The 72,089-nt window shown below is 35.2% G+C and overlaps 3 protein-coding genes across 3 annotated transcripts; all 3 read right to left on the minus strand.

Moving 5' to 3' along the window:
- Nucleotides 1-14,832: 14,832 nt before the first annotated feature.
- On the minus strand, nucleotides 14,833-24,913 carry LOC107821134 (uncharacterized). The gene is made up of 18 exons (XM_075218407.1): nucleotides 24,785-24,913; nucleotides 24,653-24,703; nucleotides 24,385-24,510; nucleotides 24,029-24,082; nucleotides 22,427-22,532; nucleotides 21,337-21,429; nucleotides 21,144-21,197; nucleotides 20,981-21,034; nucleotides 20,811-20,864; nucleotides 19,941-19,976; nucleotides 19,684-19,847; nucleotides 19,279-19,571; nucleotides 18,273-19,195; nucleotides 17,823-18,177; nucleotides 17,436-17,675; nucleotides 17,117-17,306; nucleotides 16,618-16,687; nucleotides 14,833-16,514 (listed from the first exon to the last, which is right to left on the minus strand). The coding sequence occupies exons 1-18, from the start codon at nucleotides 24,911-24,913 to the stop codon at nucleotides 14,833-14,835; spliced, it is 4,674 nt and encodes a 1,557-aa protein (XP_075074508.1).
- Nucleotides 24,914-25,848: 935 nt separating this feature from the next.
- Nucleotides 25,849-28,133, minus strand: LOC107764584 (replication protein A 70 kDa DNA-binding subunit B-like). The gene is made up of 7 exons (XM_075218408.1): nucleotides 27,984-28,133; nucleotides 27,596-27,866; nucleotides 26,954-27,050; nucleotides 26,764-26,866; nucleotides 26,575-26,666; nucleotides 26,391-26,482; nucleotides 25,849-26,341 (listed from the first exon to the last, which is right to left on the minus strand). The coding sequence occupies exons 1-7, from the start codon at nucleotides 28,131-28,133 to the stop codon at nucleotides 25,908-25,910; spliced, it is 1,239 nt and encodes a 412-aa protein (XP_075074509.1). The 3' UTR covers nucleotides 25,849-25,907.
- A 24,145-nt stretch (nucleotides 28,134-52,278) lies between these two features.
- Nucleotides 52,279-55,294, minus strand: LOC107764582 (uncharacterized). Its single transcript, XM_016583177.2, has 3 exons — nucleotides 54,703-55,294; nucleotides 54,294-54,369; nucleotides 52,279-54,175 (listed from the first exon to the last, which is right to left on the minus strand). The coding sequence occupies exons 1-3, from the start codon at nucleotides 54,730-54,732 to the stop codon at nucleotides 52,662-52,664; spliced, it is 1,620 nt and encodes a 539-aa protein (XP_016438663.2). The 5' UTR covers nucleotides 54,733-55,294; the 3' UTR covers nucleotides 52,279-52,661.
- Nucleotides 55,295-72,089: the final 16,795 nt, after the last annotated feature.

The raw sequence follows: 72,089 nt of genomic DNA on the forward strand, positions 1-72,089 counted from the left end.
ACCAACTAGATTAAATTTATTGGTATAAGATGATGTATCAAATGAGGTTGATCATAATGATGATGACCCTAAGACCTATGAAGAGGCTATACAAAATTCTGATTATGAGAAGTGGCAAAAGGCCATGGAATCCGAAATGGAATCTATGAAGGAAAATAAAGTATGGACTTTAGTTGAACCTTCAAAGGATATAAAACCTATAGGTTGTAAATGGGGTTTTAAGAAAAAGATTGGAGTAGACGGAAAGGTGGAGACCTATAAAACCCGTCTTGTTGCCAAGGGATATCGTCAGAAAGAAGGAGTCGACTATGATGAGACTTTCTCTCCCGTGGCAATGCTCAAATCAATTCGGATTTTGCTTGCTATAGCAGCATACTATGATTATGAAATATGGCAAATGGATGTGAAAACAGCTTTCCTTAATGGTGAGCTAGAAGAGGATGTGTACATGACACAACCTGAAGGTTTCACATCTCCGTCTGATCATAATAAAATTTGTAAGCTACAAAGATCAATTTATGGATTAAAGCAAGCTTCTCGAAGTTGGAATATTCGATTTAACAAGACAATTGAAAAGATCAATTTTGTTAGATTCGAAGAAGAACCTTGTGTGTACAAAAAGGTTAGTGGGAGCACAATTATATTCTTAGTGTTGTATGTTGATGATATATTGCTCATAGGGAATGATATACCGGCATTGCAAAGTACCAAGATTTGGCTATCTGAACAGTTCTCCATGAAAGACTTGGGAGAAGCAACTTATATATTAGGAATAAAGATCTATAGAGATAGATCTAGGAAGCTGCTTGGACTTTCCCAGTCTTTGTACATTGATACCATCTTAAAGAGGTATAATATGGATAATTCCAAAAGAGGCTATCTACCGATAGGCACTGGAAATACTCTCAGTAGGGAGGATTGTCCTAAAACACCTAAAGAGAGAGAACGCATAAGTAGGATCCCATACGCTAGTGCAGTGGGAGCTATCATGTATACCATGACATGTACACGTCCTGATGTGGCTTATGCACTTGGAGTGACTAGCCGATATCAGGCAAATCCTGGTGAGGAACATTGGAAGGTGGTGAAAACCATTCTTAAGTACTTAAGAAGGACTAAAGACCAATTCCTCATCTATGGAGATTCTGAGTTGAAACTTGAAGGTTATACTGATGCAAGTTTCTCTTCAGATAGAGATGATAGCAAATCTATTTCTGGTTATGTATTCACCTTAAATGGTGGTGCAGTGAGTTGGAAAAGTTCCAAACAAGCTACAGTAGCTGATTCAGTGACTGAAGCAGAATATATAGCAGCTAGTGAAGCTGCTAAGGAAGCTGTATGGATGAAAAAGTTCTTAACTGAACTTGGTGTGGTTCCTTCAATAGAAGGTGCGGTTCCACTGTTGTGTGACAATACTGGAGCCATTGCTCAAGCAAAAGAACCAAGATCACACCAAAAGTCCAAACACGTTCTGCGAAGGTATCACTTGATAAGAGAGATCATTGAACGTGGAGACGTCGAGATTCAAAAGGTTGATGGAAAAGAAAATGCTGCAGACCCATTCACTAAAGCTCTTGGCGCAAAGGAGTTTGACAAGCACAAGTGGAAATTGGGAATGAAGTACAAGAGCGATTGGCTCTAGTGCAAGTGGGAGATTGTTAGGGATATAGTAGATATGCCCTAGATCCAATATCACATTTGATGTTTTGAACATATTTTTATAAAATATATATGGCATTTGATATTCGTTTATCATTGTTATTAATTGCTTGATTAATTTGATAAGGTCCTTGATTAAATTTTGAGACTTGACATTGTGATGGATATCATGATAATGAGAGTGAAGTTTCTTATAATTTAATCTAAATTTGTTCTTGATCGTAGGATTATTAATTTGGACATTAGTAATCCGATTAGATCAATATTAATGTGATCGTCTTTATGGGATAAAGATCAGTTGTTCTCATTAACTAAATTACATAGATAGATGATGCATTTAGAGATATGATCATTGAACCGACTCATTGGATAATTCCTAATGGTTAGAATTACCATAAACTGTCACTAGGATATTCTCTTGAAAAATGTGATGTAACCGTTTCCTTTGACCTGAGATCGTCATGGTAATTGATAAGTTATTTATTGTGCTTTGATACTAGACACCTATGGCCCTAGGGCGATAGTTGAAAGGATATTGGGTATGATTAAATGCTTGTAGAATTAGTGATTGATCAAGATGGAATCTGTCAACTCTTGGTAATGAGTTTAAGCTCCATGTCGTCATGAATTATAAACGACCAAACTAAGACCTTGGTCAGGGCGATTGAATGAAAGAAGAAAAGAGTTTCTTAGGTCATTCAATGGTCGAATATATTTGACATGGACACATAGTTGGTCGCCTATTAGGATTTGACAGTTGAACCATATCCTAGGGTGATCCAGAGCTATAAGGACAGAAGGAATTACTACATTATTCTTCTACTGGTTCTTGAGAGTAAATTGTATACTTCATTCTATCCGGTCGTTAAGGAGTGTTGCTAGACGCCACCCTTCATTATTATATATTGATGTGATCAATTTACTACCGGTTTAGTATTGAACCTATGGGGTCGCACACTAACGAGTGTTCTGATCTTTGCTAAAGGATTTATTATTTTGTTATTTGATGATTAAATTATAGAATTTAATTAGTCAAATAAATTATTAGTCCAAATAAAATATTATTATAATCTTTGCTAGCACAGAGGATATAATTAATATTGTGAACAAATTAAAATTTTCTATTTGGAATAGAAATTGAATTATATCTCTTGGTTGAAATAATATATATATATATATATATATATATATATATATATATATATATATATATATATATATATATAAATAATATTTATTTTGTATAAGATGTATATAAAATATAATATTAATAAATAGCTTGGTAAGTAATTCCAATTTGGAATTGGATTATTTCACGTGCAATTAATCCCATTTGGAATGGGATTAATATTTTGTAAATATGAAAACAACTGATTCCAATTTTGAGTTGGAACAATCACGTGACTGTTCGGCAAAACCCATTTGAATGGGATTCGAATTTTTGTGGAAAATTATACAAAGTTTATTTTTGGAATAAATTTACCCTAAGTAAATCATTACCTCACCCAAATAGGAAAAGGGTTTATAGGTGATGCTATATAAAGGGTGATGGAGAAAATTTGCCGGAAGATTATTATTCTTGAGAAGAAAAACACTTTGTGAAAGTGAGAGTGCAATACAAAGCCAAGAGAGAAAATACAATTACAAGAAAAGTGTTTCTTGTTCTTCTATCTTTGAGTTGAGATTTTTGAGAAAAATTTCAGCACAAGTTTTCTGTTCAATTTGTTCGCGGATTTCGTTGATCAAAGAGTTGATAGCAAGGATCAGTCTCGGTGTGGATACACATAGAGTCTTCGCACTATCGAAGAATTTGAAACAAGACTTTCTTCACCAGGTACGTCTTAGATCCGATCTATTGATATGTAAATAAATTTTAAACATGAAAAGATCTGCCTAGGATTGTTATTGTCTTCCGCTGCGTGTTACGAACACCTATACGCAATCCTTCAGTGGTATCAGAGCAGTGGTTTATTGTGTCTAAAATTTATTTACGAAATATTTTAATATCATATTTGAAAAGTTCAAACCATAATACATGTGTCTTGTGCGATAGTCAAATCGTTTAAATGTTGATATTATTTTATTGTAGATAAAATATGTATTCATATAACTATTGAGATAGTTCATAACTTGAATTTGAAATTATGTATTAGATACGATGGGAATCTATAATCGGTTACATGATTCTATTGTTATTTTAATTGTTATTAATTCATGAGATGTTAATTAATAATAATATTCTGGCATGAATTCTTTTTATGTGATATATAAGATAAACATGTTAGAGGATGTTGAATTTCGTTTTTATGTCATGTGCTTGTTCATTACATAATTCTGAATTATTTATTACATGTGATGTAAATTAATTAAGGACTAAGCGTGTAGACAACTTGAACTAAATTCACACGCTATAAAAGATTTGATCTTCATGTTATTAAAAATTGTTTTAGTAACAATTCCCTCTTACTAAAATTTGAGTTCTTAAATAATAAAATATAAGATATTTTATTATGGAGCTATCCATCAAGGTAAATAATTTTACTTATTTCTTGTTTATAAGGAGCGGCCTGACTACCAGGAGACTTATAGTTTGAGAATATGTTAAAATTATTTATTGCATTAGATGTATGGATTGAAAGAATTATTCAATTTTACACTAAACGCCTGGACCACCCGAGGAAGTATAAAATTTAACAAGTTCTTTGCTATCATGATGGTTGAACTCAACTATGCCAATAGGATCGACCTGACTACCGGGGCTATTTGTGGTTTGGTGGCTGGCCATGTAGGTGAATTCTAGGGCTTGACTCTGTATGTATTTGAGTGATATAGGGCGCTGGTGCTGATTAAAATTATTATCATTTCTTGTGAGCCAAATATTCCATAAGGTGTATGAAATAAAAGTTTGTTGGTTGATAAGGTGAGGCATGGTATGCCTTCTTACAGAGATAACTTTTTTGAAAACTTTGCACATAGTGGCCTGTATACGTGAGCATCTGAGAACCTGCACTAGAAAATACCATCATATTTCCCCATAAAATAATTAGCACCTACAAGCATTACAAGCAATTACACACAAACAAATAGTTACACATAAGCAAATACTATAACAAGTCACACAATCTAATTATTTTCTGTCATAGATGTTACAATTGTATATATAGTTTATTATGAAAAGAATAGGGCAAACAAACAAGTGATTCATTATGTGCATTTTAATCTAGCCATTGACTTAGGGAAGAAACATATATACACTTGAATAAACGGTGAAGAACCTCTACTAAATACCAACGGGCTCGTCCATTCAATCCCTTCGAAAACCCATAATAAACAGTTAAAACTGTTAATCCAACTACAAACTCAAACTATGTTCCTAAATTTAGGTTTTACTTGGCCATAAATGATTCGCATCGTTCCTACCCTTGAACTTCATCATTCTTATGATACAGACATTTGTTAAACGCCGTAAAGTTTCTAATTTTAATAGCAGAAAGCAAAGAAATTAATGTTAACGTTGTTCTTGAAAACACTAGGCCTTGGGTATTGAAGAACTCTCGCAATCTCTGATAGATATTTAGGAATTTGAAATTTACAGATATTAAATGATGTCAATGTAATATTTCTTAACTTTAATCTTTTTGAAAAATTACCTTAGGTGGCGTGGGATGATCTTGGCTTAATAACTCCTTAAAAGGAACAAATCCAAACTCTTTCGGATGTTAAGAATGAGAAAATTATATTTTTGGCCTTTTAGAGGAATGGGGTAACCGTTGGCCACGGTTAGGGTGACTATTGCCACGATTGGGGCGGCCACTGCCACAGTTGGGGCGACTTTTGCCACGGTTGGAGTGAGCATTACCACGATTGAACCAATCATTGGCCACGGTTAGCCTATACCTTCAAGTCATTCTCCTTCGCTAATCGCTCCTTGCTAGAATTTGCCACGGTTGGGGCAACCATTGCTATGGTTGGCACAAGCTTTGTTGGTTGTTTTGCTATTCTTTAGTAAAATATAACTTCTTATAAAAATGTAATAATAACAGACCATTTGAAGTTATAGAAAATAGACTCAAAGAATTTCATCTGATATATTGCTCATAGCTCAATTCATTATACTTTAGAAGATATGATCTTTTGAAATTGAGACATGTGCGACTATATTCACTTTTTTCTCTTAAATAATTTTAAACCATCCACCTCTCGCCTCTTCTAAATATCTATACCGACTTTCAAAAATAAGATTTAGGTATTACAAACCTTCAAAACTCTTCGAATATTCGTGTGTTTAACTTACAGCTTGTTTGGATGGTTGTTACCCATTGTATTAATTGTATCGTATTGTTACGTTAAATACGATATTTGTTTTGATTGTTATTTAAATTTTATTGTATCGTATCGTTAAATTAATCGTTACATAATGATGAAATGTGCCAATTTATGTAACGATCAATTTGGTGTGGTCGCATTGTTACCCTGTCTTTTTCTCTCAATCTCACCCTTTATTATTATTAAATAATTTTATTTTATCATTTACCCTACCTTTTTATATAATAACTAGTGTACGTACCCGCGCGATGCGCGGATCGATTCAAAGAAAAAAAGAGCAAAGAGAGATAATAAAAACATATGCATATTGCAAATTAATTTTAGCAATTGCGACCAAAATAATTAAAATAAAAGATAAATATTTATTATTATCAAGGGCCACCGACCAATCCCAAGCGGCTCTTTAAAAGAAGGCCTGAGCATGAAATATTTGATTTTGTTTTTGATCGGTAAAATATTTATTCCTCATTATGAGTTATAAGTAATAATAATAATAATAATAATAATAATAATAATAATAATAATAATAATAATAATAATAATAATAATAATAATAATAATAATAATAATAATAATAATAATGATGATGATGATGATGATGATGATGATGATGATGATGATGATGATGATGATGATGATGATGAATTTATCCAGCGACTTGCCACTAACTTTTAATAAGCTACCTGGCAAAAAAAAAATAGAGACCAAAAAAATACTCCTACTAATCCATAAGGAGTTAAAGTATGCTTCTATATTAGTTGCTCAATAAATCGACCAACTTACTTGAATTACCATAAATAGAGTTTTCAAGAACCTCAATTATTATGAGGTTAAATTGGATAAGAACTACTTCATTATAGTCTGTTGTATTGAAGGATATAGTATGTTCTGAATCTTGTAACCAAAAAAGCTGCTAGTGGCATATGGAGGCTATTCAATATCAAAGAATAGATGTAATTTACCGGAGAAGACGAATCTGTAGTAAATTATCCAACATTGACAATTGTCTTTCCGATCATTTCTTTATCATGGATATCGACTAACGCTGAAAGAATAGTACTTGTTTGGAAGAAAATACTCTGTAATTTGTAGAAATCAAAAAACGTGATTAAAGGACAAATACTATAAGACTACATTTGCAATCTAGTCTAGAATATAAGATTTACATCACCCTAGTCTATTCGGAATACTAAAAACATGAAGCAAATGAATTGCTTTAATAGAAGTCAGCAATTACTGCTACAACCGCAATATCTTAAATAAGGAATGTATAGTTAAAGCCTACATGATCAAATGTATATCATACTAAGCAATTCCTCTTGCAGGAGAAAAAAGAAAATCAAAAGAAAAAAGTAAACATAAGCTTTTACCAGGAAGTTAAATTCTTAAATCTTATTGATCGAATACTCTGTTTCAACTATCATTCACTATTAATTATTGAATACTTATGTTAGAAGTTAGAACAATGATAAATTAAGAGGCGTAAAACAATAGAAGATTTTAAGTCAAACAGCTCCTATAAATATTTAATGTTTGAAGAATAATGATATTTTCATGTAGCTTCAAACCTTTGAACTTCGCCCCTTTCTTACGGCTAGGCGTTTCTTAATAGTAGCAGTACAATCTTAATCCATGTATAGATTTCATTTCTATTATCAGTCCTTAAGTTGTAAGATGAAAAGCTAAGCTAAGGAAAACCATTATCAAAGAGGAGTTAAAACACAACAAATTTGCTTCAAAAAGTTAATTAGGAGAAGTATGTCTAATGAATGCTATAATATTTTTGTACTGCTTCTACAGATTAAAAAGAAAAAAAAGGGCAACCCTCTTTTGTACTGTTTTACTTAGTAATAGTAATGATGCAAGCCAAAAAAGAAAAGAGATTCACAAAGAACACCTAAAAGTAACATAATTTTAGAATAAAAAGTAATACTTTTAGTACCTATACAAATCAAGAATTGGACTATACATAAGTATTTCCGAAGTAGCTACAATAAAATGTCATGCTGGCTTGTAGTAAAGTGACTCTGCAAACCAAGATATTCTTGTATATGTTTGTAAGAAGATAAAGAGAAGGAGAAAGAATGATGCAACTTTGCCTTTAAAAGGTTAGTTAGGAGAATTTTGTCTAATGACTACTATATATAAAAATTTTGTACTTCTGCAGATCACAAGAAAAAAGAAGGAAATTAAAGAGGAAAAAAGCAACTCTCTTTTGTACTGTTTCACACATCTGGAGAAAATAACAACAGGTTTCTCAATTAAGCATAATGATGATAAGTTTTTCTATTAAACATATATCTAAAACAATCTAAAAATATCAGTGCACCAAAGTTAAGCAACATTCAAGAGATTACTCCACAAATTAAAAAGGACCTGAGAAATAGTCATAGGTTTTATGAATTGCTAGCAGTCATATTACCATCATATTGATAAATATGCTAACGAACTGAGCCCAAACGGGAATGAATATAAATGTAAAAGAGCGCATAGACTTTCGGATGGGAAAAATGAACAGCATTCTAGACATATGACTCATAACAAAAAGGAGATATACATTTGAAACTTTACGCCGAAGGAGAGTGTCATGTGATGTCATTTTGGTCATTAGCTAAAATAAATAGGGTTATTTACATGTTCAATGAATTACGGATGGCAGCCTCACACGAATGAGAAAAATATATAATTAAACATGATAATTACAAAGTGAAGAAGGGAAACAATCATAAATTATTTAAAATTTGTGGTAAAGCCTTAATATATTACCTCTATTATCAGCATTAGAAGTTAATTCCCCTTCATATGTGTTTAGTTTAAAATTAGTATGTGCCTCCATCCTATTGCACTTTATAGAACTCTTATCGTACACCCTTGTAAAAAAAGTTGACCGATGAATGTTAAAAGAGTTAATGACATAATATAAAAAGTGAACGACATAACACAAAGAGAAGATTATGAGGTTCTATGCAAGGCGTACTTGTTCTGATACAAGTGGATTATAAGCTTCTGCTCTAAAGACTTGGAATTACGTTCTTTACCAGAATCTGATGTTATGTCTTGCATCAACTGAAGTTTCATCTCCTTTGTAGCTTCTGATTTAAGTTTTGAACAAACTGTCATGAAAGAAAATTTGTTATGTTTTTTAAAGCTAGAGGAAAAAAGTAAAGTTGCAATTGTAAGTTTAAGCACAAATATTATGACAGTGAAAAGATAAGTCAGTACCTCTTTACTGACATAACATTCAAGGGAATTTCCAAATCTCTCAGTACATATGTGAGCACGTGATTTTTGCTTCACGAAAACTACTCCAAAAGAAATCGAAAAATAAATAAAACAAGTTGCCTTCAGGTACAATTTTGAGAATTTGCGTGACATTTTGATAATTGTTCTGTCCGTAAACACTCGCCTCGCTATAGTTAAAAATACAAAGATACATGTTGCAGGCATTTAGGAATAAATGGTACATTTAGAAATTAATTAACCATAATTTGGTTTTAAAAGCAAAAATCACAAAAATATGCATTTTTATTCTATTTGTTGTCATGGTGATTTTATTAAATGTTTTAATTCGTGTGATAATTGTTGTTAGGTGTTAATTAATATTTGTGTAGTTTAATTTTGGTTTTTAGGAATTTTTGTTTAATTATAAGGAAAGAAAATACCGGATTTGGGCCAAAAATTCAAATGAAAATCAGGCCCAATCCATTGCATTGATCCAGTCCGATCACCTGACCCTTCAGATGCACCAAACGATGTCGTTTTGGCGCCTCAATCTGAGCCGTTGATTTGTTGCAATCAAACGGTCCAATGCAGCCCCTGCTAAGTCGAAACGACGCCATTTTAGGTGAGTTGATCTGAGCCGTTCATCTACATTGATCCAACGGTCCCTGGCTTCCCTCATGACCCGACCCACTCCCGTCTTAAACCGACCCCCTACTTAACCAAACAACACCGTATTGATAAGCTCCCCTAATCCTGGCCATCGATATTGATTGATCTAGCGGCCAGGATTAAACCACCCACCCCATATATAAGGCCAATCCGTCACCCCACGCCCCAAACCAAACCCCCCTTCACACACTGTTCACCTTCGTCCCCAGAACCCCCCTCTCAAGCCCTAGCCGCCTTAGGATTCCCCCACCATAAACCCGGCCACCCGGACTCCGATGGCTACCAAAACAACACCCCTGATGCACCCAACCACCCTGAACACGAATCCACTAACCGTTTACCTCGAATCACCCTGCAGCTTCTCGAATCTTCAATCGAAGATTCGAGCAAAAACCGGATCTACACCCACCGACCCCAAACTCATACCACAACACCTCCTGACCTCCCTCATACCCTAAATGTTGTTGGTTCCATTCGAATCTGACCAGAACTGAACGAATCCCTAATCAGACCACCAAAAACCCTAAAAAGGACCAAAAATGGAGGTCTATCTGAATTGAAAGACGATATGGGGTCTAATCGACCTTAGTTGAAGTGTTCTCAGTTGAGAACACTCGATTAAGGTCCGTTTGACCCCAAAAATGGTCGAGTCCGAGTTCCAGCCTGGTTCGTTTTGTTTTGAGCTCCCAAGATAAGTTTCCTTGTTCTTTCCGTCAGTGTTTGAATTTCTAGTTGTGTTTTGTCAGCATGTCTAGCTAGTTTGATGATTCTTTCTATCATTTTCTTTCAGTTCAGTCCATCTTCAAGTAGACATCTTATTTAGTTAATTCTTTTATTCGTTTGTTATTCTATTAAGATGAACTGTGTGTGTGCGACTTGATTAAAATCGTCCAATAGTCAGTTAATACTTAAGGTCCCTGTCTTGCCCCAGAGATATGAATCACTCTGTCTTTATGTTTTAGTCTGTTTCTTGTTATCCACTGTGTGCATATAGTCGATTGAATAAGTGTCATCAACGGAGTTCACTTGAAAACTAGAAAATCAGGAGTCTGCTCCTTTCAACGTGATTACTAGCCTATTCCTCTTACCTATGGTGAGACTTGTATCAATAGGCCTGTTGCAGTGGTGCTTCGATCTTAGTTTGCATCCTCAACTGCCTATTGGATAAATTGGTTTTGAGTTGGTCAGGATTGGCTCCCAATATGACCAACTCATACCATTTGATTGATACACTTGTCTGATGGAGTTCGAATCCTTGGTTGAACTTAGGCTGAGAGTTGGGTATAGCTGTAGAAATCTGACAGGCCAACCTGAAAATCAGTATTGAGTTTAAGTTGATTAGTTAGTAGTCAGTGATTAGCTAAATCCAGGAGGTTTATATATTGACTATTAAAGTTAGGGTAATACAGTAATATGTATTTGTTAAGGTTAATTTTGGCATTTAACAGAGATTAATCAGGGGTTAAGTTAAAAACATGTCAAGTGGTAATTAAAATACTATTAACCTAATGACAATGGGGAACAAAACAACAAGCATGGGAATTAAGTTAGTATTATAATACACCCATGACTCTTGATTAAAACAAATAGGACAAGCATGGGGAACAATATAGTGGGGATCAATAAAAGACATTTAGGCATGGGAATTAAAGGGGTATGGGCAGGAAAAGACTGAAGGGTTCAAGGCAGCCTGGGGCTTGCCTGTATTCTGCCTATAAATAGGCTCATTTAAGGTAGAGTTGAGGGGAGAAAAATCAGAAATTAAGGTTAGACATCAGAGTTTAAGAGGGGAAAAAATCATAAATCAGAGGTTGGACAATTTTTAAGTGTTGAGAGTTAAAAGGGTGCTGGATTTCTGAATATAACAAGCAGAAGTCACTGTGTTTCTGCACCTGTTTTCCCTCTCTGTTTGGCGTGTCTTTGTTGGGTACACTGCTAGGTTTTCAGCCTAGTTTTCCCTGGTTTTCCTGCTGGTACAACACTGTTTCAGCTGAGTATTGTGGGTTTTCTGAAAGTTCACTGGATTCCTATTTGGTTTAAATCTGTTGTTGTTTCCTCCTACAGGTTATTATTGGATTTTCTTGCTGGGTTTGTACTGGTTTTAAAAATCTGCCTGCTGGGTTGTTTGCTTCTGAGTGTTGCCTCTCTTGTTGCTGCTGTTGCTGTGTATGCTACTGCTTCCACTGATCATTCCTTTTCTTCTCTTGCTTTTCTCAATACCAGGTACACCACTGATACACTGTCAATGTAAGCTGAAAGTTGAAACATGAATACAAAAAAGGAAGAGTTGAAGTTGTTGTTTTTTTTGAATCATACATAGTCTGTATATTGAACATTAAGTTGTGTATAATAGTTCATATCTTCTAGGATAATGAAGGTAGTCATCATGTATAACTAGACGTCATGTATGGCAACTTAATGTCATACTATGTATGTATGCTGGTAGATAAAGAAGGTGATAGTGTAGTAAGCAATATCTTGAATTTTAGCTGTGTTTATGGTTAGCATATCTAATAACGCATGTTAAGTACTGAACTATCCATTGCTAGTTAATCTCACTTCATTTAGTAGGCTACCTCGTTATAAATTGCAACAATACCGTTAGAATAAAATAACACCGGTTCCCATTTCATCCTTATAAATGTTGGGCCTGAGTCAAATGAATTAACAGGCCCTTATCGGAAAAGGAATGGCCCAAGTCCAGTTCATACAGTGTGCGCTGGGCCTGGGCCCATAACTGCCAAACGAACTGCCCGTATCACGTCCCTCTTTCAACAAATCACGTTCGAAACTTAAATATGACAACTCATAAGTATGTAAATAAAGTAGGACCTTTTCATTTATTTTAGATACAAACAAAAATAGAAAACATAGCCACTATAGGACGACCTTTAAATAAAAATGAGACGAGCCTCGCCAAATAAAACACACAGATTGTGGGGCCCTCACAAAAAATGTATGTGTTAATTACTTAGAACTCGGGATAGGCCGCTTAGCGAACTCCACGGCCTTACCCAAAAATAACAACACGCTAGTTCTTTAGGACGCGTCTTAATTAATCTTACTCTCTTAAATTCGGGTGCACATTTATGTGACCCAAATCCAAATCTCAGCGGAATCGAAATGTGTCTCTAATCACGGGTACATTGATTGTGACGTGGTTTGAGATGCGTGTCCATGACGTTGCAAATTCCTTTAAAAAATAAGAATGAGATGAGCCTCGTCGAATAAAAATATAAAACTGCGGGGCCCTCAGTAAATAGTTGCTTTAAAATTGCTTAGATTTCGGGACGGACCGTTTAGCAAAATTTCACGGCCCTACCCAAAGTAAATGATACGCTAGTCGCTTTAGGCGCGCCTTTAATAATTTAATTTTCTTAAACTCGGGTGCACATTTATGTGACCCAAATCCAAATCTCAACGGAGTCAAACTGTGTCGACGACCACGGGTACATTGATTGTGACGAGGTTCGAGATACATTTTCACAACGTTGCAACTCCCTGTAAAAATAATAATAATAATAATAAGAAGAAGAAGAATAAATAATAATAAAAGCGATAAAGAATTAAAATCTGCACATAAGTTCCTATTTGTATAAAAATCAGATAATCAAGCCGAACATGACAGTTGAGCGACCGTGCTAGAACCACGGAATTCGGGAATGCCTAACACCTTCTCCCGGGTTAACAGAATTCATTATCCGGATTTCTGGTTCGCGGACTGTAATACAGAGTCATTCTTTTCCTCGATTCGGGATTAAATTGGTGACTTGGGATACCCTAAATCTCCCAAGTGGCAACTTTGAAATAAATAAATAAATCCCGTTTCGATTTTCCTTTAATTGGAAAAACTCCTTCACACCTCGCGGGGGCGGAAAAAGGAGGTGTGACAACATACACTTCTTAGTTGGCGTAATTCTGACACGTCGGCAAATCTTGCTGCTACAAAAATCATAGATGATACAACTTCTCTACACTCCTCAGGACATTCCCTATGAACAAAAATTACCAAGACTGAACTAACAGGTGATAAATCATCTTGTATTGAGAAGGAAAAAAAAGGTAGTTAAAATCGGTTATGAAAATTTTCTGCACAATCTTTGTATAAAGCAACAGTCATTGTAACTAAATCTTGTATTGAATTTGTTAGCTAAAACTTCTACGTATGAGATGAAAAGATACCCGATCATTTATAACATGCTCATGTAGGACAAAATCAAGACAGAACTCATACTTCTTAAAATAAGCAGTGAAGCCCACCTTCTATAATACAACTAAACGTCAGTTCCTCTCAACAACAATCTCTGTTCCACGATTATTTTGATCTATCAGTAGTACAATTTGTGGTGTTTTCATGTTATCTGGCCTTGTCCAGCATTCATGATCTTTTATTAGATCTCCAGCGTTAAAAAAATACACAATTAAATGTTTAACATTTAACAAACATATGTTTCTCGAGAAACTTAGAATAAAATTAATTTTCAATATTCTTGAAAACTATTGTGACTAACATGGATATAGAAGCGATTATGCTTGGAACTGGATTTCAAGAAATAACCAGTGCCACATTTGATGCCAGATTGAAAAATATTTAGTTCCCCAACAGCTTGGAGCTGTGATTGATAAGCGATAGTATTACTCCTATTATATATTTTTTTAATAAAATTCTTTCTAAGTAACATTTCATACATAGTAGCGGTCAATGAATGGAAATGCTTGGTTGGTAATCCATATTCTTGCAAGTCCACAATTTAATTGAATTGATTGACTGCAAATATAGATAGACAATTTAACAAATAAAGTACATGTGACTAAGCTGCAACAGGATATATCAATGTAAAGTAAATCTGGAAGAATGTTTACCTCATTCAACTTTATCTTTCTCTGTAGCATGAGAAACTATATACTGAGTATGTACACTGAACTTGTCATTGTTGCTACTCATTTGATACTTACTCATTCAAAACTTCTATCCTCTAAATTTCTGAAGACTTCTTTATACACTACATTTATAGCTTCATTTGTTACTTTCCCATCTTCATCATAACATAAGATCTTCAACCTTTTTCTACTTGTTACTCTTGAAAGTGCAACGTATAGTTGTCCATGAGTAAACATTGGCTTCTTCAAAAATAATCCCACGTTACATAATGATTGACCTTGACTTTTATTGATGGTCATGGCAAAAGATAGAATGACTGGAAATTGCCTTCTTTGGAACTTAAAAGGAATTCTTGCATCAGATGGAGTAAGTGTCATTCTTGGTATAAAAACTTTGTCTCCAACCATTTTTCCTGATAATACTTTGGCTTCAATTACCCGATTTCCAAGTCTTGTGATGATCAATCTTGCACCATTATACAATCCTGACGATTGATCTATATTTCTTAACAACATCACAGGAACACCTACCTTCAAAGTGATAGAGTGATTTGGAATACCTGAACATTTAATACTATTTAGGAATTCAGGTGTATGTACATGTTCCAAAGATGTAAATGCATGATCAGACATACAAATTGTATCCGAACTTAAATATGAATTATCCTGGCTATTGTTGAGAGAAACCATGTAATCATTCACCGATTCCACCATTTGAAGAGTTGGTGCAAGAATTGCTCTTTCTTGAAGGTATTTTATATCTGTGAAATGTCTCAAGAAATCAGAATATGTACTTTCTACAATTCCAGATATTGGATCATCACAATTATGTATGAGAAGATCGTCGGGTATTTCTACTTTCTCAATGCCATCAATGGAACATCCAATCTTTCCATCACCTATTGCCAAAATCCAATCAGAAAATTGTTTAAAATCATCCAAATCTGCACCAGATCTATTTTCTTGCAATCTCATATTTGTTGTTAGCTTTAAAACCTGACAGTGGGGCCACAAATATGAAGAATTTAGAGTTGCTTTAACAATCTCTTGCCTAGTACCTTTTGTAATTACAGGCAAGATTTGTCTAAAGCCACCTCCAAGAACAATTGTTTTACCTCCAAATGGCCGATCTAAATTTGACGGATCTTTAAATCTTAGAATATCTCTAAGAGTTTGATCAAGAGCTTCAAAACAGTATTTATGCATCATTGGTGCCTCATCCCAAATGATCAATTTTGCCTTCACAATCAACTTTGCTAAAGGACTACCTTGTTTTATATTGCATGTTGAATCTTCAGTTGGATTTAGAGGGATCGCAAAGCTTGAATGTGCAGTTCGACCTCCTGGTAACAAAAGAGAAGCAATACCACTTGAAGCAACATTTATCACTATATCACCTTTAGATCGTACGCTAGAAGACAATGTTTTCCAGATAAAAGTTTTGCCAGTTCCTCCATAACCATATAAAAAGAATAACCCTCCTTTGTCTTCATTCACTGCAGATATGATTTTATCATAAACAGACTTCTGCTCGACTGTTAATTTCATTACTAATTGTTCATGCTCTTGTGTCAAAGAGCGCCTATTATAGTGCAATTCCTCATTAATTAGTCTGTTAGCACCATCAAATTCTTCCTCATTGTAATATGGTCTTGGCATTGTCGGAAAATCATTAAAGCTTTTTCCACAACTTTTTAAAATCTTGTCCAGCTTTTTCAAGTAACAATTTTTCAATTCATAAGTTGTTAACTCTACCGCTGCATGACATAAAAATGTTAAAGTTCAAAATAAAATATATACTCATATTTAAAACTCAACCATGTAGTTTTATGTATATGTAGGTTGTTTGCTTTTGCATACAGATCATTAATTTGTTATAGAATAACATATCTAAGCATTGATCTGGAGTACTATATTTTAGTTCTTTTAACTACATGTATTACAATAACTCAAAAGAAAAAGCTGAAATTTGTGATGTCGTTTAGAACATATAAAAACAAAATGTAGCGAGAAAAGAATGGTATTATAAAATTAATGAAATTGACTTTATCAATAGTTAAAAACAGAGAGTGGTCTTCATCTATATAAATACCAAATTCAACAAAGTAGAATATTATAGAAGTTATGAAGTATTAATATTTCCTCCTTGTTTAACATATAGCACTAAAAAATATTTAATCTAATAATTTTATCTTTTAATACCTGGATTACTCAATAATGTTCTTTCTTCATGGAGAATATCTTCTGACAATAACTCCCACGATGATTGCTAAACAATTTCTGGTCGTGACATTGAATTTGATAACAATAACATGACAAATAACTATCTTAGATAATATGGCATGCCCCAAGTACTTGCCTCCTTTATAGCATCAACATACTCTTTGTCGTCATCCAACAACCCAAGTGCATAACATGCATCTCTAAAAATAAGATAGTCATGATTGTTAATTCTTCTAAGTTGTTCATATGAAGTTGGACCTTTGATTACATTCAACAACAATCTAAGATAATATATCTCTCCACTTCCAGGAGTAACAAAGAAAATCCTACCAATAGAAAATCCAAATTTTCTCCTCTTTTCCCATTTTTTTAATTTTTGGTTCCACCAAAATTTAAGAGGGAATTCTGCGTAAGTCAAATCTCTTGCTTCTGAAAAATTTTTGTTTGCCTCAAACCATCCTAAAAACATTGATTCCTTCACAGTTGGTCTATTGGCAACATTATCAATTGGATCATCATCAGAAAAAATGACATTTTGTTCATTTGGAAAATGGAATGATAGTCTTTCCACTGATGGTTCTCTATGGTGAATAGGAAACTTAAATATTCTCCAAGCAGCTTCACATGGTGATATGTAGCGACAATCATAATACATGTTGATTTCATCAACGGTTGATGAACCATTGTCATGAGTACTTTGAGAAAAAGCAGCAGTTGCACGATCATGACCTTTATTGACATATTTAAATAAATATTTAATGGATCTTGTTTGATTGCACTACTCAATATTGATATGAGCGCCATATTTTAATAATAAAAAGCGATTGTGTGGCATCACATACCTGTTATCGAAATCAATACCATTTTTCATAATTGTTCTACCATTATCCGTTCTTCTATAAACAGGATACCCTTCTTCATCAACCGTTGTGGCCTCAACAAACTTTTTAGGAAAGTGCTTTGTACATCTACCATTCAGCATGCAAGGAGAAGATTTCCTAGCAGAACCACATGGGCCATGCATCATTAAATTTTTAACGGCATTGTAATAATTAGGATCATCCACTTTATCTTGTATTTCTGCCGAAATTATTCTATCAATATCTGACGCAGATGGAAATTTATTATACTCGTGAAGAAAAAGTAAGATATGAGCATGAGGTAGTCTTCGTTTTTGGAACTCAATGGTATAAATCACTGCATTGGAAATTAAGCAAGTTTATTAAAAAAACAATTATCTGATTCATATAAATTATCATCTTTATTTAAAATAAATTGTAAATGTTGTGCACATGCTTTTACTTGTCCAAAAACTTGATTATCTCTCAAATCCTTTATTAAGTGGTCCAATTTGATTTTGAACACCCTACTTAAAATGTCTGGACGATCTTCAGGATTCAAGTTTCTTCTCTCCACAAATCTAGTAATCTCTGGCCACTTAGGATTGCAAGTAAATGTGATAAAAAGATCAGGGTACCCAGCCCATTTACATATTGCCATAGCATCTTGATAATTCTGAACCATATATCGTGCACCCCCTGTAAAGCTTGAAGGTAGAATTATCCTTTTACCTTGGGATGAAGGATCGATGTCACCATGCAAAATAGCATCTGCTGGGACTTTATAAGAATCAACTCTTAATTGCTTTTGATGAGTCCTGATAAACTTCAATCGAGAAGATTCTATCATTGTATAACCATCAACTAAAAATTGCTGAAATAATCTTCCTGAAGACACAATGGTGGGAACTTCATCTTTTCTTTCCTGAATTCTATAAGCGAAAAATTCTCGCATGCTAACACATTGCCTTCCTCTCGATGATTCATCGTCATGACTTAAAGGAATATCCTCTCTGTATCCATCTTCACCATAAGGAAAAAGCAAAGGATATTGTAGTCCTAAATGTGCAGCATTTAGTTCATTTATTCTTTGTAGCTGTCCAGATTGTGTTTCTATAATGATATCACGATCACTTCCAGAAACTTCAAAATCACCAACCACCAAAGCATCTACTTCTGGTATTGTTGGTAAGTTGTATCTTCTACCATCAGTACCTCTTTTCCCTATTAATCTGAGCTTAACATTGGAGTCTATATTCTCCTGGAATCGATCTCTGACCATCCTAAATGTCTTTGCCAAAACATTATTGTCATCAAGCGTTTGTTTTAGATCAGAAACAATTTCAGCATGAAGTTTATTAATATCTTGGCCACGACTGAAAAAATATATGATATCAATAAAGGTTTTTAAATTAAATGTTATTTGCATAGTATTATATAATAAAGGTATAAGACTAACCTGAAAGCATTGATTCTATTTGTAACTTCATTCTCTGTGTCATATATATATAACTGTGCAAATTTTGGAGTAGATCCTTTAGGAGGTAGTAAGCTCCCAATTTGATGATAGTTTTGACCACATAATCTGAACGTTCTTGGCCCTCTTTTCTGGTTGATAGAGACATCAACCTTTGAACGTTCTTGGCCCTCTTTTCTGGTTGATAAAGACATCAACCTTACCCCCCATTGACGTAAATGAGAAGATAGAGTTATAACTCCTAATATTTTCTCGAAAATGGCTACTTTTAGGACCTATATTAAAACCATTGCAAAATGATAAATGTGAATATAAGACGATATGAACATGTTGATATTAAAAGTTATAATTCCTCTAACTTGATCCAAATAAAAGTTGTTTCAAAACTTCAGGAGGCTTCTTAAGATCTAGAAGCTTTATTTTTCCACGATCACAACACATTGTGAAAATAGGTTTTTTTGAGTTGTAATGCTTGCGGATTCTTTCTTCATACCAAAAAAGAGCACCGCACTTTTCGCATTTATATGTAGCATCTCCTATGTCCCAGTAATCTATACTTGCAATAATATACAAAGTCAAAGACAGAGATTATTGATTTATTTTATCCAACTACATTGAGTGAATAAGGAGTATCTGATAAGTACCTTCAGTGTAAATTTCGTCACATTCAACATCCACATCTAAGAAAAGTATTAGTTAAATCAATTAATAGGGATGGATTATTAATATATACATCTATGTTTGTGAATATAGATTCTTTCTTTAATAATAACAGAAAAGTGCAAAGATATGGTTGTCATACCTGGATACTCTTCATCATCTTCATATCCTATGTTATTTGGCAACTACCCTGTTACATGTATAATTTGTAAGTGTATATTGATCTAAGACTATTACTACTCCTACTTCTACTCCCCTGATCATCCATAGGCTCTCCTAGAGAAGCTTCCCTTTATTGCACACTCTACTTGTAGTCTATACAGACATACTAAGTTGTCTAGTCAGTTAAGACTTCAATGGAACACTGCCATTCTTTTTAATTTACTACGATTCATAAACATTAGAGGACGAGACGTGCAAGTTGAATCCATAATTCAAGTATTGGTAAAGACAACTCAACAATCTCCATTATTACATCAAGATGATACAGTGCGTTAACGTACAATATTTTGACATATACTCCTAAACTTACAACTTTTAGTTGCCAATTTACTTCTTAGTATACTATCATTCTGAAAAAAAATAGTTCCTATATTTCGGGTGTTAGAACTTGAAACAATGTCAAAATATTTCTCTTGAAGATAGTCAATTAAGTAACTTTAGATTCATATAGCCACATCTAGTATAAGGTCATTATTTAAAGGTAAACCAATATCTCATAGAAACATACTGAATGACAGTGTTGTTTATTGCAACCCCGATTTCTAGTAAGAGAGTTGCAGTATTTAATTTTCATTAATCTTAACATTGTATTTTACTTTTAACTAATAACAATATGAATTTCAAATGCTTACCTTGCATTATTGAAGTTTCATTTAAATCTGGCAGAGAATTATGCATTTGCACATCTACAATGTAGTAGGATTGTTAGTATTAATTGAAAGAGTTCCTATTAAATAATAATTTTTTTAACTTTTGATATACTTTAGACGAAAAATTAATATGAGAATCAAACTTTCAATACCTTTTTCAGTTGGAGTGTCATTTAAATCAGGCAATATGTTGTCACTGTACGCACCTATGATGAGAATGTATAATTTTAAAAGTAATACAGATAGAATAAAATAAGTCAACAAAAAATGTATACAATAAAGGTGTTAAATAGAGAACACCATTGAGGAACTAACCTTGCCATATAGGAATTGTATTTAAATCGGGGAGAAGATAATTTATTTGCATGTCTGCACAATGAGTTTTATATGCATCATTAGTTGTAGAACTATTAATCAACTTGGACAAACATTATAATAAGAATAAATTATGATAAAGTAAGTTGTAACAACACAACTAATATATTAAATAGGTGATATTTTCACTCACCATTTGTTATATCGGACAAAGGAGGAACTCTTTCTTCACTTCCGACAGAATAGTTTGTATTATTGGAAGGTTCAATATGATGTATTCTCATGTCTACAAAATAATATTTAATATGCATTATTAGTTATATAACTAATAATTAACTAAACCAAACATTCAAATAAGAATAAATTTTAGTAAAATATAAAAATATAAAATGCAGAATTTTGAAGGAGGAGACTTCAGAGGCAATAATATGCACAACTTTCCTAATGATCAGTGAAACAGAGAACTAACAAAATATAAGCTATATAAATTTTTCGTCCCTTTTAGTTGTTCTTGTTGAACCGGTACCTCTAACCCTTTTCTTCCTTTGAACCACATGTTTTTCATCCTTCGGACTAAATTATTTTTATGTATTCTCACATCAATAACAGAATGAAGCACAAAAATTGAAGGTACCAGAAGATTATTATTAGAAAATCTATAATCTTATAAAATAACAGATGCTAAAATTCAGAGTAATTATAAATTACACAAGGTAGAAGATGATAGGAAAAGAAATTTGGCGACAAAATAAACTTAAGCAGATATTTAGATGATCAAGATTTCCTCAAAGACCAGCAAAAATTGCTAGCGCATCTAGCACACGAGTCCGAAGGAATACATGATTTTGGATATAAATTCAAGAATAAATCAATTATCTTAAAATTTAGTCTCAGTACATGAATATGGAGTAGAAATAACCTAACACTATAGTTCCACTCCCTTCTGTAGTTTGCAACTATTGAAATGCAAACGTTAGAACTCGATTACTGTTGAACTTCTTCAACCAACTTCATGTTGTCAAGTCCTTTTAGAAGTTAAATTTATATGAATACTTCTATCTACTCTTTTACAGTAGATGTTTCACTATAAAGACTTCATAACTTAAACCAGAATTTTATATACCATAATCATCGCCAAAATTATGTTTTTACCCCATTTATCTACAAATTGATCAGAGATTATAAATTTTTTTTTACTCTATTTGATCTTACTACTTATAAGCTTGCAATAAAAAAAATATAAAAAGTATTTCAGATATGATAATGCTAATCAAAGAACATACCTTTGGTAACAAAGGTTTTTTTGCGCCTTTTCTGATTCTGTATCGTGTATTTGCTTGGTATAGAAAGTGGAATTTTTTGATTTTTTATGGAGAAGGATCTGAGAAGCTGGATTTAGTATGCCATTTTGAAAGACTTTAGAAGAAAGATGAATTGTATTGATGATCGTTATTCTAAGACGGAAAGTAGAAATTCCAAAAAAGATAAACTTACGTTGAGAATTAGGAAACGGTTTATGACTCTTTAACTGCTAGTTGTAGCCTCTGTGGAATTAACTATTAATGAATATTAGAAGCAGTTTTTGTTTGCTCTATCTGTGCAAAAAAAATCTTTACATCATAAATAAAGGACAATAACCATAACTTTTATAATTAAAATTTAGGAAAAGAAATTAAATTCATGTAGACTCATAGAAGAAATCATTGACTATTCGTTTTCTCCCTTATCTATCTATATAACCCCTTAATTAAAAATTACATAATATTAGTGGCCTTCTAAATAACTTGCTTATTAGAATAAAAAATAAAAAATAACACTTATCCTTTCATAAACAATCACAAAAGATATGATTTGTTTCAGATTTTTCACATGAAATTTTGTTATCTATAATATGTTTACAATCTGCGCATTGCGGTTTTTGGCTCTTTGCTACTGCTTTTGGATGTCAACTTAATGTTAAGACAATAATGGACTCATCGATGTTGATTGATAGTGCCATTAAAAAGGTTTATCGTCTATTGATCATTCTATATTAGTAATGATTGTCAATTCTTATACTGATCTTATATAGTTTTCTGCACGATAACAGTTTAGTTCCCAAAACTTTGTAAGTCAATTCCTTTGGCTTCGTCTTACTAACCAATATGCCACCCTTTTTTTGGATCCTCAATTCATCGAAACATAGCAATACCAAATTCAACAACTGAAAGTCGAAGATCAGCCCTCTTTCTGATTATGATAGGATGGTCGATCAAAGTGATGCCTTGTGCTCAATTAAGAGTTTGGCTAGTTTTATTTTGAATCTATGTGTCCATTATGTTGTCTTAAGGTCAATTGTTACGATTCTTAGTTGCCTATCCAAAAGAAAAGGTTACATTTTGTTCATTTATGTGGTTTAAATATGATAAATATTTTTTCTTGGTGTTTTGTATTTTGGATGAATAAAATAAGCAACTGTGAATGCAAAAAAGGCACTATCTTTACTTTTACCCTCATTCAAGCTATTGGCCTGGCTCGTTGTTGTATACATGTGCTGCCATTGAATTTCTTGAAACAGATTCTCCTATTTCCACCACAATTGTTCTTGGTGTCATGACGAACTTAGAGTATCTCTAACTCTAAGTTGATTTTACAAAATATGGTCCTATCAAGTAATAGCAAAATAATTAAAACTACTAAATACAATTTAGATCCAGTAGCCTTAAGATCGATACTGATTGTAACGACTCCAATGCTCTCACCCGACCTAAGAAAATATACCTGTCATGAAGAGAATAAATTTGTTCCTTCTTTCGAGTCATGTAAAATTATTATTAATATTTCAGCAAACTTAGCACTTTATGGAAAGTAGTTCAGTCATGTAGTTGAAATGTTCGTCAACTAACTTTATGATCCATCCCTGGAGGAAGATGCAAGCTATCAATGATTAACGTAAAAATCTATCAACAAAATAAGATAATTTAACTAACATTAATTCAAGATTGCGGACTGTCTTACGTATCTATATAGGAAAATTTTAACAACTGAAATAACCATGAACTGATTCAAATATCTTGTCCATAGCAAATGAAAATACCAAACTAACTAAACAGGAAAAGTTCAATACCAAGAAAAACATGAAATGATTCAAACATGTTGTTCATAACTAATAAAACTAATAAACTAACTAATAAGACAGTTCTTAGTTTCTACAACTCGTACATATGCAAACAACTTATGTTATCTTCTTCTTTTTAAATACTCTCTTGATCTTATTTCCCGATAACTGTGCATTCGAATCTTCTTCAACCACTGCTACAAAATTAGTTAAACCTATCTTGGCAGATGTATGTGCAACATCGATCAACTCATTATCTTCAGTAGAATCCTACATATTTAAAACACAAAAACATGTGAAAATCAATACTTAATCTAAAGTTCTAGTTGCTTTATTATTTTATAACTTGCAAATCATTAAATTAAAAGAATGAATTATGTAAAATAATATTTATAATGAGTTGTAAAATCGCCGTAATTTCGTTATCTTCCTGAATGACTTCGTTGTTATTGAAATCTGGATCCTACAAAGAAATGTCTATCATAATTAAAATTAATGCAATCACAAATAGGAAAACTGATAAAAATTGAGTATAGAAACATACTTTGAACGTCTCTTCTTGTGGAGAAGGAATATATTTCTTTATAATTTTCTCGTCGTCAGTAAGTGTAACAACTCTTAAGACTACATCTTTATTCTGATTGTTGGAACTGTTAACCTCAACTTTAAACATGACCCTTTTTCAACAATATTTTCTATCTCCATTGGACATGAAGAGTCGTCTGCAGCACCAGAAGTCTAACAAAAAGACATAATGATTGTGGTTAATAGAAGCTACAACAACAAAAGTAAAAAGTAAATGTAATCATTTTGTTTGTTCCTTATAAGAATATTGTGAAAAAGACGATGCTTCAATTCTCATAGTAACTGTGTTTTTAAGCATAAGCTAAATGCGAGGAATAATACACTAAATAAAGCTATTAATATAAAAAGACTAAAGTAGAAGATGGGAAACTAAAATGAAAGCATAAGTTTTCTTATGCAAAATGCCTCTTTGTTCATTAACAATTCCTGAATTTTGTCGCCAAACTCCAACCATTTTAATAATATTTTGTAACCTCAAATTCAGCAACATCGTCATCAGAGATGGAACCATTTTTTCTTAATGTTTGTTAATCACTATCTTATAAAGATTGAATAGGTAGTGTTAATGTCAAAATTATTCTAGATTTCATAAAATACTTGTAAACAAAAGTAGATTTGCTTGAGTCTATGTTGTTTTTTATGTGTTTAGCTGCAAAAGAACAAACCTAGATTTTAAAGAACTTCAAAACAAAATGAAACTTTAGGGGTAAGTTAAAAATAGAACTTAACCTTAACTACAATATCTTAACTTTAGCGAAACTCAAGGACACCAAAAAACAGAGAAATATTGTCATACTTTCAAAGTTCAAACTTCTCAAGTAAAACTAATAAGAGCAAAGGCATACAGATTTAGTAATAAGTTTATTTGAAATTTAAAAATCATATCTTAATCACTTTGTAACTTAAACTTAAAAGAACTTTGACGTTTGGTTAACTTAAAGTTCTTTCAAGTACATCAGTCCTCACATGCATATAGACACAAAGTGAACTACCCCATCAATAAAACGGGAAGGAGATGCAGGGGAATGGATCAGGTACCACTTCTTTCAACGTTGATGGTCTTATTTTTCTAAGCAATTGTATTATACCTCAAATACAACATCCTTTAAATCATTTGCTGACTTTCCGATAATCTTAGTTGCATCCTTATCCCATAACAGCAAAGAAATTGTGCCGGTGCAATCCATCACTTTAACTTGTAGCCTGTACCTGGAAAGAGTTTGTATTTTTAAAATCATATAATAGTAAAGAAAGTATAAATTACAGTCATACCTATGAGTGGCAGATTGAATCTGCTCGCATTTTTTACAATAGAATTTATTCCCCGCTTTTTCTAGTTTCTTTGAGCAATTTTTGCATGCTAAATAGCACCATCCACGGTCTAATTCAACGTGTATAATAGTTGCTACAACCCAATAATTTCCTAGCTGCTCATAAAAATTGTATATACAATTGTTATGTAGAGAAAGATGAGATAAGTAATTAAAAAGTAAAAAAATAAAATAAAAAGTAGGTACTCACATGGTTACAGTCACTCAAATCCTCAACATTTTTAACTTCAATACTTCCAGATGCTAGCTTATTAGCAACAGAGTGAGTTTTCTGAGATGAAATTTGAGTAATTCTTTGTGAGCTTTCTCTACGCACAGAAACCATTCTGTTTCATTTTTTAACTTGAGATACGTTAATAAATTGTAAGACTAAAATTTAGGATGAAATAGACTTAAATTTAGCCCAACTTATAGAGACCTGGAGCAAAAGTCAACAACTTGAGGAAGATTTGAATTGATCCAAAGCTTCGACGCATGCCAAGTGTTCCTCACCGAATATTGTTCTGCACGCTTAAAAGTAATTTTTAAGAGTTTACTAATTGTATAGAGATATTGTATTGCAAAGTAAGTAGACAATTTAATAACCTCGAAATCGATGTGCTCTAACCAATTGCATGACGACGACAACAGGCTTATCATTGGATCCATTCAAATATGGCTTAATCTGTTCCACAAAGTCTCCCCAAAGAGTTGCAGAAATATTGTTACTCCTACATTTATTATAAGGTTAAGCATAGGAATCAAAATAAAGAATTGTTGAAATGTTTACTTAGTTGAATAAATTGTGGCCATCTTACTCATAATCTTGTATCTCAATGTTCATGTACATACGGATGTTATCATCTTGCTTGATAGATTGTACGTCCTCATAACTCACAACTTCGCCAATGACATCTACAAAGCAAGGAAATATGTGCAAAATTAGTAATCATTATAGATAATATAAATGAAGATTGTAAAGGAATTAAATACTTAGATGTATATTCCAGAGGCAACATGTATCAATTTTTATGAGTTTTGTGAAAAGGGAAGGTTTCAGAGAATGCAAAGTAAACTGTAGGCATGAACTCCATCAGCTACCTATGGAATAAGAGATCAAAAGCTAACCTTAGGCCTTCATAAAACCACTGAAAAACTCTCTGTAAATACTATATAAAGTAGTACCAAGACTATACACCTGTAATAGAGATGTTCAAAGAAATAGTACAATATTGACCTTTATTTAGTTCCATACGCCTACAAAGGCCTTCTAGAAATTAGATTATGATTTTCGACAGATGATTTAACAATATCAAGAAATTCAGCTTTAACTAAAACTTAATCTTTAATGTTATGTACTATGATTAGTATTAATTTAATTCACACTTAGAATTCATAAGATAGAGAACAAATAAGGCAAAGTAAAATGAAAGTGGAAAAAATGAGAGAAATTTAATTACCAAATAACTCAGTATTGTCAAATTCTTGGGGATTTGACAGCTGCTCATAGGTTCTAAATTTGAAAATACACATGTTGAATTGTGGATCATGTATTTCGTCAACAGTGGTCTTATGCGTGAACATCAACTTAAACTTGTGGTCTTTGGTCTTAAGCTTCATATTATTTGAACAAACCACAAAATTGTTCATGAGGTACAAACCCATTTCCTCAATTTCTTGTTTGAACCTTTGAATAAAAGACCTGCCAATACTTGCGTGAATGCGGTCGCCCTACAAAAAAACTCAATTAGTTAAAATGACTAAGTTATTCCGTATACGACTGTAATATACTTACGGCATATGTAAACAATGATAAATGGAAAGTAATTATAATGTTTTAAACAATACCTTTTCATTCATCAGAACAATCTCAATGGAAAAGGGGTTGTCAGGCCTGTCGCGGTCCGGATTTTTCCAAAGCCTCACAATACGAACCTTTAACTTCCAATTCATTAATTTGCTGTTAATTTCACTAATGAAATTGATTTCAGACACCATTATATCCTGAAAATAGACAGAGGTATGTGTAAATATAAGTAGAAACTAAAACTTCACGGAAACTATGTGTTAAAGGAATACAATCTCAACTGGAATAAAGATCGTTCATGAAATACAAATCATACCAATCACCTCTTGTAGTATAAAATTATTGTTTGATATGCACCCGATGGAGAAAGAAAAGAACTATATACTGTAAAAGTAGAACTAATTTGATAAAACCGTGAAATCATGTTACTGGAATCGTGGGCAGAAGAGTTCGTGGATAAGGAGTTGATATCGTGGTAAGACATCGTGTGATTGAGGTGCCGAATTTGGAGGATGAAATTTTTAGGGCAAAGAGATGAAAATGGCGTTCCCAATTGCCAGCGGGTAAGGTTTCAAAATATATCTATATACCTATTTAATAGGAATGGGTTTTTCTTTTAAAAGAAACATAGAAACTACTTCTTCTTCTTTTAAATATAGAATAACGTGCTTTTTTAAAAAAATTATATAGAATACCTAATTACTAATTGTTTTCAAATTAAAAATTTAATCTTTTAAAAGAAACGTAGAAACTACTTCTTCTTCTTTTAAATATAGAATAACGTGCTTTTTAAAAAAAAAATATAGAATACCCAATTACTAATTGTTTTCAAATTCAAAATTTAAAAAGAGAAACTAATTTTACCTAAAATAACTAATTTGTCCTAAAGTTGCCACATGGCATTTTATGGACACTAACACTTGTCAAAATATTAGGGATGACTTCTTTCCTTTTAAATAGATATAGATTTTACTCTATATCATAATTTTTCTTTATAATATTGCAAGTTTATTCTTCATATTGCTGGTGTGTGATATCATGAAATGATGACAAACGATACAATCTATCCAAACATTATATTTATCAAACGATGCAATACAATACAATACAGTACGTTATGATTCATTATGAAACGATACGTAACAACCATCCAAACAAGCTGTTAGAGGCTGAACCGTGTTTAACCAAAAATTTGAGTCTTTGGTCAAAGCTAAAAAGAAATTCGGGTTACTGATAATCAGGAGACAAAAATAAAATACTTTTGAGAACGATGGTAAAGAAGGAAATAGATGTGTATTTCAATAAATTCTCAATAGTATTCCGTGTCTTTACAAATGATGATACTTCTTCCTTTTATAGATAATTCTAGGTAAAGGAATGAAGCCTCAGCTTTAATGATATAATCATGAGTAATAAATGATATTAAATAAGCCGTTATACAATCATTCCTATTAAATACCACTTTCGTAACGTATCAAGTATTTAATAATGAATTTGGACTCCTTTCTGTCACCAGATCTTTGCCTTCAATACCTTCTATCCGTTGGCTGTAAATAATTTAAATTGGTACGAGACTCGTATCTATACGTCGTCTCGTGCCTATTTAAATTCTTCTTCCCGTGGCTGTTTCCATCTGTGCCTCTTAGTCAATTGCTGCGCTTTGACCATTTAACTAATCCACGTGTCATGCCACATCACCTTTTAATATAAACTCAGTTTTTTTCCAATACAGATAGTCCCCCACTTTCCATTTTTTTATCAATTAAATAATTGGGAAGTGGATCTTCATGTAAAAGGAATTTTTGCCACAATTAATACTCATGACAGTACTAACGTCTCAGCAGTCTTTTTCATTTAATGTTCTGCCCATGTGTCATTTTCAAATTGATTCTGCTATTCATACCCTTTTTTCGAGACTTCTTCATTCTCACTATTTACGAAGTGATAGCTGCCTTTATTATAGGCTTTTCATCATTACACTTAAAAAGTTGACGGTTCTCATTTTACACATAACTTTGTCTTCCTTTGTCTTCTTCACAAATCTTCAGCACATACTTCCTTCTTAACAATGTCTTCTTCAAACCCTAACCGTAAAAAGGTTCCAATTCTAGATCAATTCCCCAACGCCCCTGTTAGACACAGAAGAGGCGGAGGAGGTAGGCTTCAAACAGGGTTAGAATCTACGCGAGGCGGCTCCTCTGGTTCTTCTTCAAGGAGTTCTATCCCAAAAGCCCCTTCTTCTAAAAGTAGGGAAATTCTTGATCCTTCTCAAGAACCCTCAGTTGATGATATAGTTCCCGGCGATTTGTCTTTTGAAAGTGACAAAACGTCTCTTCAAAAACAAATTAAAAATTTAGAAAGAGCCGATACTTACCCAACAATAGTAACCGAGCTTACAATCCCCACCATAAGAAGAGATTGTAACTGGAAGGATAGTCTCCGAATGTCAATTCCTTCCCCAAATCAAAGAATTTCCTCTTTTAGAAGTGGGTTTTCTTCTGTTTACACTTACCCCTTCACTTTAGGTTTTAATCCTCCGATTGACCCAGTTATTCTCGATTTTTATCGTTTTTTTACAATTTGTTTGGCCCAAATCGGTCCATTGGTGTGGAGAACAGTGGCTTGTTTGAGATATTTATCCTCCAAGGCCAATGTCAATTTCACCTTTTCTCACCTCATTCATCTATATCATCCTAACTTAATACGCCATGGGGTTTTTACCTTAACTGCAAGGAGCAAAAAAGTTTTGGTAAATTCTGAGGATGACAAAGATCGTGGATGGTATATCCGTTACGTTGCTGTCCGTACAGTGGACTTGATTGGCGAAACAAATATTCCCTTCCCTGAGAAGTGGAATTTTGAACGTAGGTTTCCTTTTATTTACCGTACCTACTTTTGAGAATTTCAAAAGAAAGTTGTTTTTAACCTCGTCCCTTCTTGGTTTTTTGTAGCTACCATGGGAGATGTGGAACCTATTCCCAACTTTCGTGGTTGGGTAGACTCACTTTTGAAGATTGCTTCTAGGGAGCAGAGAACTTGGAAATCAATTTCTTCCTTACATGGCTGGAAAGTCAAAACACATGGTATCCCCCTTTTATATGAAATTTTTTTTACATGTTAAGCACTTTTTCCTCAACTTTAATCATGTATATCCATCTTTTAATCAGGATTTGGCATTAGAGGAATGACGGCTGAAGTAGCTATGGCCATTCGCATGTCTGTGAATGCTGCTCTTGATTTGGATAAGGCTCGAGCCTTGCTGCCTAAAAGAAAAGCTACAAAGGAAAGTTCTGAAGAAGAAGAGGAGGGTACCTCCCTAATTACCAGGCCAAGGGTCAGGAGACGAATAATCATTGATGATGAAATTGAAAACACTCCTGCTCGTACCTCCGCCACCGAGCCTGTTTTGATTCAATCTGATGAGGACGCCGAACCAAGAGATAATAATGAGTCAATTCAGCATCTTTTTGAAAGTGGTTTCGGGAGTGGCGAGCTTGGCCCTGTTTTTGATGAAGCTCCTCTTTCCTTGTTTGTTCCTATTTCCTCCATTCCTCTGCCAACCGTAAGTATTTCTTTACCAGTTTTGATGACTTCCGTTCTTTTGCCAGTTTCTACCGCTCCTATATCCGTTCCCTTGGCTGTTTCTTCCGCACCTGCTTCCGCTCCGGTGTTGGTTTCTACATCTTTTCCTTCCATTCCTTCCACTGCTCCTCTTCCCTCTGTTCATCATACAGAGACAGGTTCTAGCAGTGGAAGTATGACTATGAGAAGTGTTACTTTGGAGGGTCCTACCAATCATAGCCTCTTGAGGAAGACCGGCAGAGCCGATGTTTGGCTCGAACCTCTAATTGGAGATATCGAGAAGAAGAAGATGGAGAGTCATAGCTGCTTAACTCTGATGAATGACATAGTTCATTCTACTTTGAAGGTATTTTTACCAACAAGTTTTTTTTTTAATTATCTTCAATCTCTCATTTCCATGACTTACCTCTGTAGGCTAACCTTATTGGCACGGAATTCATGGGAAGAATTTCCCTACTGGAAAGAAAAGCTCGTGAGTCTGAAAAGACTGTCCACGAGGCCGAGGAAATAGTTAGGGGAGCCCAGCTTGAAGCAACCAATTGGAAGGAGCACTTCGAGAATGCTCAAGGGACCATAGAGGAGTTGCAAGAAGATAAAAATCTCCTGGAGCAGCAAAACCGTGGTTTAACTTCTGAACTGGCAACTGTCAAAGCCTCTTCAAGCCAATTGAAAAGAGACAAAGAGCTTTTGGAATGCTCTTTGTCAGAAAAATTATCCAGGGCTAGTGAATAAGTTAGAGAGCTAAAGGCACTTTTAGCTAGGAAGGAAGAATATGCAGGAGAGTTAGTGCAAAGCTTGACTCAAGCTCAGGCTGACTTACAGACTTCTTCTGACGAGATTCATGCCTTGAAGAGTTCTCATGCTTCTCTTGAAGCTTCCCTTGATTCCCATTTAGCTGAATATCAAATCTTAAAAAACGATCTTGCTATGTGGGAAAAGGAATATGGACTTCTAGAGGAAAATTTTAACATAGAAGTGAGTTGGGCTTTCCTGAAATCTCGTCGTGATGCTCTGACGGAAGCTGCTCAAGAAGGTTTTGACTTGCAGTCTGAACTGGCCAAAGTCATAGATACCATCGAGAAAAGCCAACAGTCTACTGATACTCCTTCTCCTGCACTTGAAGTTCCTGGAACAGAAGAACTTGTAAATGAAGAAGTGAATACTGCAGCAATTGGGATTACAATTCCTGCTTCAGCTGAAAATGTTGCAATTCCAGCTTCAGAGGGTGAAACTTCTATGACCCAGTCTGTTGAAGCTTCCGTGACTCTTGTTTCCCTCATTGATCCTAACATTTCAAGCTCTGCTGAAATCGTTCCTGTTGCTGCTTCTTCAGAAGTTGCCACCGTGCCTGTGGCTGAAAGTGAAATAAATATTGCAACTTATGATGTGCTAACCCCTTCAATTGGATGATGGTTTTATCCCTTAATTTTTAAGGGATTTTTTGGTGAAAGTCCTCAGTTATCATAATGGGGCACTTGTATAAATTTTTATTGACTACGTTTCTACTTAGTCTTTTTAATTATATTAAGAAGTTTTGTTAGTACTTCAATGTGTTCTATTCTTGCCTTTTCCTTACTTATTTAGGACTTATAGAATAGTTTAGCATTTTTATCCTTTGAAAATGCTTTATGATTCTTCTCATGACTTATTAACATGAGGCTTATAAAATAGGGCCCTTTTATTTTATCGACACTTAATGAAGAAGACGTCTCAACTTCATAATGGTGTTATAATACGATGAAAGTAATAGGAAAACACACGTTTTGTATGAAACAACTTTGGCAAGTTTTTATTCATAAACTTTTAACAAGTGTTTGACTGTTACATGTATTACAAAACATCTACAACTTTCTCGTAACTGTTTTTCTTGTAACAAATTTGTAAATAACATAAAATAAATAAGGTTTTTCTTCATAACCTGTTTTAGTACATAGTCATGACCCTATCTTTACATGTTAAGAAGGGTTTGAGAGGTGACTTTGTTTATGAGTTTGAGAGATGACTCTGTTGTTCTCATGAATGCTGAAGACTTCGTAACTTTTTCTCAACACTTGCTTCTTTGTGGCCGATTTTTGTTTGATACTCGTATCTGTTTCTCTACACATATCTGTGTATAAGATGTAGTCCCCCAAGTGTTTGAGCGGTGAAGTATGAAGCCTCGAGCACTTGTTTATTTCTTTTACTTTGGCCCTTTTCCTGAAACAGAAAGATATACGGGACTCGACGGTGCGATTATAGATGAAGACTGCCTAACTCGTGTGTATTTCCATCAGATTAATTGTAACCCTGGGCTAGGATTTTAAGAATACTCCATTTTGCCTTGCAGGTTGTGACTCATCATTTGGCACGAGTTAGGATATTTTGCCTAGCATCTAAAACCGTTAGTAAAATATTAATAAACCAAGAGAGAAATTTTAACATGATGATACCTGACCGTAGATATTTTCTTAAAAGTAATATCTTTTTAAGTGGACAACATTCCAATGTGAGGGTAAAACTTTACCATCCATTGTTTCCAACTGGTATGCTCCTTTTCCCGCAATGCCACGGACTTTGTATGGTCCTTCCCATGTTGGACTTAGCTTTCCTGAGTTAGCAGTTTTTGCAGATTGGAACACCTTTTTAAGCACGAAGTCCCCAATTTTGGAAAATCTGAGGCGTGCTTTCCTATTGTAATATCGTTCTATTACTTGCTTTTGTGCTGCCATCCTTATCAAAGCAGCTTCTCTTCTTCCTTCAAGTAAATCTAGGCTAACCCACATTTCTTCATTATTAGATTCCTCCGTTGCCTGATCGTATCGTGTGCTTGTCTCACCTATTTCAACTGGAATTAAGGCTTTCGTACCATAAACCATCGAAAATGGTGTTTCTCCAGTGCCTATTTTGGTTGTTGTACGATAAGCCCATAGTACTCCAGGTAACACCTCAGGCCAATTACCTTTTGAATCTTGTAACCTCTTTTTCAAGTTATTGATAATAACTTTGTTAGTTGATTCTGCTTGTCCATTCCCCACTGGATGATATGGTGTAGACGTTATTCTTTTGATCTGCCAACTTCGAAGAAATTCTGTAACTTGTGCTCCAATGAATTGTGGTCCATTGTCACACACGATCTCCTTTGGTACTCCAAAGTGGCATATTATATTTCGCCATATGAAGTCTTTAACTTCTTTTTCTCGTACCTGTTTAAATGCCCCTGCTTCTACCCATTTAGTGAAATAATCTGTAAGTACAAGTAGAAATTTTACCTGACCTTTTGCTTGTGGAAGTGGACCTACGATATCCATTCCCCATTTCATAAAGGGCTAAGGGGCTAAAACAGGATGTAGTAACTCAGCTGGTCTGTGCAGATTATTGCCGTACCTTTGACATTTATCACATTTGGACACGAAACTGGTTGCCTCTTCTTCCATCTTAGGCCAATAATATCCTGTGCGAATTAACGTTCTTACCAGTGACCGTCCTCCTGCGTGATTCCCACAATGTCCTTCATGTACTTCTCTCATGACATATTCGGTTTGAGAGGGACCGAGACACCTTGCTAGTGGTCCGCCGAACATCTTTAGATAAAGATTACCTTGATATAAACAATATCGTGCAGCTTTTTTGCGAAGCGCGTAAGCCTTTCCTTTGTTATTAGGCACGGTTCCGTGCTGTAAAAAGGCAACAATTTCATTTCTCCAATCCCATGTTAGATGATTAAAATTTACCTCGTTTTTATCAGGTTCAAGAACGGAATGAAATAGATGTATGACTGAAGCATCTGTATTGTTTGCCACGTCTGCTGCGGATGCAAGGTTTGCTAAAGCATCTGCCTCTACATTCTCATCTCTTGGGATCTGCACTACTTTCCAAGTTTGGAATTGCTTTATTAACTCTCGTACCTTTGCGAGGTATTCTTGCATTCGTGACTCTCTGGCTGTATAAGTCCCCAGCATCTGATTAACTACGAGTTGAGAATCACTCTTGATTATAATCTGTGTTATGCCGAGTTCTCGTGCCAATTCTAAACCTGCAATTACAGCCTCATACTCTGCTTCATTGTTAGTTATAAAATGACATTTTATAGTCTGTCTAATGGTCTCACCCGCAGGTGGTACGAGGACTATTCCTAAGCCTGCCCCTTTTACATTAGATAAACCGTCAGTGTATAAAACCCAAGTCCCCGGGTTCGCACCATTAAAAACTAATAATTCTTTTTCTGCTTCTAAATGCATCCCCTGGCTAAAATCAGCCACGAAATCAGCTAGTACTTGAGACTTTATAGCGGTCCTGGGTTGATAAATAACTTCATACTCACTTAGTTCTATAGCCCATTTTGCTAATCTTCCTGAAAGTTCGTGTTTATGCAAAATATTTCGAAGTGGAAAAGCAGTAACTACTACAATGGGATGACATTGAAAATAAGGTCTTAACTTTCTAGATGCCATGATCAAAGCTAATGCTAATTTTTCTAGCTGTGGGTATCGTGTCTCAGCTTCCAATAAGGACTTACTTACATAATAAATAGGAGATTGTTTACCTTGGTCCTCGCGGACTAAAACAGCACTTACTGCGACTTCAGATACGGCCAGATAAATGAGAAGTTTTTCCCCCACCTTCGGTTTTGCCAACAACGGTGGTTTTGACAAATAAGCTTTCAAATTTCTAAGGGCTTGTTGACAATCTTCATTCCATTCAAAATGATCTTGCTTTTTAAGTGCAGAGAAAAACTTAAAACACCTTTCCGAGGATTTGGAAATAAATCTCCCCAAAGCTGCAATTCTTCCCGTTAATCGTTGTACTTCCTTTTTATTAGTAAGTATATCCGGGATTTCTTCTATTGCTTTGATCTGAGAAGGATTCACTTCAATACCACGATTAGAAACAAGAAAACCCAAAAACTTACCTGATGCAACACCAAATGCACATTTTTCTGGGTTGAGTTTCATATTAAATTTTCGCAAAATTTCAAAAGTAACAGATAGATGAGAAATATGGTCGTGAGATTGCTGGGTTTTGACGAGCATATCGTCTATATATACCTCCATTGTTTTCCCTAAATGTTCTTGGAACATTTGGTGACCAACCTTAGATAGGTTGCCCCAGCATTTTTGAGGCCAAAGGGCATTATAACAGTAAGTCCCCCTGTCTGTGATGAAAGAAGTTTTTTCTTCATCACCAGGATCCATTTTAATTTGATTATATCCTGAGTATGCATCTAAAAAACTTAAAAGTTCATGACATGCGGTTGCATCAATTAGTTGGTCTATATGCGGTAAGGGAAAGGAATCTTTTGGACAAGCTTTATTTAAATCGGTATAATCTACACAAACACGCCACTTACCATTCTTCTTGGGTACGACTACCGTATTAGCTAACCAAGTAGGATATTTTACCTCACGGATTAATACGATTTTTAATAATTTTTGGACTTCCTCCTGAATCACCTGGTTCTTGAAAGCACCTTATTTCCATTTCTTTTGCTTTATTGGTGTGAAAGAAGGGTCCTCATTGAGTTTGTGAGTCACCACATTTGGGAATCCCTGTCATGTCAGCGTGGGACCAAGCAAAGCAGTCTAAGTTAGCTTTTAAAAATTCGATTATCATACCTCGCATGTTCGTGCTTAAATTGGCCCCGACATAAACCTTCCGTTCAGGCCATTGATCAAATAACATCACTGCCTCAAGTTCTTCAATTGTCATTTTGATGCTTTCATTTTCTTCAGGTTCTTGAATTGTGTCAGGTCTTGAGTCCAAATCCGTCTTTTCCTGTTCAGTTGAAGTTTGATCTTTTTTACCTTCAACTGTTTCCTGTAATTGCTACTTTTCTTTATTCTCAGCGCTCGTACTTGTTACAGCGTTGACACTTTTAGCCATCTGCTGATCCCCACGAATTTGGCAAATTCCCCATGGTGATGGGAATTTAATAACCTGATGTAGAGTTGATGGGACAGCGTCCATATCGTGTATCCATGGTCTCCCAATGATCATATTGTAGGCCATTTCCATATCAACTACCTGAAATTTAGTTTCCTTCACAACACCCATAGCAAAAGTTGTTAGAAATACCTCACCTTTTGTTACTACACTTGAATTATCAAAGCCTGACAAGGTGTGCGCCTTGGGTATCATTTTGTCTTCAGCTTGTATTTCTCGTAGTACCCTTAGTAATATAATATTTACAGAACTCCCTGGATCAATCAAAACTCGTTTTACATTAGTATCATGTACAAGTAAAGATATTACCAGTGCGTCATTATGTGGAGTTGTCACTCCTTCGGTATCTGCGTCATCGAACGAAATACTTTCATTTTCAAGGACCTGCCGCACCCGTTTCCCGTGTGTAATTGTTACCTTAGAAACCTTGTTGGAGGCTGTGTAGGTTACGCCGTGAATGTCCTCTCCCCCGCTTATGACATTCACTGTCCTCTTGGGTGAAGGAGGTTGTGGTGGCTCTTGTCTGTTTTTCATATAAGCTTTTTTTCCTTTATCACTAAATAACTCGGTGAGGTACCCTTGCTTCAATAAATGATCCACTTCACTCTGCAGGAATCTGCATTCTGAAGTTTTGTGTCCGTGATCGTTGTGAAATTCGCACCAATGATCTGGATTGCGTCTACTTGGATTTGATCGCATCTCTTTTGGCCATCGTACCTTATCTTCCATGCTTCTTAAAACAGCTACGAGCTCGGAGGTAGAGACATTAAAATTATATCCACCGAATCGTGCCTTTAAACTCCTGTCATCATCTCGTGATTCTTGTCTGTTCCGATCATTCCTGAACTTTGAAGAAGAGCCAGAATCCCGGTTCCTTGATTTTTGATCGTATTGCTGGCTATCTTGTTTCGACCGTGGGTCCTTTCCTACGGGTCCCATATATGGATCGTACCTGTTTTTACCTGATCTTTTTTCGGTTTCTCACCTTCGGGTACCGCCTCTTTCTTCATGATGGAGCTTAGGTACGGTATCTTCTTCGATTCGCAGCTTCGTGCTATACCTGTTGTAAACATAATTCCATGTGGTTGCAGGAAATTCTCGAAGACTTTCTTTGAGTCGTCTCGTGGCTTCAGAACTTTTGTCATTTAAATTACTTGCAAAAGCTATAGCAGCCCAATTGTCAGGCACACGAGGTAGAGTCATTCTTTCACGCTGGAATCTATCAACAAAGTTTCTAAGCAACTCCGAATCCCCTTGTTTGATTTTGAAAATATCTTCCATCCTTTTCTCAACCTTTTGTGCTCCCGAATGTGCTTTAATAAAAGAATCTGCAAGCTCAGGAAAAGAATTAATAGAATTTTCAGATAAAAGAGAATATCAGGTTAATGCACCCTTGGTGAGTGTTTCTCCAAATTTCTTGACCAATACTGATTCAATTTCTTGTTTGGTCAAGTCGTTGCCTTTTAAGCCGGTTGTAAATGCAGTCATGTGGTCACGTGGGTCTGTAGTACCATCATATTTCGGGATGTCAGGCATTTTGAACTTTTTCGGAATTGGAAGGGGAGCAGCACTAGGCTTCCATGGTTGTTGTGAGTATTTGTCCATGTCTACTCCTTTTATTACAGGTGGAACTCCAGGGATTTGTTCAATACGCTCATTTTGTTCCTTAAGCTGTTTCTGCAAGGTTAGTACTAAATTTTGCAAATACGAATTATTTAAATTACCTGGTCCCCCTTCTTGTGGTTCACTGGGGGTTGCTCCGTTTCCAGAATTATCAAGACCAGAACGGGGGTTCTCCAATGTATTATTATTAGGAGTTGGTGTAGGTGGCGCAGCAGGCAATCGACTAACAAGTGCCTGAAGAGCTTTGCCGACCTGTGCATCAATTAGCTTTTGCAAAGCTTCAGTTGTAACTCCTTCAAAATGTTCAGATTGCTCTTGTTGATCAGCACGGGATTCAGTAACAGGAGTGCCTTCACGAGATTGACGTGGTGAATTTAGAGGAGAGGGAACCACGTTATCTTGATTTTGATGTATTTGACTCTCGTGGTTTCCCAATGTGTTATCACTATTGTTGTTGGCGTTGTTGTTTGACATGGTGACGCCAATAGATAAGATATAGATTAAAAGGAAAGATTATCAGATTCCCGGTAACGGAACCAATTTGTTTAACCAAAAATCTGAGTCTTTGGTCAAAGCTAAAAAGAAATTCGGGTTACTGATAATCAGGAGACAAAAATAAAATACTTTTGAGAACGATGGTAAAGAAGGAAATAGATGTGTATTTCAATAAATTCTCAATAGTATTCCGTGTCTTTACAAATGATGATACTTCTTCCTTTTATAGATAATTCTAGGTAAAGGAATGAAGCCTCAGCTTTAATGATATAATCATGAGTAATAAATGATATTAAATAAGCCGTTATACAATCATTCCTATTAAATACCACTTTCGTAACGTATCAAGTATTTAATAATGAATTTGGACTCCTTTCTGTCACCAGATCTTTGCCTTCAATGCCTTCTATCTGTTGGCTGTAAATAATTTAAATTGGTACGAGACTCGTATCTATACGTCGTCTCGTGCCTATTTAAATTCTTCTTCCCGTGGCTGTTTCCATCCGTGCCTCTTAGTCAATTGCTGCGCTTTGACCATTTAACTAATCCACGTGTCATGTCACATCACCTTTTAATATAAACTCAGTTTTTTTCCAATACAAACCGGGACATAATGCTTGGGGAGAAAAAATTTAGGACATTACATTATGTGTGATGGTATATGTGATCCCATTTGCTAAATCAGAAATATCAATGAAACACTCATTATAATATGTTCATATATAACACGTAAGCCTACCGCTTGTTCAGAGTACAAACCAAAAACTAGTTTAAGCGAATGTTTGAAGACGATCTGCCAAAGAGAGGAACGAATAGGCTTATATAATCGAATGAACCTAGGTCATAACTATTTAGTATAGTAGGAATTTGGCTTTTAATTGATGCAATTATGTATATGTTTCGTGCTCCATCTTTGGATGCAACTAAAAACTTCTTTAATAGAATTTAATTAAGTACTATTCGTTAGTAGTGTAAAAAGATTTATGAAGTCAAAATAAATTGCCTTCCTACAACATGTTATATATGATTTGATGATAGCTAATTCCAATTTTTCGAAGAAGGAAGAGCACTTGGTTACCTTCCGTAGTATGGCGACTAAGACTCAGATAGATTACTTGCTCTTTAAGAAAGGTGATAAAAGTCTATGTAAGGAATGTAAAGTTATTCCCAGTGAAAATATTTATACGGCCCAACCCAAGCTCTTGGCTATGTACTTATTGATTAAGAGGAAGAAGCAGAAGAGAGCTATGTATGGCCAACCAAGGATCAAATGGGGTGGTTTGAGTAAGGTCAAGTCTAAGGAGATGTGGGAGAAGTTAAAGGCAGTGGGGGCTTAAGGTAGTAAAGGGGATGCAAATAGTATGTGGGATAGAAAAGCTAATTGCATTAGGAATGTAGCTAAAGAGGTGTTTGAGGTCTTGAATGGTCACTTTCGTAGGCATCAAGGGGATGTGTGATGACCTGATAGGTCATCTAGAGTTTTAAACATTAAATCTGTATTTTGAAACTTCCGATAACGTCTTTAAGCCTTCCTCGATTTGCGTACACAGTCGAGTTTTTTTTTCTCGAAAGGCGTTTATGTTAAAAATTGATAAAATATGAAATTTTGCCTTAAAAATTTATTTGAGTTGACTTCGATCAATATTTTGAGCAAACAAACCCGAATTCGTATTTTGACGACCCCAATAGGTCGTATCGTGATTTGGGACTTGGGTGTATGCTCGAAATCGAAGTAGGAGGTTCCTAGCTCGAGTTATCGCTTTTTGTCGAAATTTGAAAGTTAAAAGGCTTAATGACTTTGAAGGTTTGACCAATATTTGACTTTGTTGATATCAAATCCGTATTTTGGTTTCTGAATTCGGTATACGTCCATTACTATATTTATGACTTGTCTGTCAAATTTGGTAAAAACCGGAGTAAGTTTGACGTGATTCGGACTTCCGGTTGTTAAAATAGCAATTCTAAAGTTTTCTTAAAATTTTTATTTGATTTGGTGTCTGATTCATAGTTCTAGGTGTTATTATGGCGAGTTGATCACGTGATCAAGTTCGTATGATATTTTTGGACTTGTGTGCATGTTTGGTTTGGAGCCCCGAGGGCTCGGGTGAGTTTCGGATAGGCTACGGATGATTAGAACTTAGAAAACTTTGTTGGTTTCTAGTGTCTGCTGCAGATCTCGCATTTGCGAAGTCTGGATCGCAAATGTGAGCCTCGCAATTGCAAAGAAAGCTTCGCATTTGCGAACATTTAATATTCCTGTCAGGTTCGCATTCGCGAACCACTTCCTCGCATTTGCGAAGAAGAACTGGGCAGCAATGGATCACATTTACGATCAAAAGGTCGTATTTGCAGAATGGCCACTATTTGCAATTGCGAACAAATCATCGCAAATGCGATGATAGCAGAGATGGGGCTTTGTGAAGTATGTCTCGCATTTGTGGGGTTCGCAATTGCGAATCTCAGGTCGCAATTGCGACATCTGCAACTGGTCAAAATCTGAGTTAGATGTGATTTCTTTCATTCTTTCAAATTCTTAAACTTATAAAACTCTAGAGGCGATTTTTCCAAGGACCCTTCTCCCCCAATTCATTGGTAAGTAATTCTAACCTACTTTCTTTTACTTTTTCATTACATTTCATAAGATTTCAACCTAAAACTAGGATTTTCATGGTGGAAATTGGGGGGTTTGGTTAGAATTAGAGATTTTTATAAAATTGAAATTTAGACATCAAATTGAGATCGGATTTCAAAACAAATTGCATAACCAAGATCGGGGGCGAATGGGTAATCGGGTGTTGGTCCGAATTTCAGATTTGGACCAAGCGGGCCCAGGAGTTGATTTTTCTTGACTTTTTTAATAATGATCTAAATTGAATCTTTTGCAATCGTGGGTAGTTCCTAAGGCTTATTTTGAATCATTTGGTTGATAATTTGCTAGATTTGATTGGTTTGGAGGCTTGTTTGAAAGGCAAGGCCGCTGTTGAGATTTGAGTTGATCTTTGGAGAGAGGTAAGTGTCGTGGTTAACCTTGACTTGAGGGATTAAGACTTGTTTGCCTGTTTTCTACATGTTTAGATGTTGGTTACAATGTATATGTGAGGTCACGAGTACTTATGCATTGTTGTTGGGTTAAAACATGCGGGTGAGACTTGTTTCTTGTAATTTATTGTTTTATTTGATCATGATATCCATGCTTAGATATTTAATTACTAAATTGATAGTTATTTCCGCATTTATGGACTGTAAGATAATTGAGTATTGTTTCTGAAGTTGAAGTTGGTTTTGTGGAATCATTATTGACATAAAGTTTGTCCTCGTTTATTTCATCTCCCTATTGTTATATGTTTATTGATATAGGGTAAGGGAGATTGTTAATGCACGAAGGGTGATGTCGTACCATGTTTGAGTGTTAATGCTCGAAGGGTGATGTCGTGCCATATTTGAGAGTTAATGTACGAAGGGTGATGTCGTGTCATATTTGAGAGTTAATACACGAAGGGTGATGTCGTGTCGTATCTATTGATTTATGATGAAAGTGAGAGTAAAAGCACGAAGGGTGATGTCGTACCATTATTTCTGTTTCATAGTGAGGTTGAGAGTAAAAGCATGAAGGGTGATGTCGTGCAGTTTTATTCATCATGAGTATTTATTTTGCTGGTTAAAGGCTTATTGACTATTTCTTGATATTGTTCTCTGTTGTGGTTATCGTATCTTGTATCCCTTTCGCATGTCCTCTCCCAATAATACATGTTTAGCCTTTATTTGTTATTAAGTTGTACATATACTGTTACCTGCATAGGTTTATTTACGTGGGTGTCTTGTCATAGCCTCATCACTACCTCATCGAGGTTAGACTTGACACTTACGGAGTACATTGGGTTGGTTGTACTCATACTGCACTCTGCACTTCTTGTGTATATTTTGGAACTGGTCCCAGTTGTCTGTAAGGCGTATCAGCTCGGATTTGCTTTTGGTGACTCGAGGTAGATCTGCTGGCATCCGCAGATCTTGAAGTCCCCTTCCACCTTCCCCTTATTTACTGTTCTTATCATTCAAGACAATTGTACTTATTTCAAACTTTATATGTAGAAACTCTAGAAACTCGTAAACTTGTGACTCCAGATCCGGGTTGTACTTAGATATTATTGATTTTTATATCATTCCGCACTCAGTTTTAGTTTCATTTCGGCTTAATTGATTTTACTTATTGAAATTGATTAAAATTGGCTTAAAGATCCTCTAACAATGGCTTGCCTAGCAAGTGAAATATTAAGCGTTATCACGGTCCCGAAGATATGAATTCCGGGTCATGACATGATGGTAGTGGAATAAAGAGGCCCAAGGAAAAGTGAAATCCAACAAGATGGCCTATACAAAGTAAATGGAGAGCAAAGACGAGGATGAATAGGAAGAGGTATAAGATGGCGAAAAAAGAAACAAAGTTAGCGGTTTTGGCTGCAGAACGACTGCATTTAAATGCTTCTATATGTAAATGGAGGACAAAATAGGGATAAGAAGTTGTACAGACTCGCTAAGTCGAGAGATAAGAGAAAGATTTGAACCAAGTGAAGTGTATCAAAGATGAGGAAGACAAAGTATTAGTGGAGAAGACACATATTAGGTAAAGATGGCAGACATGCTTCCATAATCTCTTGAATAAAGAGGGAGACAAGAATAGAGTTTAATGATTTTGAATATTCTAAAAGGTATTATGATTTTGGGTATTGCAGGCATATAAAATTTGAGAAGGTTAAGGGGCTATGTATAAGATACAGAGGAAAGAGCGACCAGTCAGACGAAATACCAATCAAATTTTGAAAGAGCGCAGGCGAAGCATGTATGGAATATCTAACTAGGTTATTTAATGTTTTTAGGATGAAAAAATGCCCCGAGAATGGAGGTGGAGTATAAAGATTTTGTTGTACAAGAATAATGTCGATATTCAAAATTGCAACAACTATAGGGATATCAAGCTACTTAACCACATGATACAAATTTGGGAGAGGGTGACAAAGATAACGATTTGTAAGGGGTTTTTATTCCGAAAACCAATTCAGATTTATGTCAGGAAATCTACTACATAAGCCATTCATTTTTTTAGGAGATTAGTGGAGCAATATAGGGAAATAAAGAGTGACTTACATATAGTATTTATTGACCTAGAAAAAGCATACGATGAAGTTCCAAGGGAGGATCTATGGAGATGTTAAGATGCAAGAGAATTACCTATGGCATACATTAGGCGATTAATAATATGCACGATGGGGCCAAACCCAGGTAAAAGAAGTGGGAGTAGACTCAGAGTGATGGGGTTGAACTAGAGATCAGCTCTTAGCCTATTTCTTTTTGCTTTGGTGAGGGATGTATTGATGCAGCATATCTAAAGGGGGAGGTTCCATGGTATATACTATTTGCAGATGATATAGTATTTATTGACGAGACGTGCTGCGAAGTTAATGCTAGGTGGAGGTTTGGAGACAGATTCTAGAGTCTAAAGGCTCCAGGTTGAGTAGGACTAAGACAAAACTTGAAGTGTAAGTTCAGTGATGGCAAATGTTGAAGTGAGGATTGATACATAATTCTTCCCCAAGAGAGGAAGTTTCAAGTATTTTGGATCAATAATCCAAGAAAATAGGGAGTTTGACGATGATGTCACACATCGTATTGAAGTAGAATGGACGAAATGGAAGCTCGCATCTGATGTCTTGTGCGGTAAGAAAGTACCACAAAGACTTAAAGGTAACTTTTATAGAGTGGTTGTTGGACCAACTATGCTGTATAGGGCGGAGTGTTGGCCAGTCAAGAACTCTCAAGCTATATTTCTTTTTTCTCTAAAATGATTTGGTTGCTTGAAAAAAATAATATCTCACCTGATTTTGATGTAAGTTAACATCTATAATGTCACGACCCGGATTTCCCACCCTCGGAAGTCGTGATGGCGCCTACTAATGAGAGCTAGGCAAGCCAATCCTTAACTACTTATTTCATTACTCAATTATTTCTTTAAAACAAATATAAGACAATAACATGAAAATAGCGAAACTTTAAATAGTTAAGTGGAAGGTAACGACCAAATATCTGAAATCTGCATCTATTACAACTCTTAAAACCCTAAGCACCCAAAACCTGGTGTCACAGTGTCACAGACGGTCTAAGATTTACTACATACAAAGTCTGAAGAAAATGACAATACATTGTTTCTGAATAAAAGGAAAATGAAACAGAAAATAGGAATAGAGGAGACGCCAGGGTCTGCGGACACCTGCAGGTCTACCTTGGATCTCCGCGTGGACTGAAGGTAGCCTCCACACTACGGTCCAAAAGCTACTCCGGGATCTACACATAGTACAGAATGTAGTATCAGCACAACTGACCCCATGTGTTGGTAAGTGTCTAGCCTAACCTCGGCGAAGTAGTGACAAGGTTAGGACCAGACTACCAAATAACCTGTGCAGTTTAAATACATATACAGCGAAAAGAAATACAAAAATAACCAGTCAATATGGGAGGGAAAGCATGCTGTGGGGGAGATAACAATTCCGAATAGAAAGACATCAAGTAATGAAAGAAACAACATAACTCGGATATCAACAAGGAAGCAGAAATCAACAAATGCACGGCATCACCCTTTGTGTTTTTACTCTCGTCCTCACCAAAGCAATCATATAATAAAAATGTGCACGGCATCACCCTTCGTGCTTTTATTCTCTTTCCTCACCATATAAACAATAAAATCAGCACTGAATGGTACATCGTGCGGGACGGCATCACCCTTCGTGCTTTACACTCTTTCCTCGCAATAATACATGGCATCACCCTTTGTGCTTTACACGCTTTCCTCACAAAACAAACAATGCACGACAACACCCTTCGTGCTTTAACTCTCTTCCTCACCCAAACAACAATCACAAACAATAGGGTAAGGAAATAAAGAAAATTTGCAATAAGAATCCCGGCAAGGGAGATAACAAATAAATCAACAATAGCCCAGCAAGGGTGACAACATGACGACCTCTTCCCTTTCTCACTTTTACTTCACAATTCACTTCACAACTCGAGCCAATGCTCTAGAGGTTCAATATCACTTATACCTTCACAATTCATTTCACAACTCGAGCCAATGCTCTAAAGGTTCAATTGTCACTTATACCTTCACAATTCGTTATACAACTTGAGACAACGCTCCTCAATGTTCATAGGTCACAATTCTTTTCACAAACTTTATATAACAATTAGAAACCATCACCAAGGCATGAAAGATACAACAAAGTCATGATAATCACAATATAAAGACTCACGGGCATGCTAGACATCAACGTATAGATATTCATCACCATGCCTATACGTCGTACTCAACAATTACTACATAGCAAGTAAGACTCAACTCTTAATCTCTCAAGCTAAGGTTAGACCAAACACTTACCTCGATGCCACGAACATAATTTACGATTCAATTATAGCTTTACCCTTTGATTCTACCGCCAATTCGCTCGTATCTAGTCACAAGTTACTTAATTACATCAATAAATGCTAAATGAATCAATTTGAATACATGAAAATGAGTATTCTAAAGTTTTACCCAAAAAGTCAAAAATTGCCCCTAGGCCCACATGGTCAAAACCCGAAGTTCGAACCAAAACCCGATTATCCATTCCCCCACGAACCCAAATATATGATTTGTTTTGAAATCGGACCTCAAATCGAGGTCCAAATCCCCAATTTTTGAAAAACTTAGGTTCTACCCAAAACACTCAATTTCCCCCCATAAAAATCATTGATTTTGAGTTGAAATCATGTTAAAAGATGTTAAGGAGTGAAAGAAATGAGTTAGAAATCACTTACCAACGTTTTGGAGAAGAAAGGTTGTTTGAAAAATCGCCTCTTATGTATTTGGCATTTTGAAAAATGAAAAATAACTGAAAATATCGTCTAAATATACTCCTCTCAGACTCCCTGTGCGGACCGCACAAGATCCACTGTGGCCGCACAGCCACCAGTGCGGACAGCACAAAACTAGTGCGGGCCGCACTAGCAGGTTCAGAGAGCTGCAGTTTTCTGAACCTCCAATAGCCATGTTTAAGCCTAAGACACCTCGGAACTTACCCGAAACTCACCCGAGCCCTCGGGGCTCCAAACCAAATATACACATAACCTCAAAAACATCCCACGGACGTATTCGTACGATCACATCATCAAAGTAACATGAAAAATCATGAATTAAACCTCAAAACTCAATATTTTCATCAAGAACTCTCAAAGTTCATAACTCTCCAACCGGAAGTCCAACTCACGTCAAATAAACTCTGTTTTCACCAAACTTTACAGTTATCTTTCAAATACTATAACAAGTTTGTACCGGGCTCCGGAACCAAAATGCGGGCCCGATAACACTGGTTTCAAACATTAATTCTTTTCTTTATTCTTAGATAATTCAGTAAAATAATTTCTTTCAAAAATTGATTTCTAAGGCTTGGGACCTCGGAATTTATTTCCGAGCATACGCCCAAGTCCCATATTTTACTGCGGACCTTCCGGGATCGTCGGAATACGGATCCGGGTCTGTTTGCTAAAAATGTTGACCAAAGTCAACCATAATTAAATTTTTAACTCTAAAATTTCTATTTCTCATATTTTCACATAGAAGGCTTTCCGGATATAGGTCCGGACCACGCACGTAAATTAAGGTGGGGTAAAAGGGAGGTTTTTAGGCCTCGGAACACTGAAAGCACTTGCAACACAAGTGATGACCTTTTGGGTCATCACAGACAAGGTGTGAATGACCTTTGTAGATAATAAGATAAGAGAAGCGAGGCTGAGATAGTACGGGCATGTGAAAAGGAGATGCACAGATTGCCCAGTGAGGAGGTGAGAGAGTTTGGCTATTATGGGTCTTAGAAGAGGTAGAAGTAGGCCGAAAAAATATTTGGGGGATATTATTAGACAGGACATGGCATGTATGTAGCTTATTGAAGACGTGACCCTAGATAGGAAGATATGGAGGTCGAAAATTAGGGTAGAAAGTTAGTAGGTCGTGGAGTTTGGGACACCATATCTGCTCCATTTTTCCATTATCAATATTAGTATTATCATCTCATAATTCATTATTCTTCGATTTTCATTAATGTTTGTTCTTCCCCTTGCTTTGATTTCTTATTGCTTTGTTGTTGTTACTATTAATGTTCTTATCTTTAGAATTTTCAATATAGCCTCTTCATTATTGTCTTCTTGTTCAAACCTGCTAAGATTTTTTTTTTCTTGAGCTTAGGGTCTTTCGAAAATAGCCTACTTACATCCATAAGGTACGAACAATCTGCGTACATTATCCTCTTTAGACTCCATACTGTGGGAATACATCATGTATGTTGTTGTTACAACATGTTATATACCTTTTTTCCAAGTTGTTGAGTAATACTGAGCAAAGGTATTTACTTACAATCACTTGATAAATGATCTAATTGTTATAAGAAAATTTTGAAGTGTAGCTGGAAAGAAACATAACCATTTTTTTCACAAGCTATTTTTTGGAAGAGTTGCAAATTAGAAGAGGTCCATCAACATGATTAGCACAATTTTTAAGAGTGCCAATGTTTTTTGAGAATCCCTGAGCTGAATACTTGAAGCTTATGCGCTTTAGGTTTTGTGAAAAATGGCAAAGCTAAGATCTCAAGTTGTAAAAATATCCTATTGGTACATTCTTACCAACAACCAACTCACTTTAAAATACATGTAGAAATTGAAAGCAAAGTTATTAATCTTAGAACGGTCAAATGAATGGAAAGGGAAACTCACTTGTAAAATGTGACTGTGACCAATTAATGTAAGAATATTAAGATGAGTCAATGAAAATAAGGTAAATGGGTAAGCATTAAGATGTAGTAGAGGGTGGTAGGTTTCTCCATAATGAAGGATAAGTATTGGATCTGGAGCTACAATTTAATGAATGCCTCATGTGACCAAACACCTTTCCGTAAATCCCAGCCGTTGAATCATTAGCTTCTGCAAACACATAGTATATTCAAGAATAACGAGTCCTTTTTTTTTCCTTTTTTTTAATCCATGTTTTTGTTTTTGTTTTTCTTATTTGCATAGGGAACTAGAAAAGGAATAGGGAGAAAATAATTATTGAACTATTTCAAATCTATTGTATGAAAACTTTCGTTGTTATAAACATTAGATTATAAGTTTGATAGTTAAATAAGATAATTTTGTATTTCAAAAAAAAAAAATGGTTTTCTAATACAAGAAGATAGGCCGTTCAAATTGAAAAAACTATATGTATATTCTCCTTTTATTTCCTAAGTTTGTCATTTTTATTGGTTAAAGTAAGTGTTAAAATAATACTAAGATCTTTACTAGGAACCGGAAGTAATTGTTAGCAGAAATTAAGGTAATTCTAAAAATAAGTATGATAATCTCTCTAAATATGATACATCATTATTATTTTGGAAGCCAAACTGCTTTTTAGCTACAATTTTCTACTTGTAAAATTATGACTCTCATTGTTTTTAGTTTCTAATTATTTACTGTTCTGCATTCGCATTAGGAACCCAATTAATTTGGATTTGCGCCACATCCGGTTCATTAAAGAAGGAGGTAAAATTGTGTATCACTAAGATTTTTTTATTTTTAAAGTTCAAACTCATGACTTGCGGTTAAAAATGCAGAAATCTAATTCATCCCACTGTAAGTCTTAATTGTGTGACTTTTATCCTAAACATTCTAAACTTAAAATAAAAGCAATAGTACATTAAAAAATTGGTTAAAAAAAAGCTCCTAATTCCAATGTAAGACAGTAATGATAAAGGTAACATGCAAATGCTTGGGCATAACACATAGTAAGTCGTATTTGTACATGAGTTATGACTTGTGAAAAAGATACTGCAAACAGAGTTGTACTTTTTTGGCTAAAAGTACCAAACAGCCCCACCAATCACACTCTACTGGGACCCCCTGCATTGCCTGGGGTATTGTACTTTGTCTCATTATTATTTACTATAGTTTTCGTATCTACACTTATATCCTCTCTTATTTTATTAGATTTCCTTTAGTATATGATTTACTGTATATCATTATCATTTCATTCTTCCTTATTACTTATTAGTCATTAGCCCTCTTTTATTTCAACGACTTTCCGCTTTAGTTTGACATGTAAATAAATTGCACAATCTACTTCCTTTAATTACAATAATAATATTTTTACGTTAAATTGTTTTTGCTATTTTCCATTTTAAAAAACGTAAAATTTAGTATTCTATTTTTCATTTTAGGGGAGAAGAGACAAACAATTTAGATAAGAGATCGTTAAAATCAAATTCCCAATGCTGAAATTTTGAATCAAGACATTTTAATTATTGTAATGTTGATAATAATTTATCAAACACGAAGCATGATGGAAGATGTACTTCTTAGAGTTTAATTTTGCACGTTGACAACATAAGAATACAACAACAATAATAACAAACTCAGTAAATTTTCACAAATGAAATTTGGAGAAAACTTACCCCTACCGTGCAAGGGCGGATAGACTGTTGCTACAGTGGAAACAAGAATGGAAAGACACTTCTTGCTTACGATGCAAGAGTGTTTTATACTATCACATTATTAAAATAATAATCGCAAGATCATACATAATAAAAGGTATTAGTAACTTATAAATAAGAAAGTAACCTGCTGAAATATAAGAAAATAAAAAAAAATCCTTATAATAACTCATATATTAAATAAATTCTTCTTCTTCGTATAATAATGTATGTATGGAAAAGACTAGAGAAGTCATACACTTAGAAATCCCTGTCAAAGTGTCAACGCCGTTAGATTTTATTTTTTTCCGATATAAAAAAGTGGTTAGCTTGTCTCCATCACCCATCACATGCTCTCTTCATTAATATTTGCTACTGTGTGCCATATTTACATTCATGGATCTGCCTTCCCCACTATACCCAATTATGCTACTCCTATCCACTACTGTCTCCTTCTTCTTTTATTTATTATTTTTTTTAAATTCTTATTCAAGATTTTTTTAAGCAAAATATAGTACATTGGATGGACTACTGAATTATTTGAAAATACTTCATACGAAAACAAGGAAGTAAGAAAAGGCATGAGTACTACAATTGTCAAATTCCTTCTAAAAATCCAGCATAAATCTAATGTATGTCTTAACCAATTTAAAAATGAACCATTTTCTCCTTTTTTTATGCATTAGCTATCTGAAACTCACCAATTTATTTATATTTGCATTACATATGATTTATTATTTATTATCCTCTTGAGACGAGGATTTCTTCCGAGATAGGAATAAGATCATCAGACTCCACTTATGAGATTTTACTTAGGTGTTATCTTTGTTTTGCTTTACGTATGATTTATTAAAGGAGGACGCATTCCCTCCTTATAAATTTTCAAGTTAGAAAACATTTCTTTTTTTAGGGCAGAGTGAGTGGGTCCAGCAAGTTTTTCATCGATATTCCATAATGAATGAGCATGAGCATGTAGGGCTATGTACCCCCACCATAATAGGCTCCTCCATTATTTCACTAACAAAATGGAGAACATTATAATAACTGAAAAGGGCAGGCAGCAGCAGCAGCAGAGATGACCAATTGTTTTAAACTTTTACAATAGTGAAAAAAGAGTGAAGCTCCATCATTGCTATGGCCACACCCAATATTAAATATTTATTCCTCTTTTTAGATTTTAGAATGGAGTAACAAAAGATTAGATTTTAAAATTTTCCCATCTCTTCCAATTTTATTTTTCCTTTGTTCTTCAAAGATATATAACATATACAAACATCTCCTTCCATGAGAGACCAAGTCCACCTTACAACATCCATGCCCCTCCTCCTCCTAATGACTTCTTATCTATCACATAAACCCTAATCTAATCTTAGGATTAAAAAAGGGACTTGATTAAAGGAAGAAGAGAAAAAGAAAAAAGTAAAATTAAAAAACAAAGCTAAGGTAAGGTAAGGATCAAAGGGAAAATTCATCTCCTTTGTATATTATGGAATTAAGACTAGCAAAGTCATTTAAGACTATATCAATGCAGCCACCATCCATTGTTTTTATCTTAGCAAATCTTAGGCCACAATCAGCAGCTCACATCACACTGCAGCTGTTGGTGTTTTCATCACTGAAGTAGGTGCTGTAGCTATCACTTGGTGGTGGCGGAGGGCCGTAGTAATACGGGTTGTAAGGTGGTGGCATGTAATTAACCGCTGGTGGTGGCCGAGCGTACATCATTGGTTGGAACCTTTCGTTCCCGTTGGCACGCTGCTGCTGCTGTATCATCATAGCTGCCATTTGCTGCTGCTGGTAGTAAGGATTGCCAGCCATAACTTCAGGACCGGCACCTTGGAAGTAGCCGCCGCCATTACCACCACCACTCATCGGCGCCCCTGCCGGTAGGCCTTGGACTGCCGGAACATTGCCCATCTGGCCCATTGGATTACCCATTTGGCCCATTGGAAGACCACCCATTTGGCCCATTGGATTAGGCATGTTCCCTAACTGGCCCATATTTCCACCAGCAGTCATGGCCATCATCCTGTTTGGCATGCCTTGCATCCCATCATTTGGTCCACCTCCTTTCTTGGCACCATTGCCATTCATGTTAGGATTTCCACCACCACCCCCATTCTTGTTCTGACCACTACCACCACCATTGCCGCCACCAACATTCGGCTGCCCTCCACTGTTCTTGCCACCCTTTTGTGCGGACCCTCCGTCCTGATTTTGATTTCCTCCATTATTATTCCCATTAACCCCTTTCTTACCTCCATTATTTCCACCCATGTTAACCTGAACAGGGATATTTCCTCCACCACCACCGCCACCTTTTTTTCCATTTCCACCACCAGCATTCCCACCATTGTTACCGCCAGTTCCACCTTTCATGAGCTGAGGGTGCTGCCCATTCATAAGTCCATTCATCATCATATTAGGCATCTGACCTCCACCATTACCACCCATCATTGGCTTCATTTGAGCTCCACCATTACCAACCATCATCGGCTTCATTTGAGCTCCTCCATTACCGCCCATCATCGGCTTCATCTGAGCTCCACCATTACCTCCCATCATCGCCTTCATCTTATTCATGGGGATATCGTCCATTTCATCATCAAACTCATCGTCATCAAAGTCATCGTCATCAAAATCATCATCATCAAACTCATCATCAGTCAAATCATCATCCTCAGGCAAGGCAAACTTGACAGCCTTTAGGTTCTGGTCTTTGCCACCCATAGGGGGAAGTTTCAGGTCCTTAAATTGTGGGGGCAACTTCAGATCTTGGAACCCTTTCAACTGTTGAAGTTGCTGCTGCTGGTTTGGCATTTGAGGTCCACCTTTTGACTGATTGTTCCCACCACCTTTCTGACCTTGGCCTTGGGCTTGCCCCTTGTTATTGCCACCTTTACCACTGTCAATTTGCATGTTCTTGAACTGATTATTGAGCTGATTTTGTTGGTTGTTGTTACTGGCTTTGGGAGCACCCCATAACTCTGCATGTTTCCCACTCTTGGCTAATTTCTTGATCAGTGTAGCAGGGTCTACATTTCCAGAAACAGTCACTTTTCCTTGGTCTGAATCTATGCTTGTCTTATAAACCCCTGGATAATAACCACAAACAAAAAATAAAAAAAGATTCAGCCAGACTAAAGGAGTATAAAACAAGCCATATTTTAGGATATTCAAAAAAGAGTCTTGGAATGGGAAATGGAAAAATACCTTCAATCTTTTGCAAGATTTTCTTTACTTTATGCTTACACCCATCACAGTGTATATTGACTTTAAGGACACAAGTCTGCATGCACAAGCAAAGCCAGCCAACAGAAAACAGAGCAAAGTAATTAACTTTATCAGAACCATTCAAATACAAAACTCATGAGAAAGAACAGACACAGAAACACAAAGAAATCACACACAAAAAGAAAAAAACCCAGAAAAAGGTTTGATCTTTCATTCAAACAGATACTAATTAATTCACAATTGGCAAAGAATTAAAAAAACATTAAAAAGGGTAACAGAGGATCTTGAGCTGGAGATCTTGAGCTGGAAACTCAAACAAAAAGAGAAAACACACACACATTGTAGATATACATTTGAATTAGCCAACTGAGAGAAAAAAATTAAGTACCTGGATCTTCAAGAACTCTTCTTTACTCATATCTCCAAGCTAATGAAAAACCAAAGAAAAGGGGTAATCTTGAAATGAGAAAAGGGTAATTTCTGTAACTAATAGATCTAAGAGAAAGCAAAGACAATTAAAAATTAACAAGGAAATGGTGAATTAGCACAACTATAACTTAAACACCCTCTTCTCCATTCTTTTTGCTTTTTTCCTCAAATGGGGTTCTGCCAAACAGAAACACAGAGTAAAATGTAGGGAGAAAAAAAAAATGAACTTCAGCAAAGTGAAATACTTGATTGAAAAAAAACAAAGAAGTGAGTAGTTTAGAAGAAGGAAAAAGGAAGAGAAAGTAAGGTTTCAGTTTCAGGGGCGGTGGGTAAAGACATTATAACTTCTCTGCTTCCTCTATTTCAGAGTTAAAGAGAGAGAAAGAGAGCTAACACTAAAGAAAGAGCGGAGTGGCACAAAGAGAGAGAGAGAGAGAGAGAGAGAGAGAGAGAGAGAGAGAGCAAAAGAAGGAGAGGAGAGGATGGCCTATAAAAGTTCTCACTCACACTTCTTTGTTTTGGCCTTTATTTAATGCTATGCTACTACTACTAATTTTACATTTCTCTTTATTAATTTTAGGGCTTCTGGGAAGTTAATATGAGTATTATAGCCAAAGAAGAAAACTCTTTTGGCTTTTTCCCTTCTTTTTTGAGGGGCTTTGGGTGGCTTAGTTGGCTTCTTGGCTTGGCTTGAGGATTTTCTTGGTTGGTTTATGGCTTGTTGTGAGTTGGTTGTCAGTTGGTCAGCAAAGTAAAAACTCAGAAAGTAACAAATCTGATAAATAAGTGAAATATTAATTACTCAACAGATATGAATAAACTCTTGTCAGATTTTTATCCCAATAAGGTGATAATACAATAAATGGGGTAGGAAGCAAATGGGGCATGTATAGGATTACTGTGAAATTTCGGACCATATTGAGCAAAGTAGTGTAATCTCTAGTCCTTAAAGTGTCAATTCCCAAATTCATAAAATTATTAAATTACTAGATAACCCCTAAACTTGGCACAAATTGTCACTTAGCCGTTCCAACTTAACCGGTGATCAAATAGACACATCTACTTGACAGAAATGTGTCTTGTGAATACCCCTGTCTATAAGACCAAGTACATGAAACACACTTGTTTCTTATTTAGCTCCCGTCTGGCCATAAATTTTGGCTTCATTTTTTTCAAAAACAAAAAAAACTGAAAACATATTTGTTTATTAAATATGATCATGTTTTGGGAAAATAAATCAAAAATTTTTTGGAAGTTCCCAAAACCTAGTTTATCTCAGTTTTTAGGTGAATTTTTTTTGATAGAATATAAGGGTCTACCAAACTCTATAAAGAACTAGGTTCTCTGTCAGGTTCAACAGTACACACACACAGCAGTAAATAGATGACAAGAGGAATTTTACATGGAAAATTCTCAGCTCAACATGATTAAAAACCACGGCCTACCCTTGTAGGATTTCAACTTCACTACTGAGCAACTTTTAGATTACAACCTATGCAACCTAGGAATTAACCTCTTAATCTCTCACTATCTTGTAATACGCTATTACAAGTCACTTTGTAATAACTCTATTACAAAGATTTTACAACATGACTAACTCTAGCCAAGACTCAAACACACTGGTTTAAGGTTTACACATGGGTTCCTATAGAATGCTTCTAAATAAGATAGATAGGAATTACAATTGAAGAACTATTACAAAGTCATAACTCAACTAAGGACATACAATAACTCGATATGGGAACTGATCCATAGTTGTTTTAATCTTTGTTCTTGAAGCACTGGAAACTTGCTTGTTGGATGTTCATGTTAGTAAGCTTTTGTGAAATCTCTAAGTGTTCAAGTGAATGTATTTTACCTTCCTTGGTTGTATATGTTCATGAGTGACATCACTTATAAAGATGTAAGCAAGGTAGGTAAAAAGTCTTCCCTGGAAAGTTGACGGTAACACTGTTCCTGCACTATAACGTGTGCATGCAGCAACTTTCCAGCTGGAGAGTTGACTTCGTACAGTCTCCTCGGGAACTGGTAGGGACTTGTTCCCTCCGAGGTTCCTTCCACTCTGAAGAGTTGAATCATAACGCAAGCTGGATCTCAAACTGGAACCTTGTGATCTTAAGGTCTTGTAAATGTGTACAGGTTCCTTATCTGGTTCTTGGATAGTAAGTTTGTTAGATCATCAAAACATAAAGCAAAGTACTTGTAACCTATCAATTTTTCCATTTTTGATGATGACAAACTTATAATTGAAAAACCCAAAAAGAGCCACATAGAACCAGATTGTGAACCAAAAAGGCCTTAAGTTTCCCCCTGAAACTCTACATTCCCCTTAATAAGTACCTATGGATTTTTATTCCTCCCCTTTCAGATTATTATTCATTTATGCTCTTTATTATTCAATTAAATCTTCCCCCTTTTGGCATCATAAAAAGCACAGAACAAGTTAGTACCATGAAGAAGTCTAGAATAGCTAACTCATGCCACTTGTGCACACAACATGATAGAAAACAGAAACAAAAGAGCAGCATCATAGACAACAAAAAGGAAATCACTTTCATTAACCATATTTGGACTTTTACAGGCGGGAGCAAAATCATTGTTTTCATCCACAGTCTAAAACAAACAAAAAAACAATTGCCAGAAACAACAAAACATCACCAAAAGCAACTTAAGAAGATAGACACTAGAAACTGGATACTGAGGGGACATCCTTTAGGGGATACTGGAGGAAGGGGGCTTGGAAGAGGCAACAAGGGTTTGGAAAACAAGATCCATGCGAGCATTCGCGGACATTTGCTCATTGAGCAGTCTTTCCTTCAGGTCCTCCACCTGTTTCCTAAGTTCAACATTCTCCTTTGTTAGGCGTGCAACTTTTGAGATATGAGAACTATTAAAACCAGGTGCCTCTTGTAACTGACTGAGTTGACTCTCAAGAAGTTGCTTCCTAGCCTTCAACTTCTTGATCTCCTCTGTGGCACTGTTCTAAGCATTTATTAGTTGAGAGATAGTGGAAGTGCTTCCAACTCCTCCGACCTTGTCAATGCACTCATACTCCTCAAGAGTAGTTTTTGAAAAGGATTGTTTTTTAGTGCCCACTTTGGCCTATCCTAGAGGTACCTTGAAGAACTCAAAGACCTTTGTAAGAAAAAAACCATAGGGTAGTCAAGGATTCCCATCCTTAAGGTTTTCTACCTTCTTCATATGCTCAATCATTATGGCAGGCAAATTGATAGTGGTAAAATTATCCAAGGCTTCCATAAGGAATAGGTCGGCTTTGGATGCAACAGATCTTCTTTCAGTGCGGGGAAGCAACACCTTGTTAACTATCTCAAAGAGCAACTGATATACTGGAAGGAGTGCTTTCTTATGCACATGTTCCCCATGATATATTGTCTTGTCCTTGACAATGGAATTTCTGTAGTTTGATGTATAGGCACCCTGAGCAAAAGACAGTTTTTCAGCAGGAACACTCAGAATTGACCCCAATGTGGCAAAGTTCATCACTATGTCCACCTCATTTATCAACACACAGATTTGATCAACATCTACTATGAAGAGTCTGGTATAGAAACTTCGTACCTCATCTTAATACACTTTGGGAGTTTCATTTGTAAACAGATTGGTTCATTATTGAGAATCACAAATGTCCACTAATTGTCTCATCCCAGCAAGTTCTAGAATGCTAGAGGCAAATATGTAGCCTCATAGTACTTTCTGATTTCTCAACTTCCTTTTCTCAGAACTCGGAGTCTCACTAATCTTTGCTTTCTTGATGGAACCAGGTTCCTCATCATCATCCATTTTTCTCTTTACTGACTAGCGAATAGACTTTCCCTTCTCCACTGACCTCTTTTGCATATGTTCACCAGATTTTTCCACTTTTTCATCACCAGACTTGTCACCACTTTCTTCCACTATTTTATCACCTGAATTTTTCATCAACTTTTCACTGGAAGCACCATTAGCACTCTTGGAAGGACCTTTAGCATTTGTAGAAGTGTGCCTCATAGATTGAGGGTGAGAGTGAGAGTGCTTCGAGAACTTTTAGGTTAAGGAACTAGGTTCCTCTTCAGCTTTCTCATCCACATTTACTATTGGGAAGACCTTATCATGCACAACTTTTCCATCCTTTACCAGCCTTCTCTTTCTTTTGCTCATTTTACTTTTCTGAGAGCAAACTCCATATCCTCTTTTTGCTGCAATCGAGTAATGGGTTGCTTAGGGGTTGACTCAGGAGCTGTAACTGGCTTACTCCTAGCACTGATAAAACTAGCATATGCGAAATCATTTGTTTCTTCTTCACTGTCAGAATTCATATCAAGCAACACCATATTCAGAGGCTCAGCATAGAAGTGTGGAGAAGGAGCAGGATCAACACTGACCTGGGGAGATGACCCCTGACAGGGATCCTTCGCAGAGGGATCAGGTTCATCACTTGGGACCCCAGTAGTTTCATCTTGAATCGATTGTTAAAAAAGAACAAGTGCTCCCCAGTCTTCTATGGACTGAGGTTCTTCCACCTAAAGCCTAGACACTCTTCCACCTTCCTCTACAACAATCCCTTCTGAAGCAATGGAAAGCATATTTTCTATCCCCTCTCTTTCTTGTGGTTTCATGGAAATTTCAGCAAATAGAGGAGTGATACCAGTAGACATGGCCTGTCATGGTTGTCTCAGTCTCTTCATGACTAATCATTGGATTTTCACTCGAGTAGCCAAATATGGAGAGAGTTGATGATTTCTGAACAAGGTTCCCTTGTTTACCCTGTTTACTCTATTTGGTCACAGAGACTGGAGGAGGACAAACATTCTCAACCTTGCTCAGATGAGGAACAAAATCAGAGTGGGTAGGAGAGAGAGCGGAGTGTGGAGGAGACTCTGCTTTAGGGTTTGGACTAGTGATTGTGTTGGGTGAGGAGTTCACCACTGGAATGATGACTGGTGTGGACTCAATCACAGTATTGTCGGGCATACTGGAGGTTGCTTGATTTTCAGCCATGGTGAGATGGTGCTCGAAGGGTTGTGGACTGAGAAGAGAGAGAACAAAGAGGAGGTTTTGAATTTGGAAGAGAAGGGTTGTGATGTTGATTTATTTATGATGAGGGACCGGTTCTAAAACAGCAACAACCTTTTGCTTAGGGAGTTGTATCATTTAGAAAAAGGTGTGACGCTTTGGATGAAAAGACACAAATTAAAAAGACTGTCACGCTAATGATGATGTGGCATTGTTTTTGCCTATTTTAAATTATGTATAAAGAACAAAAAAGCTACTAACATGTATCAAGAAAACCAGGTTCCTTGATAGGTCTGGCAAGTGAGTTTAACCCCTTTTTCATCATGCACTACAGCATCTGCTTCTGTAGTCATCATGCATGTCTACCTATAACGGTATAAAAGTGAGTTAGACATAGCCAGAAAACACATTAGCTAACTTTTACCTGACTATGACTTTTATGACCAATCATGAGGAACAGGTTCTCAGTTGGGTTTTATCATCCCCCAGTGCAAGGCGATTTTTCTCAAAATGCTTTCTTCCCAAGGCTTTTAGTGAAGATGTCTGCAACTTGATATTCAGCAATCAATGTATTTGACCCTCTTGAGTTGGACTCAAGTTCTTTCAATTTGTTTCTTGGTCCACAACATTTGAGCACAACAGGAGGATAATGATACATATTCTGCTTCAGTTGTTGAGAGTGTCATTGAATTTTGCTTCCTTGAGCCTCATGAGACAAGACAGGAACCCTGAGAATGTCCCATTTTAGGCAAGCTTTTCCTATCCATTACTTGAAGGATAGTAGAGAACCAAATCTTGTGTTCCTCTAAGATATCTCAAAATTCTTACACCAGCCTTCAGATGAGAATCTTTTGGATTTTATTGAAACTTTGCACAGAACCCAACTCTGAGCACGATGTCTGGTCTACTTGCAGTAAGATACAGGATTGATTAAGTGATGTCTCTATGAATGGTTTGATTTAAAAGAGAACCAGGTTCATCCATGTCTGGGTGTATAACTGTGGCAATGGGAGTGATGATGACATGTGATGCTTTTATGCCAAAACCTTTTTCAACAACTCATTTTTCAGCTTCTGTTGTTATAGACGTGGGACCGGGTTCCGTGCTGGAATCAATGAGCGTTCTCCACCTTGATCAGTATTTCTGTGCTCTCTTGACACGAGTACATCAGGAAGATTCCTCCATCTCTTTTACCATCAGATTTTCAAAGCTCATCATTCCCATTGTTGAGAGCATAACAGTTGTACCCAGATATCCTCAATTGAGTCAGCAACTTTGGTCAAGATGTTTGCAATCCCTCTATCAAATAATATTGACTATGCCCAATCTTCAAGAGTCCTTTTATTTTTTTCCACAACTCTGTTTGCTGTGGTGTTCTTGGAGCTAAGTGGTTGAGTAATTCTTCTTTGAATACAACATTCATCCACTATGGCATTATCCAAACTCGTTCCATGATCTGATCTGATGCCAACAACGTTTATTTTTATTTATACCTGGATCTTCTTGACAAAAGCCACAATTACTTGAAAGATCTCACCCTTGGTTCTGAAGAGCAGAGTCCAAGTGGACTTGAGGTGCTGACTATCCCCTTTTGGGATTAAATAGAGATCTGACATACTTTTATTTTGCATAGGCATTGAACACTTTGTGTTCCTTGATACTCAACTTGGTCAGATCACGAACCAGGTCCTTTACGGTCAGTTTATTCAGTGATAAAACACCTGCATATCCCAGCCTTCTGTCACATAGTTCAGCATTATTTTCAACAACTCTCAACCAACTTATATCACCGCTCTACAGAGTCTCAAACCCAAAAACATAAGTATTCTTGTATCTTTTGGCTACAACATCACTCCACCAGTCACAGGATTTGAGATTGCACTTATCTTGGATAAGAATTTCACTTTATTTCCCTTGACACATATCTTCTAACTCCTAAAGTGTACCCCTTTTAGCTATTTTCAAAAGGGTGCACTCTCTCCTTGCAGGGCTTTTAGTGAAGGAAATTGATCGTATTATCTTTCATGTGCTTTGAGCAGCTGCTGTCCATATGTCATTGTTGGTTGCTCACCTTCACCACTCCCTGCACAAGGAAATCAAGGGTTAGATTTAGGAACTCAAACGAGTTTGGGTCCCTTGTTAAGAGAGAAGGGATGAATGAGTGCTCTCTTAGTCCAAGCAGGCAAAATGCGTTTCCTATTTGACAGACCAAGTCCTCTAGCAATAGTTACTCTCTTAGCAAAGACTTTATTTTTCTGATGCGACTGAACCCTGGCCATGAAGTTTTCTTTGATGTGCCCATTGTTACCACAATGGGTACATAGCTAGTTATCGGTTACAGTAACATATTTGCTATGAGGGTTGTAGGGAATTTTTTTCTTTTGAAACCCAATCCCCTGCCTGTTTCCTCCATTGTTGGTGTATATGGTAGTAATAGCATCAGAGGACCGGGTCCACTTAAGTGATTTTTTAAGGTCACTTTTTACCTTCCCTAGTTCTTCCTGAAGCTGTTTGTTTTTCTCAAGCTCAGCACACAGACTATTCTTCACCAAATTTAACTCATTTTAAGCACTTGAAACTTGCTTGCTGGATGTTCACATCATTAAGCTTTTGTGAAATCTCTAAGTGTTCAAGTGAATATGTTTTATCTTCCTTGATTGTATATATTCATTATGTGACATCACTTACAATGATGTAAGCAAGGTAGGTAAAAGTCTTCCTTGGAAAGTTGACTGCAATACTATTCCTGCACTGTAGCATGTGCAGGCAGCAACTTTCCAGCTAGAGAGTTGATTTCGTACAGTCTCCTCGAGAACTGGTAGGGACTTGTTCCCTCAGCTGTTCCTTCCACTCTGAAGAGTTGAATCATAACGCAAGATGGATCCCAAACTGGAACTTTGTGATCTTAAGGTCTTGTAAATGTGTATAGGTTCCTTATCTGAAACTTGGATAGTAAGTTTGTTAGATCATCAAAAAATAAAGCAGAGTATTTATGACCGAAGTACTTATGAACAGTATTTTCGTTCAAATTTATTTTTACATAAAAAGTGGCTAAGTTTCTATTACTTTTGAAATTGTGGCTATTTTTGAATTACCACTTGTAAATCGGGCTACTTTTGAATTTCACCCATAAAATGCATGTCCAACCACAACTTCAACATTCAAAAATTATTTTTCAACACAAATTCAAAAACTCTTTTTTCGAGTTTCAATCAAATCTATGTCGAAACGCTAGCTTACCTTCTATTTTCAAATTTTGGGGGAGTGTGGTGTCAAATTGTAGTGGGTTGCTCAATTGAATAGAAGTCACAAAAGAATTATAGAATTTCCAACAAATGAATGTATATATGTACTGCGTTTCTTTATTCATTTCTCAAAGCAGAACAATGAACTTATTTGAATACGAAGTTAATAGATGGAGAGTGTTAAACTTGTTATTCGTATCACACATACATTAGATTGAGTATATCTTGCTAAAACATTTTTTTTTTAAAATATTACCTTTTTCAGATATAGTTAAAGTACATAAGTAATGAGTTAAAAAAAATTATGGTTTGTCATGTCAAAAGAGGAATTAGTTACGTTCAATATTAGCCAGACATCTTATAATTTAATGTGGCCTATAGTTGATAAAGGTGAATTAAATTACTAGCGAGAAGATGAAAATAGAGTAGAAGTTAGATTCTTCCTATATTTTATATTTTTATTGCACGTAAAGATAAAATTAGGATTTACCATATTATGCAATATTGTTGGATTTTTTTATGTATTTAATTAATATATTAAATACTTAAAAAAGGGTGAATGGAAATGGAGGGAAATCAAATTTTTGAGTGAAATTTTATGTTTCCCCCTTGGTAAATGGAGATTGTCCCATATTGGAAGAGGAAGAGGTTTTTTATGGGTATATAAGCAATTGCTCTTCTTCTAGCTCTTAAAGAGTCGAGAAGAAGGCAAGCCTCGCGTTGTCGTCGTCGTCGCTTGCTCGGTTTCGGCTTCGGACCAAATTTATTTGTTAATAGTAAAATATTAGCAGAAATGTTATTAAATATTTATTTTAATAACAGAATATTAATATTAAATCCAATCCATTTTTCTATTTTGGTAACAGAAAATTAACTATCCTCTTCAATTTTTTCTCTTTATTGTTGAGTAAATAGCCATTTATGTAATGACATTTATGTTGTGGCTGTTTTGCAGAAACAGCCATTCTGAAGAGTTGCACCTCTTCAGATTTCAGCCCAACTTTGGCTATAAATACAACATTATTCTGCTCAGAGGGGATTAAATTCCTTAAGGAAATACAGTGAATTCAGTGGGCTCGAATTGATTTTCTGTTATTTCGTTGTTCACTTTTGTTTATGTTCATTTCTGTTTATGTTCATTTATATTTCCAGAATTAATTTACAAATACAGTTTACTAACAAGCTTAAGGAATTTAACTATTTTTGTGTTTGTACTCACTATTTCTGGAAGAGTAAAACTTTTGTGATTTTGTACTCTATTGGAGATTAAAATCTACGTGATTTTAACGTTTGTGTCATTCTTTTACAGAAATGACTAATGATAACGGAAATCAAGCTGTTCCGATGATGACTGCCAATGCCTCAACGAGCCGAACAACACCGGCAGCATTGGCACCGGCAGAGAAACCCGAAAAATTTTTCGGGATTGATTTCAAGCGCTGGCAGCAAAAGATGTTCTTCTATTTGACTACTCTAAGTCTCCAGAAGTTCATCAAGGAAGATGTTCATGTGCTGTCCGACAAACCTCCAGAAACTGAATGTTTTCTCGTGATTGAGGCGTGGAAGCATTCAGATTTTTTGTGCAAGAATTATATTCTAAGCGGGCTGGAGGATGCTTTGTATAACGTCTACAGTGGCGTGGAAACGTTAAAAGAACTGTGGATTGCGCTTGAAAAGAAATACAAAATCGAAGATGCCGGGTTGAAAAAGTTTGTTGCTGCAAAGTTTTTGGACTACAAAATGGTAGATAGCAAATATGTTATTACCCAAGTCCAGAAATTGCAAGTGATTATTCACGATCTCCTTGCTGAAGGTATAAATCAAATTAATTTTGATGTTGAAAGTAGTAATCTTAGGATTTTTACTAACAAAAATTTCATTGAATGTCTTGTCATCAATGAAGCATTCCAAGTAGCAACGATAATTGAGAAGTTGCCTCCTTTATGGAAGGACTTCAAAAACTACTTGAAACACAAACGCAAGGAGATTCCCTTGAGGATCTCATTGTTCGGTTGAGAATCGAAGAGGACAACAAAGCTGCTGAAAAGAGAGGCCGTGAAAACTCAACAATAATGGGAGCAAATATTGTTGAAGAGAACAAAAAGAGGAAGAAGGCTTCTGGACCGAAATACAACCCAAGAAAGAAGCGGTTCAGTGGAAACTACTACAACTGTGGAAAAATCGGACACAAATCTACAAAGTGTCGTGCTCCGAAAAAAGACAAGAAGAAGGGTCAAGCAAACATGGTTGAAAAGCATGATGATGTTGATGACTTATGTGTCATGCTTTCCGAATGCAACTTGGTGGGCAATCTAAAGAGTGGTGGATTGATTCTGGAGCCACTCGCCATATTTGTGCTGTTAAAGAAGCTTTTGCTACTTATGCTCCTGTTGGACTCGATGAGACGATTTCTATGGGAAATGCTGCAAAGGCCAAGATTGAAGAATGTGGGAAGATATTTCTCAAAATGACTTCCGGTAAAGTGGTGACTTTGAACAATGTCCTTCATGTTCCTGAGATTAGGAAGAATTTAGTCTCTACTGGACTTCTTGTTAAGAATGGTTTTAAATGTGTTTTTGTTTCCGATAAGGTTGTAATAAGTAAGAATGAAATATTTGTAGGAAAAGGTTACCTCACCGAGGGCCTTTTCAAGATGAATGTAATGGTTGTTGAAAATAATAATAAAATTTCAGTTTCGTCGTACTTACTTGAGTTAAATGAATTTTGACATATACGTTTGGGTCATGTTAATTATAAAATCTTGCGGAAAATGATTAATTTTGAAGTATTGCCTAAGTTTGAATGTGACAAATCAAAATGTCAAGTATGTGTGGAATCTAAGTATGTTAAGCATCCTTATAAATCAGTTGAAAGGAATTCAAATCATTTAGACTTAATTTACACATATATTAAATACTTAAAAGGTGGTGAATGGGAAATGGAAGGAAATGAATTTTTTGAGTAAAATTTTAAGTTTTTCCCCTTGGTAAATGGACATTGTCCCATATTGGAAGAAGAAGAGGTTTTTTATGGGTAGAGTTGAGAAGAAGGCAAGCTTCGCGCCGTCGTCGTCGTCGCTCGCTCGCTCGGCTCAGCTTCGACTTCGACTTCGGATTCGGATTCGGATTTGAATTTGGATTTGGATTTGGTCAAATGATCCATTGATTGATTAACTTTTTGGACCAAATTTATTTGTTAATAGTAAAATATTAACAGAAATGTTATTAAATATTTATTTTAATAACAGAATATTAATATTAAATCCAATCCGTTTTTCTGTTTTGGTAACAGAAAATTAACTACCCTCTTCAATTTTCCCTCTTTATTGTTAAGTAAATAGCCATTTATGTAATGACATTTATGTTGTGGCCGTTTTGCAGAAACAACCATTCTGAAGAGTTGCGCCTCTTCATATTTCAGCCCAACTTTGGCTATAATACAACACTATTCTGCTCAGAATTTCACTACGATTTTTTGAGTTTCTCCTCCTCCTTCTGCATACGTTTAGCATAAAACAAAGCAATAGTAAGTGTGATTTGCTACCGAACTTTGTGTTCGCTGAAACACTGGGAGTTTGAAGTACCACTACACCAGTGTGTAATTCGTTCTATCCTGGGAGGAAATAATCCATAACTTTGGGTACTAGGAGGGGATTAAATTTCTTAAGGAAACACTGTGAATTCAGTGGGTTCGAATTGGTTTTTTGTTATTTCGTTGTTCACTTCTGTTTATGTTCATTTCTGTTTATGTTCATTTATATTTCCAGAATTATTTTACAAATACAGTTTACTAACAAATATTAAAAAGAGTAAGATGTAAAAGGGAAAAGAAATAAAGCACAAATATCAATTGAATATTTTTCTCTAGGGGTACATATGTCTTAGTTCTTTCATTGTTACCATGTTGTATTTCTGTAAAAATAACCTAATCTTACTTTCGTTATCACAACCTGAAATTTGTCAATATCAAAAGTACATATAGTTAATTAATTCAAGTTTTAAATGAATGTTACAAACCTAAATCAGAATTTAATTTGTTCATTTATCTAACTCCCTTCTTTTATGATATAGCAAATGAAATGCAATGAAACTTCAAATCAGAATTCATATGAAGGACTAGTTGCTAAACTACTTTAGCACTAGCAAATAAAAATAGGGAAAAGAAACCAACAAATTATTGAAATAAATACTCCTTTTCAAAAAAATAAAAATAAAAATGAAAACTCTTTTTTATTTTATTTTTTCCCCTCTAATTGAGGAAGTGCATGAATGCAGAAAATAATACACAACTAAATCTACTCTTATAAAATACAAAATACTTTCGTCTTGAACTGTAATAAAACATATATTGTCTGGAACAACATCTTCAAAAGACTAGATTTCATCTATATAATGTATAAATGCTACCTTATTATTACTCTATTTTTATGTTGATACTACGTACTTTTAAAGTTGCATAAAACTATGGAAGAACAAATACAAGGTTAATACAGTCAACATTTTTCGTATTTGACTGCAAAACGACCTCTCTTCTTTTAAAATTAAATAAAATTCGAATGAGTTATAAACTAAATTAGTAGCATTAATAATGTTCTTTATTCCAATCAATTAGTACAATAGTTTTGTAGGGCAAGCAATTATGCTCATCTCAAAATATTCTTATTGGATAGATTACAAAAGGAAACTGGAAAGGTACACCAGAAAAGTTCGAAGGTATTGAGACATACTGAACATTATTAAGTAATAAAGAGTATGCTCTTTCTAAAAAATTGAGATGGTCACGCATTTTAACATGATATCAGACAGATAGAGGTCGAGAATTGAAATCACATCGTCACCAAAAAGCAAAAAAGAAATATTTTTAGACAGTTAGCCAATGAAAATGAATTAGACTCGCACATAAGGGGTGTGCTGAGATATAAGTTTGAACTTATCTTCAATAACAAAATTTTGTAGTAACTATAAAACAAAATAGTAATTTGATTAGGTTTAGTCCTTTAGACTAACAATTATTTATATATAAATCATATTTGGGGATTGCATGCAGGGGGGAATATTTGGGGGTTGGACTTTGAAGATTGAATGGAAGTAAAAGTTGGAGGGAAATATAGTTTCAAAATGAATGAAAACTTTGAAGTTAAATTTGTCGGAGTAAACTATTAATAATGATGAAAAAGTGCTCAATCCAAACATTAAATCTATTTGAATGAGAATAACAAAAGGTATAGTATCTACTTCTTCAAGAGATAATTCAACTGATTTTCACTTCTATTATTTCGTAAAATTGGAAATATTGTCTCCAAAACAAAAGGATTGGTACTAATAAAATAGATCATAGTCAAACGCCAAATGATTTAACATTAAAAAACTAGTGCAAGCTTGTTTAAAATGTAATATGAGAATGTTGACTTTCGCAAACTTAGAAATTAGATAGGCTTATGTTTTGTGTCAAAAGAAATGTTTCGTGATCAAAAGACCACAATTTGAATAGTTAATTGTACGTAAATTTAGTTGAATATTTTTAAAAGTCATTGTTCATAATGTGAAAAATAAATATATTTTTTTTTGGTTACTTTTCGTGGAATTATAAGTGCATGCACTTCTTATTGTTGGATTGGTAATCATTAGGTCTATTCTTTTTCTTTAACTTTTGTGCATAATTTAGGGTATGCATGAAAAGTACTCCTAGTTTTTATTACCTTAGGCCAATTGGATGATGCTTTAAACCGAATTCAAGATTTTACTCACATGCATGATGCTCCTACTCTATGAAATATATAGGTTTAAATTTAATCTTGCGTGTGACCTTAGTCAAAGTATGCGACTAATTTTCCGCTTATTTTATATCGCATTATATGGCCCTCAAGCCTCGAATTAAGAAAAATTAATTTTTTTTATTAGTAATAACTGTATCAACCACGAAATAATTAAAACAACAACAAAAGTCTCTTTCTTATAACTAAGAAATTTCCTCATATTGTGTAACTTTGCACAGACATATATGTATTTATAGTGGTGAACTAACTAATACATCCCTTAACCAACTCTGAAACTTTATCATATTCTTTTCACATTTATATTAACATGGTAAACATTAATGAAAATTAAGTTTTTAATCACATTAATGTTTTAGAATTATATTTTATCTTCAAGTAAATTTAGTATGAAGTTTTGAGATCTCTATTGCAGAGTGATTATATGTTGTTATGTATTTTTAATCTAAAAGCTTGATCAATTTGACCACCAAATTAAAATGTGAAAATAGTCTCACAATCTTTTCAAAAATAATAAAATAAAATCCCTCAAATTATCAACATGTAAAACTAACATTTCTTAAAAGCAAGAAATGAGTAACTTGCTTTAGGAAAGAAAAAATAACCCCTTTCTATTTGATTATGTGTTACATTATCACCTATAGGATGAAATTAGTTGAAAAATTAAATTAGCCATAAGATGGAGATGAACAAAGCATTTCTCCATCTTCTTTTTCTTTCCTATATTTCTTTTATTTACCTAAATTTTTGTTCTTCTTAAAAGCCTAACTAATGATGAGACCCCATTGTGATTTTGTCCTTGTTGCACTTCTTACTTATATTCAATTTATTATTTAACGCGTTTCAAGAGCTTTTCAAGCCATAGGCCCATACCTGGAAAGTAAACCTGCAATTAAAAGTTTATTGTGAGCTACAAGCACTTTCTCGCTTTTTTCTTTTTTTCTTTTTGAAGCTTCTACCCTTTTATAATTGTTCTCTATTTGAAATTTACTTGTCTAACTAGTTTGGATTCGTGACAGACAAGCTCACAAAGAAAGAAATTATTCTCTGCCAAAGAAATTCTTCACTACCAAACTCGAATTTAGAATTTTTAATTAAGAGTGAAGAGATCGAAATTAATTATATTCAATTAGGAATGTTATTTGATACGACTTTGCAATTAAATAAATAGGACCCCGACAACTTTTAAAAATAATACAAAGTACATATCTATTGATAAGAGGAATTAATTAAAACACTAAAATCATCATGGTCTTCAACTCAAATTCGCTTGCATGTTTTCAATAAGTTGACATCGCTTATATAAATTTATTTGTAATTCATCTTCAAAAGTTACTAACTGTTTCGTTTTTTTTCCCAGAAGTATCTAATCGAATATGATTAATTTTGAACTTGAGCAAATATAGTAATGTCCATCAAATCAGCTAATAAGTTGGTATTGTCACAACCCGAATTTTTCACCCTCGAGAGTCGTGATAACGTCTACTCGTGAAAACTAGGCAAGCCAAGCGTTATAGATTCATCGCCCTTTTTACTTAGCCTTTTTAACAGATCAATATAATAGGTGATCAACAGCGGAATCATTAAAAATAATCAGAAATGCGGAAGACGAAAACTTAGTGGTTTAACCAAATACTGATACATAAATCCGAGATACAACTCTACCCAGAATTTGGTGTCACAATAGCACAGACTGTCTAGGAATACTACAAATAAGGGTTCGAAAGATAACTACAAGTTGTTTCAGAAATACACAGGAGAAACAGTATAGAAAGATAGAAGGAGACGCCAGGGCCTGCGGACGCCTGCAGGGCTATCTCGGGTCGCCTAAATGGACTAAAAACAGCATCCTCACTGCGGTCCAAAAGCTGCAACACCGAGATTTGCACACAGTGCAGAGTGTAGTATCAGCAAAACCGACCCCATATGCTGGTAAATGCCTAGCCTAACCTCGACGAAGTAGTGACAAGGCTAGGACCAGACTACCAAATAAACCTGTGCAGTTAAATCATATACAACGGAAAATAAAAGCAGATATTCACAGTTAAAGATGGGGAGGGGAAAACATGCTACGGGGAGTATCAGATAACAATAAAATACCAAAGAGGAATGTAAAGAAACCAGAATTTAATTGCCAACAATAATGAGGAAAACAAACACAGTATTCACTTTCGTTTCTTTCTTGTTGCAGGCATGCAACTCGATCCCATTTCATATATCTCGTTGTAGGCGTGCAACACACTCCCATTTCATATATCTCGTTGCAAGCGTACAACCCGCTCCCATTTCATATATCTTGTTGCAGGCGTGCAACCCGCTCCCATTTCACACATCTTGTTACAGGCGTGCAACCCGCTCCCATTTTATATATCTTGTTGCAGGCGTGCAATCCGCTCCCATTTCAAATCTCACAGTGATCCCATTTACAAATCAACATCAATCATAAAAGAATTCCGGCAAGGGAACAAGAGTATAGCAACAACATCCCGGCAAGAGAGTCAATATCGTAAACAATAACATCCCGGCAAGGGAGACAATATCATCCCGGCAAGGGAGACAATATCATAAACAATAACATCCCGGCAAGGGAACCAACAATGATAATCAACATATTAAGCATGAATAAATCTCAACAGAGTCACAACAATTACAACACTAGACCCACGGGCATGCTTGACACCGACGTATAGATACTCGTCACCATGCCTATGCATCGTACTCCACAATTAACACATAGCAAATAAGACACAGCTCCCAATCCCTCAAGCTAAGGTTAGACCAAACACTTACCTTGATAACACGAACACAATTCAAGTCTCAACTACCGCTTTACCTCTTGTTTCCACCACCAATTCGCTTGTATCTAGTCATAATTTACTTAACGATTGCAATAATTGCTAAATGAATCAATTCTAATGCATGAAAATAGTTTTTTATAAAGATTTCCCCAAAAAGTCAAAAATTGATCCCGGACCCACATGGTCAAAACCCGAGGTTCGAAGCAAAACCCGATTACTCATTAACCTACGAACCCAAATATATAATTTATTTTTAAATCGGACCTCAAATCGAGGTCCAAATCCCCAAAATTTGAAAAACCTAGGTTCTAGCAAAAACACCCAATTTCCCCCTTGAAAACCCTTGATTTTGAGTTGAAATCATGTGAAAAGATGTTAAAGATTAATGAAAACGAGTTAGAAATGACTTATAATCGATTTGGAAGAGTACTTGTCTTTGAAAAATCGCCCAAAGGTATTTAGGTTTTGAAAAGGTTTGAAAAATGGCTAAAGATGCGTCTAAGTTATGATTTAGAAG

The sequence above is a fragment of the Nicotiana tabacum genome, chromosome 7 (genome assembly GCF_000715075.1).
Source record: "Nicotiana tabacum cultivar K326 chromosome 7, ASM71507v2, whole genome shotgun sequence".
In the NCBI taxonomy this organism is placed as follows: Eukaryota; Viridiplantae; Streptophyta; class Magnoliopsida; order Solanales; family Solanaceae; genus Nicotiana; species Nicotiana tabacum.

Excerpts from the sequence above, each read along its gene's own strand:
- LOC107821134 (XM_075218407.1), bottom strand. The coding sequence starts at position 24,913 with ATGTTTAAAGTTGAGGTTAACAGTTCCAACAATCAGAATAAAGATGTA. Across the intron at positions 22,533-24,028 it reads CTCCAGGGATGGATCATAAA|CTTCTCAGATCCTTCTCCAT; the intron begins GTTAGTTGACGA and ends TACTAAATCCAG. Across the intron at positions 19,572-19,683 it reads ATCTTAAGAAGCCTCCTGAA|GTCCTAAAAGTAGCCATTTT; the intron begins GTTTTGAAACAA and ends GTTTTAATATAG.
- LOC107764584 (XM_075218408.1), bottom strand. The coding sequence starts at position 28,133 with ATGGTGTCTGAAATCAATTTCATTAGTGAAATTAACAGCAAATTAATG. Across the intron at positions 27,867-27,983 it reads TTGTTCTGATGAATGAAAAG|GGCGACCGCATTCACGCAAG; the intron begins GTATTGTTTAAA and ends GTTTTTTTGTAG. Across the intron at positions 26,667-26,763 it reads TTGTCGTCGTCATGCAATTG|CGTGCAGAACAATATTCGGT; the intron begins GTTAGAGCACAT and ends ATTACTTTTAAG.
- LOC107764582 (XM_016583177.2), bottom strand. The coding sequence starts at position 54,732 with ATGAGTAAAGAAGAGTTCTTGAAGATCCAG. Across the intron at positions 54,370-54,702 it reads AAGAGTTCTTGAAGATCCAG|ACTTGTGTCCTTAAAGTCAA; the intron begins GTACTTAATTTT and ends TTGTGCATGCAG. Across the intron at positions 54,176-54,293 it reads AATCTTGCAAAAGATTGAAG|GGGTTTATAAGACAAGCATA; the intron begins GTATTTTTCCAT and ends GTTATTATCCAG.